At 41.8% G+C, this 72,089-nt stretch overlaps 1 protein-coding gene across 2 annotated transcripts; it reads left to right on the top strand.

Annotated features, from left to right (window-relative positions):
* Positions 1-17,791: 17,791 nt before the first annotated feature.
* On the top strand, positions 17,792-60,878 carry LOC125458843 (V-set and immunoglobulin domain-containing protein 4-like). 2 transcript variants are annotated; one of them, XM_048544592.2, is made up of 7 exons: positions 17,792-20,490; positions 21,296-21,447; positions 37,596-37,952; positions 40,021-40,077; positions 52,492-52,605; positions 54,127-54,148; positions 59,193-60,878. In XM_048544592.2, exons 2-7 carry the CDS (start codon positions 21,351-21,353, stop codon positions 59,344-59,346), a joined length of 801 nt encoding a protein of 266 aa, XP_048400549.1. In that variant the 5' UTR covers positions 17,792-20,490; positions 21,296-21,350; the 3' UTR covers positions 59,347-60,878. The 2 variants fall into 2 exon arrangements, with proteins under 2 accessions (XP_048400549.1, XP_048400547.1); XM_048544590.2 differs by lacking the exon at positions 21,296-21,447 and having other exon boundaries at positions 18,971-20,490.
* The last annotated feature ends 11,211 nt before the right edge of the window (positions 60,879-72,089 follow it).

The raw sequence follows: 72,089 nt of genomic DNA, 5'->3' as shown, positions 1-72,089 counted from the left end.
CTTTGGATACTGTGGCAGTTCATTTTTTTTCTGGTGGGAAGGAAGTTCCATTTGTTGTTAACACATGTACAATCATCTGTTTATGCCGAAAGAATTGACTAGCTTATCTGAATCGGGTCACTGATATGAAAGGCCCTTGTAGATGCATCCCATTGCCCTTCTTGTCAAAGAATCCCATTTGACAATCCTGGATGCAAGTTTGCTCGCTGAGCTGGAAGGTTCGTTTTCAGACATTTTCATCACCATTCTGGATAACATCATCAGTGAGCCTCCGGTTTGACAATCCTATTTAAATGTCATTTATGTGTCCTGTGAATACTAAATGATAACATTGGTGAGTTGCTTTGTTTGGATGATGCACACCTGGTCTCAGTAGGACTCTCCCTAATAGATTCAGATACCAGCTGCCTTCATACACTGCTGGCTGTTCTTCCAGACTGTAGATGCCAACTGACCCAGGAGGCAATTTCAAATCAGGCTGCAGGGTCTGGTGCCATGGATAGATATAGTTCACTTCCCACTAGTGAACTGTGGTGCATTGTCAAGACAAAACTTATTTTGAGCTACAAGCGAACTGAATATATCACTCATTTTGGTGATCATCAAGGTCTTTGTGTTAGGTTGCTTAACAGTTGGAAATTCAGAGAAATAATTGGTTTCAAGAATGTAATCTTTCCTATGTGGTATGTTGCTATTTTCATTCAAGGAATGGGTGCAAAATTGTGTGAATGTACAGGCTCCCTCCACAGCTGGCATTAATACATTTGGCATTTTTCCCATGTATTCACATGTGATTTGTCCCTAGCCGATATACAGATTCATGTGTTGGCTGTCTCCAATATCCATGTGTTCAATACTCATCCCTGGTGTAAAGTAGGATTGATACCTCGGTGTAATGAGTTTGAAATTGAGATTTGTTTCCCTTGATGTGTTCACGATGTACAAGGTTTGTCTGTATGGTCAAAATGAATGAACACTTTAAGGTACTACTTTTAATGCTATTAGACCCCTGTAGTCCCCAACTCCAGTTATGACAGTCATCCTACTGCTCACCCTTGTATCCTTGCAGTGCAGAGATCATTGCGTGACTTGTGCTTCTGGAAGCCACGTGGCTTGATTGGCACCCATTCACATTCAGTCACTTCACCAATGTTCAGTACACACTGCTGTTACTATCTATAGGATGCACTGCAGAAATTTGCCACAGACCCTTAGCTGGTATTTTCTAAACCTACAATCACTTCCATCTAGAAGGACCAGGGCAGTGGGTAAATGGGAAAATGACTTCCAGGTTACCTTCCAAGCCACTCCCCTTCATGACTTGGAAATATATCACTCTTCCATTCGTGTCACTGAGTAAAAATCCTGCAGTTCCCTCCCTAACAGTATTGTGGGTGTGCCAACACCCCGCAAGGACTACAGTGATTTAAGAAGGCAGCTCACTGTCACCTTAAGGGGTACCAGTGGCCAGCAGTAAATGCTCTCTAGCATGTGATGCCCACCTCTCATGAGTGAATCAGAAGTAAGTGCATGTTCTTAACAGGCTTTAGCAACTTATAGGATCCTGTTTCAGTTTTGTTTGAATGGACTTATCATTTTAGGATAATGTACATTTTATGGTGACGATGCACACAAATGAATAAGATAGTAAATTACCGTGATGTAGGAGATAAGTTCTATTCAGCCCATCATGACATTATGGAATCATTGCAGTAGCAGCTGAACCAGTCCCACGCATCTGCCTGTTCTCTGTAGAACCACATTTTGTTCTTAATCTGTATATCTAATAGTTTTATATAGGACAAAGAAACATTGCAGGATGTGCTGCTATGCCAACTCTTAATATCTGAGCAATGCAAACCAACCAGGGGCCCAGGAAACAAATCATAACAAAAGTGTATACTGCTGCTCCTGGGCACTGATGGAATGGAATAATTGTTTGTGGATGTGATGCCAGTCTAGCCACGTAGGTTCCGAAAGCGGAAGTCATGCAACAATATGTGTACCACAAGGAAATGTGAGTTCCTGCATGAAAGTAACTGGCAACATTCTGGAGGATTCAGAGCCTAACCTGCATTGTGACCAGCAGCAGAGTGATGAGTGATGAATCTGAATTATCTGAAAGGAAGTCAAAAAATGTACAACTTCCATGTGGAATGATTAAAATAAAATTCTGTTCACACCATAGAAGATGAGAGAATTAATAGTGCATTTAAACTTGTACAGAATAATAACTATTATGATGTGAGGTGCATGGTCTCGGCTTTGGGTTTCCTGTTCCATCGCTGAGTCCCTGACCCTGGGCTGCTTTTGTTAGAGTTGATCGTAGGCTCTTCCGACTCTTTATTTCAATTGCGGTTAAATCCTATTAAACCCTCCGTGTTCACTCCTCTTCAGCAAACCTGCTTCCACATACTTCTGTTGCCATCACCGCCACGTGTTTCCAAGACCAGTTCCTATTTGCATTGTTTTGTGATTTTCTCATGCTGTAGTTTCTGCAGTTTCAGTGCATTTCATTTTTGGAGCCTAGTTCCTGCTTGATGCAGGCTTAACAGAGTTCACACATATTGACCGAGTTACTCGTAGTTGATATGAACTTGAACAACATGACCAAATAGAAATTCACAGTTCCCCTTTTATTTAAGAGGATGTCAGTTCCTCTGGATCACATGTTGTTATCGCCTCATATCGCCTGGGAACATTAATCCATAGAGGCACCTCCTGGCCCTGATATCAGCTCCTCTTTGGAGTGTCCTACTACCTAATTCCCATATACAGAACAAATATCCCTCAGGGCTACTTGATCACTATCACTCTGACTTTAGCTTGATTTTCAACTGTAGATTCTAACAACCTTACCGTTCTTGTTGGATCCTGATCATTTTGGAAGGAATCAGTTTGAATTTGCTGTGCTTTCCAAAGGATATTCAAGTGTGTTGCAAATACTTCTACATTTTGGTCCAAATTAGCAATGCTTGTTATATTTACTATATTGGTTTATGAACGGAGCCCTATTATACCATTCAGTAAACATCTTTACCCTTTCCTGTCTCCCTGTTTTATTCCCCCTGCACTGGGGCCTTAGCCCATTATCCTTGTGCATTGCTTAATCACTTATTTCAAGTTTCTGTACAATCTGGTTTGAACAGCGCACCATGTGCATAACCCTACTGTTAAGTTTAACAGAACATATACTGTGTTTTGGTGTCAGTTACTATTCAGAATTCTATTGTCCTCGATCAGCACAAGTTCCCTATTTTCTGGAACTGGGTCTCATTTCTGGCAGTGATGTTTTTGTTGTTGGGGGCCAGGTGGCTGTTGGTAGAGTTTCTACCACTATCTCAACGTGATGGTTTGTTTTGTTTGTATCCCTGACTCATTCTACATCCAATCAAGTACTTTCTCTTCATTTTTCTCAAACTCCAGTTGTGAGCCTTTTGGACATTTTTGCATACAAACACGCTGGTTTTCTTGTTTCTTCTCTGCCCAGACAGTTTCATTAGCTGTAGTAATTTCTGTTATCGCTTTCATTTCCAGGTACCAGACTAGAGTTTGCCTTGATATGTTGCCATTCCAGACAGCGAATCCTGGGGACTGCTGTGGTAATAGATTCAACATTTTGTGCCTGCTGCTCTGAGGCTAAGGAGTGCCAGTATTTCTGCCCATTGCCAGCATTTATTTCTTACATTTTTTTCTTTATGTGCAAAGATCAAGATAGCAACTGTTCTTACTTACAGCTCTGGCCACCATTATCATTATTCTGCCTATACCGCATCAAACTCCTAAACAGCTGTGTGGACCAGTTGACATTGGGCCCCTGCTCCAGTGGACATTTCTTCCATTGTCTTCCCATTTGTTTCCATTCCTAGTGGAGCTGAACTGGTGTTTAGGATTTTCCCATGGTTCAGTTGGTTTTCTTGACTCCTTTCTCCCCATCTCTGAGGTAGAACCTTCCTCTGACCCTTGTAAAATAGGTTCTGGAAGTCCTCTTCAAACCCTTCTACTTACGTAGTGAGGATTAGGTATGCAGCATCACATTGGTGCTGTTGGTTACTCTGTTTCTTGCATGGTTTTAGATGGCTCACGTGGTATCAACTCATCTGGTTTCTTGTAGCTTGAGGGGTTTGCCTTGTTATTCATGCTTGAGAGTAACTGTAAGGCAATGTCTTCTACTATTCTGTCACTATGATCTTCAATGTGTATCCCATACCCTGTTCTGTGTCCTGTACATCCCTTTGTTTACACACAGGGCCCTGAAAGGCCTTTTGCTGTCACTTTTTGGAAAAGTTTTATTTCAAATCAGAATCAAGTGACTGGTAAAGACAATCAACATAATTTTATTTTGGGTATGCCATGAGGGATTTTTACTCTTTGATTGTTTTAGTGACTTCGGGAGATCTGCTATCCTGTTTTCTAAAAAAAAAATTGTGAGGTGGCCTCCTACTTCTCCCGCTCGCTACCCCGAGTTCCCAAACAGATGCATTTTCCCTTGCAAACTATTTGATTGCCGCCTGACACCAACAGTCAGTCCTCCAGATGAGCACCTGGGTACAAATTCCAGGTAAATGATTTGTGAGACACTCCTCTGTATTGGGCTGTTGCTGTTCCAACATTACTTTCATTTTCCTGTTGGGGAAGCCAAGGGATCGAGGTAAATCCACCCTCCCCACTGCTTTGTTCAAGGGGCAAAGGGGAAGGTCATAGGTTTTGCCTGGGCCTTGCCTCCCAGAGTTGCATTTGTGAGCACATTGTCCTGGCTGTCCATGATTATCACAATGATTCCCTTCTGATTGTGGACACAGCTCTGATTCAAGGGCTTTTCCTGGCCTGGCTGCACATGGGTGGTTGACCCCTGACTGTACAGCAGCACCCCACAGATCCCTTATTGCTTCACACCAGAACTGAGGCCTGTGCTGCATTGGTCTTACCCTTCATTACGTTTTTTTAAATTGTTTTCCGACTTTGCTACATTTCTTTCCCAAGACCTAGCCATGCCTCACTGATCCTATTGCTCAGTCTGAGTTTTATCATCTAGATCATGAGCATCACAGTTAATTTGGCTTTCTACAGTCCAGCAGGCTAACAGGGCCTGGAGCTGTTAGGCATTCCTGCCGTGTTGACCCTGGTCAGATCTAGGCCCACTAACTATATCATTGTTCTACATCCTATTAGTATAGGCTACTGGGGACTCGTTAGTTTCCTGTCCACATATAACTCAGGTCAGTTTTGGCGTTGCCTTATTTTATCCTGAGGCAACAGTATAATCTGTTCTGTGTTCTGTGGGCTGTCTTAACCTCTTTGGGTTTGTGGGAGCGCATTTGTTGGACAAATGCACATGCCTAATAGTTAATCAATTCTAAGTGATGTTCCATGTAGGATCCGCACCTGATCTGCTGCCTCACAAGTGACATAAATGTCTCATTCCATCAAACTTTAGGATTACTTTCCTGAGATCAGCCAGCTGAGATTGCTTAGAGTGGGCATAGTTGTAGAGGTTGACAACATGGAAAGCGTCCCTTTAATCCATCGAAGTCTACGAAATGTACAAAAATGCCTAGCTGTTCTCATCCCATTTTTCAGCCTTTAGTTCATACCTTGTCGTCACAAGTGCGCATCTAAATATTTTATAAATGCTTTGAAAGTTTCTGCTTCTACTACTCTTTTGGTTGAGTTCCAGATTTCCATTACCCGCTGGGTAAATATTTCCTCACATCCTGTCTAAACCTCATGCCCCTTATCTTAAATATATGCCCTGATCATGATTCCTCCACCAAGGGAAGGGTTCCTTCCTGTCTGCTCTATTTATACCCTTAATGATTTTATGCATTTCCTCAATCATATGCCTCCCCTCAGTTTCTTCTGCTCCATGGGAAACAACCCTTGTCTGTTCAGTCTCTCTTCATAACTAAAATGTTCCAGCCTAGTCAACATCCTGCTAAAACTCCTCTGTGCTCTCTCCAGTGCAATAACTCCCTTCCATAATGTGATCCCAGAGCTATATACAGTACTCCAGTCGTGGCCTAAACAACATTTTACATAGTTCCAGCATAACTTCCTTGCTCTTAAACTTTATGCATTGGCTAATAAAGTCAGCTATCCCATTTGCTGCCTTAACTAATTTGCCTATCCGTCTTGCTACCTTAAGGGACTGGTGGATTTTCTCTGATCGTTGATGCTTCTTAGCCTCCTCGTGTATTTCCTTGCTTTGTTTGTCCTGCACAACTGCATAATTTCACAATTCCATTTACCACGGATCAGCCAATCTGACCAGTCTGTCAGTATCGTCCAGTAACCTAACGCTGTCCTCCTCTCTGTTTATCACCACACCAATTTTCATGACCATCTGTCAACTTAGAGATCAGTTCAGCTCCTTTCGAGTCTAGGTTATTTTACGTGTACCAGAAATGGAAAAGGCCCTGACCCTGATTCTGACGAAACTACACTGTAAGTTTCTGGTCACAACGACACTCCCTGACCTTCATGTTCTGCCGTGGTGCTCATTACTGCTAAGTTTGGGTCCTGATAGGCCACTCTGCTGTGCCTTGGTCCAGACATGGACAAAAGATCTGAATTCCTGATGTGAGGCAAGACAAGAGTGACATCTCCTGGTTATTCTGCAGTGCGTAACTAATCTGACTTTCCAAAGGTTGACAACAAATCCAGGCATGTGATGGAATGCTCGACTTGCCTGAATAAGATTTGCCAATAACACTTGAAGCTTGATACCAGGCAGGACACAGCCTCCCACTTGACATGCACCGTCTTAAACATTTAGATCTCCAGCACCAGTACAGGTGGTAACAGCCTGCACTGTCTACGAGATGTGTTGCACTACCTTGACAAGGTTCTGCTCATAGCACCTTCCACAGGCATAATCTCTAACACCAGGGAAGACAAACACAGGAAGTAAATGGGAGCACCATTACTTACAAGTTCCCCTTCAAAACACACACCATACTTATTATAAACATATGTTAGCATTACCTCACTGCTGGGTGAAATTCTGGGCCTTCCTCCATAATAGCACTGTAAATGTGTCTACATACTTGGAATAAAGCGGTTCACAAAGTGGCTCACTGCCATCTTGCCCAGGATAACTGGGAATGGGCAATAAGTATAGACCTGGTCAGTGAACCTGACAGCCAGGATAAATTTGAAATAAAAAAAATCTATAACCAAACACAATGAGATAGTATAGTAGTTCTAATACAGTATATTGGAGATTGTGGTGAAATGGTGATTTCATTTAAAAATGTACAAGTAAGGTAAATGATTTGTGAATACATTTTTAAAAATTACCATTAAAAATGTGCTTTTATATTAATGGATTTATAGTCATGAGTTGAATTAATTTGAAATAAATATGAAGCAGTATGTTAGAATGTATGTCATAAAAGAGGACCATAATCTATACAGTGTGTATTTTTATATTATGTGTTTTAATTGTGTTTCATGTATTGTGATACAAGTACAAATTTCTAAGTTTATTACCTTGGCCACTTTCTACACCAGTGAAAGATCATGAATTTTGTACTGTGTCTGGGTTATGATGTATAATAAGGGACAAAAAGCACAAACATTGGAAATGAGGCTACACAATGAATTTGGATTCGAAAATAGAATTAAAATTCGTAGCTGCAGAGTTGAAAATGAAATTGCATTTTGGGAAGTAATCCCTGAAGGAAGGGAAGACTGCAACAAGGGTTCTCAATTGGTTTAAACTGCAGAAAATATTGGAATATGTGAGAACCAGACAAATGGCCCTTCCAATCAATGGAGATAATAAAGTGTGAAGCTGGATGAACACATCAGGCCAAGCAGCATCTCAGGAGCACAAAAGCTGACGTTTCGGGCCTAGACCCTTCATCAGAGAGGGGGATGGGGTGAAGGTTCTGTAATAAATAGGGAGAGAGGGGGAGGCGGACCAAAGATGGAGAGAAAAGAAGATAGGTGGAGAGGAGAGTATAGGTGGAGAGGTAGGGAGGGGATAGGTCAGTCCAGAGAAGACGGACAGGTCAAGGAGGTGGGATGAGGTTAGTAGGTAGGAAATGGAGGTGCGGCTTGGGGTGGGAGGAAGGGATGGGTGAGAGGAAGAACAGGTTAGGGAGGCAGAGACAGGCTGGGCTGGTTTTGGGATGCAGTGGGGGGAGGGGACGAACTGGGCTGGTTTTGGGATGGGGTGGGTCAAGGGGAGATTTTGAAGCTGGTGAAGTCCACATTGATACCATTGGGCTGCAGGGTTCCCAAGCGGAATATGAGTTGCTGTTCCTGCAACCTTTGGGTGGCATCATTGTGGCAGTGCGGGAGGCCCATGATGGACATGTCATCTAAAGAATGGGAGGGGGAGTTAAAATGGTTTGCGACTGGGAGGTGCAGTTGTTTATTGCGAACCGAGCGGAGGTGTTCTGCAAAGCGGTCCCCAAGCCTCCGCTTGGTTTCCCCAATGTAGAGGAAGCCACACCGGGTACAATGGATACAGTATACCATGTTGGCAGATGAGCAGGTGAACCTCTGCTTAATATGGAAAGTCATCGTGGGGCCTGGGGTAGGGGTGAGGGAGGAGGTGTGGGGGCAAGTGTAGCACTTCCTGCAGTTGCAGGGGAAGGTGCCGGGTGTGGTGGGGATGGAGGGCAGTGTGGAGCGAACAAGGGAGTCATGGAGAGAGGGGGGAAAGTGGTCGAGAACGCCCTTGACCGCGCCTCTCGCATTTCCTGCAACACATCCCTCACACCCCGCCTCCACCACAACCGCCCAAAGAGGATTCCCCTCGTTCTCACACACCACCCCACCAACCTCCGGATACAACTCATCATCCTCCGACACTTCAGTCATCTACAATCCGACCCCACCACCCAAGACATTTTTCCATCCCCACCCTTGTCTGCTTTCCGGAGAGACCACTCTCTCCGTGACTCCCTTGTTCGCTCCACGCTGCCCTCCATCCCCATCACACCCGGCACCTTCCCCTGCAACTGCAGGAAGTGCTACACTTGCCCCCACACCTCCTCCCTCACCCCTATCCCAGGCCCCAAGATGACTTTCCATATTAAGCAGAGGTTCACCTGCACATCTGCCAATATGGTATACTGTATCCATTGTACCCGGTGTGGCTCCCTCTACATTGGGGAAACCAAGCGGAGGCTTGGGGGCCGCTTTGCAGAACACCTCCGCTCGGTTCGCAATAAACAACTGCACCTCCCAGTCGTGAACCATTTTAACTCCCCCTCCCATTCTTTAGATGACATGTCCGTCATGGGCCTCCTGCAGTGCCACAATGATGCCACCCAAAGGTTGCAGGAACAGCAACTCATATTCCGCTTGGGAACCCTGCAGCCCAATGGTATCAATGTGGACTTCACCAGCTTCAAAATCTCCCCTTCCCCCACCGCATCCCAAAACCAGCCCAGCCTGTCTCTGCCTCCCTAACCTGTTGTCCTCTCACTCATCCCTTCCTCCCACCTCAAACTGCACTTCCATTTCCTACCTACTAACCTCATCCCACCTCCTTGACCTGTCCGTCATCCCTGGACTGACCTGTCCCCTCCCTACCTCCCCACCTATACTCTCCTCTCCACCTATCTTCTTTTCTGTCCATCTTCGGTCCGCCTCCCCCTCTCTCCCTATTTATTACAGAACCCTCACCCCATCCCCCTCTCTGATGAAGGGTCTAGGCCCGAAACGTCAGCTTTTGTGCTCCTGAGATGCTGCTTGGCCTGCTGTGTTCGTCCAGCCTCACATTTTATTATCTTGGATTCTCCAGCATCTGCAGTTCCCATTATCTCTTCCAATCAATGGATCATTGTTTCAGATAGTACTGTTTCTGTCTCCTCAACTCTCTGCTTAAAATGTATTTTGAAGTTTAAGAAAACACTTCGGAGTTGACTTGTCATTAATGACTAATGCTAATTCAACATCTTGTGGAAGTATTTTAATGATCTCACTATATTGACCAAGATAAAATTTGACCAACCTTTCTGAGCTGAACGTTGGAACAGGGGTAAACCATTTCGACCCTTGAACCTGTTCCTGACATTCGGTGAAATCATGTTGGATATATGATTTATTTTTACCTTTTAACCTTTTGCTTCATAGCCCTAAACACTTTTAATTCTTATATTAATAAAATAACAATTGATCAAGTATCAATGCTCCAAGAAAAGTTCTTGAACAGGTTGTGGGCATCATTAGCTACGCTAGCATTAAATGCTCATCCTTACTTGCCCATGAAGAGATGGTATTTGAGACTTATTGAACTACTGTAGTGTATGTACATGCACAGTTTAGTTAGGAATTGTGTTCCAGAACTTTGAGCCAGTGATAGTGAAGGAACAGCACTTATAGCTCCAGGACAAGATGGTGTGTGACTTGAATGGGAACTTGCAGATGGTGGTATTGCTAATCTGTTGCCCTTGTTTTCAAGGTTAAGGGCTTAGGAGGTGTTGTTGAAGCGACCTTTGGTGAGCTGCTGTAATGCATCTTTTAGTTGGGACACATGGCTGCCCTGTTGTTTGGTTTTGGAGAAGTGAATCTTTAAAATTAGGTTACATGCACCTACAGTGCTTTGGATGGCATCAAATATCTCTAGTATTTTCATGCCTGCACTTGTCCACAAAAGCATTCCATGTGCTCCTCACTTGTGCCTCCTTTATGGAAGGGAATTTCAAACTAATAGCAGTCTCTCCGGGACTCCCTTGTCTGCTCCACACTCCCCTCCAACTCCACCACACCTGGCACCTTCCCCTGCAATCGCAGGAAGTGCTACACTTGCCCGCACATCACCTCCCTCACCCCCATCCCAGGCCCCAAGATGACTTTCCACATCAAGCAGATGTTCACCTGCACATCTGCTAATGTGGTATACTGTATCCACTGTACCCGTTGTGGCTACCTCTACATTGGGGAAATCAAGCGGAGGCTTGGGGACCACTTTGCAGAACACCTACGCTAGGTTCGCAATAAACAACTGCACCTCCTAGTCGCGAACCATTTTAACTGCCCCCTCCCATTCCTTAGACGACATGTCCATCCTAAGCCTCCTGCAGTGCCACAATAATGCCAGCCGAAGGTTGCAGGAACAGCAACTCATATTCTGCTTGGGAACCCTGCAGCCTAATGGTATCAATGTGGACTTCACAAGCTTCAAAATCTCCCCTTCCCCTATTTCATCCCAAAACCAGCCCAGTTCGTCCCCGCCTCCCTAACCTGTTCTCCCTCTCACCTATCCTCTCCTCCCACCTCCAAGCCGCACCTCCATTTTCTACCTACCAACCTCATCCCACCTCCTTGACCTGTCCGAACTCCCCGGACTGACCTATCCCCTCCCTACCTCCCCACCTATACTCTCCTCTCCACGTGTCTTTTCCTCTGTCCATCTTCGGTCTGCCTCCCCCTCTCTCCCTATTTATTTCAGAACCCTCTCCCCATCCCCCTCTCTGATGAAGGTTCTAGGCCTGAAACGTCAACTTTTGTGCTCCTGAAATGCTGCTTGGCCTACTGTGTTCATCCAGCTTCGTACTTTGTTGTCTCGGATTCTCCAGCATTTGCAGTTCCCATTATCTCTGATCGCAGTTTTTGCGTGGACTGTTTCTCAGTTTCATTCTGGAATGGTTCATCTTCCACAAGATTGAGTTCTCCACTCACCAAGTCATAGAGTTCACAACCAGTTACCAGTTTTTGCCTATCCACTCTTTTTTTTGCCACTCGGTAGCCCAGATGGCAGATATGGCTTCTGGTAATTCTCTCAATTTTCCTTTTACTTGTAAGTGATTTTTCCAGCTGAGATTCTGAGCCTGGCCTCTCCCAGATGTATTCGTCGTAGGAAACCAATGGAGAAAGCCACTTTGAGGAAGGGCATAACATTGCGGGTCAAGACCCATGCCTTTTTAACAATACTTGTTGCCATATCTCAGGAAGTAAAGGTCCCAAAGACGACGACAATTGAGCAAAGCATGGTAAGTGAAGGAGTCAGATGTCAGGTAAGTGTCTGAGTACTTAGAATAGGGCAGGGGTCTTGAAAAGGAAGAAGAGGTGGTAGGAGGGTGGTGTGCTGATGGTGTTGGACCATGAATCTCAGGTCTGGCAGGGCCAGACTTAGATGACTGGGGGTTTTGGTGCTCTGTTGGGTTGGATTGGATGGTGATTTTTGGGCATGTGTTGTGTCAAGGGTTTGCTGGGTGAGGCTGCGTGGGTGGAATGATGGGGAGGAGATGATCAGTACTCAGTGGTGAGTCTGAATTGTTCAAATCTTGTATCTTTGTCTGGGTAACCTTGAAACAGTATTGAGTAGTTTGATCAGCAGTCTTGAGGTAATGCTTGAGATAGCGATTTTTCTTTTAAAAGAAAGAAAACATCTCCACTATTTTTGGTTCTTTTACCTTTGGACCCAGGTGGAACATTACGTTGCTCAGCAAAAGTGTTATGGCCTGTTACAGCCTGTGTTTTCTTTTCCTGATTGCCATCCCACTCAACAACAAAAACTGAAGTTGCTAGAAAAGCTCAGCAGGTCTGGCAGCATCTCTGAAGAAAAATCAGTCAATGTTTTGGGTCCTGTGACTCTTCCTCAATTGAGGGTAGCCAGGAAAATGTCAGTTTATAGGCAGAAGATAGGGTGGGGGGGTGTGGGTAGTGCCCAAAGAGAGAGAAGAAGGGGTTGTTAATGATTTGACTAGGAAGGTGAATAGCTTTTAGTGGGGACTGTTAGTGACTAGTGTGTAGTGGTAGTGTGTAATGGCATGCTATGTGATAACAAGGCCTGGTGTGTGGGGTAGGGGCCTGGGATATGTGAGAGTTCAGGTCCTAAAATATTTGAACTTGATGTTGAGTCTGGAGGGCTGCACCATCCCCAAGTGGACAGTAAGGTGCTGTTCTTCTAGCTTGCAATGAGCTTCACTGGAACACTGCAGGAAGCCTGAGAGAGAGATGCTGGCCAGAGAATGTGGTGGTGTTTTAAAGTGGCAGGCAACAGGTAGTTCGGGGTCTTTTTCCAAGCAGAACGTAGATGTTCTACACAGTGGTCACTGAGTCTGCATTTTGTTTTCCCAGTGTGGAGGAGATGACATTGTGAGCGGTGAATGCACCAGATTAGATTATGGGAAATGCACGTGAGCTGTTGCTTCACCTGGAAGGTATCTTTGGGCCCTTGGGTAGTGAGGATAGAGAACGTAAATGGGCATGTGTTACTCCTTTGGTGATTGCCGGGGAAGGGGCTGTGGGATTGTTTGTTTGGAGTGAAGGAAGTGTAGACCCGGGTGCCTTGGAGTTACGGTACCTGCGGAAAGTAGACAGGGGTGGGGAGGGGAATATCTGTCTGGTGGTGGCATCTTGCTGGAGGTGGCAGAAATAGCGTCTGATGATCTGGATGTGGATGCTGGTGAGATGGTAGATAAGGACAAGAGCAACCCTATTGCTGTTGCAGGAGGAAAGCGAAGGGGTGAGGTGAAAGTGTGGGAAATGGGTTGGACTAGATTGAGGGCCCTGTCAACCACAATGAGGAATCCTTGGTTGAGGAAGAAAGTCAACATTTTGGAGTCTGCTCTGTTGAAGTTGGCCCCATCTGAACATATATGATAGAGGTGCAGGAACTGGGAGAATGGGTTGGAGTTTGTACAGGAAACAGGGTGTGAGAATGTATAGAGATAACGGAACTGCAGATGCTGGAGAACCCGTGATAACAAAGTGTGGAGCTGGATGAACACAGCAGGCCAAGCAGCATCTGCGAAGCACAAAAGCTGTCGTTCAGGCCCTGACCCCTCATCCGAAAAGGGGGATGGGGAGAGGGTTCTGAAATAAATAGGGAGAGAGCGGGGAGGTGGATCGAAGATGGGTAGAGAAGGTAGGTGGAGAGGAGACAGGCAAGTTAAAGGGGCGGGGCTGGAGCCAGTAGAGGTGAGTGTAGGTGGGGAGGGGAAAGGTCAGTCCGGAGAGGTCAGACAGGTCAAGTAGGCAGGATGAGATTAGTAGGTATGAAATGGAGGTGCAGCTTGAAGTGGGAGGAGGGGTAGGTGAGAGGAACAGGTTAGGGAGGCGGGGGGGTGCGAGCTGGGCTGGTTTTGGGATGCAGTGGGGGGAGGGGAGGGGAGATTTTGAAGCTTGTGAAATCCACTTTGATACCATTGGGCTGCAGGGTTCCCAAGCGGAATATGAGTTGCTGTTCCTGCAACCTTCAGGTGGCATTTTTGTGTCACTGCAGGAGGCCCAGGATGGACATGTCTAAGGAATGGGACAGGGAGTTGATATGGTTTGCGACTGGGAGGCGCAGTTGTTTATTGTGAACCGAGCGTAGGTGTTTTGCAAAGCGGTCCCCAAGCCTCCGCTTGGTTTCCCCAATGTACAGGAAGCCACAACAGGTACAGTGGATGCAGTATACCACATTAGCAGATGTGCAGGTGAACATCTGCTTGATGTGGAAAGTCATCTTGGGGCCTGGGATGGGGGTGAGGGAGGTGATGTGCGGGAAAGTGTAGCACTTCCTGCGGTTGCAGGGGAAAGTGCTGGGAGTGGTGGGGTTGGAGGGGAGTGTGGAGCGGACAAGGGAGCCACTGAGAGAGTAGTCCCTCTGGAAAGCAGACAAGGGTGGGAATGGAAAAATGTGTTTGGTGGTGGGGTGGGATTGCAGATGACAGAAGTGTCAGAGGATGATGTGTTGGATCTGGAGGTTGGTGGGGTGGTACGTGAGGATGCGGGGGATTCTCTTTCGGCAGTTGTTGCGGGGACGGGGTGTGAGGGATGAGTTGCGGGAAATGTGGGAGACACAGTTGAGGACGCCCTTGACCACTGTTGGGGGTGTGCGTGAGAGTTGCGGTCCTTGAAGAATGAGGACATCTGAGATGTCTGGGAGTGGAATGCCTCATCCTGGGAGCAGATGTGGTGGAGGGGAAGGAATTGGGAATAGGGGATGGAATTTTGGTAGGAAGGTGAGTGGGCTGTGATGTATTCTGGGTAGCTGTGGGAGTCAGTGGGTTTGAAATGGATATCGGTTTCTAGGTGGTTGCCTGAGATCGAGACAGAAAGCTCCAGGAAGGTGAGGGATGTGTTGAAGATGGTCCAGGTGAACTTGAGGTTTGGGTGGAAGGTGTTAGTGAAGTGGATGAACTGTTCGAGCTCCTCTTGGGAGCACGAGGTGGCGCCGATACAGTCATTAATGTAACAGAGGAAGAGGTGGGGTTTAGGGCCATTGTAGGTATGGAAGAGGGATTGTTCCACATAACCTACAAAGAGGCAGGAATAGCTTGGGCCCATACAGGTACCAAAAGAGAAGTTGTTGAGGGTGAGGATGAGTTCAGCTAGGCAGATGAGGGTGTTGGTGATGGGGGACTGGTCGGGCCTACAGGACAGGAAGAAGTGGAGGGTCTTTAGGCCATCTGCATGGGGAATGCAGGTGTATAGAGACTGGACGTCCATGGTGAAAATGAGATGTTGGGAACTGGGGAATTGGAAGTTCTGGAGGAGGTGGAGGGCATGGGTGCTGTCACGGACGTTGATAGTGAGTTTCTGGACCAAGGGGGAGAAAATGGAGTCCAAATAGTTGGAGATGAGTTCAGTGGAGCAGGAGCAGCTGGAGACAATGGGTCGACCGTCCTGTCCATCCTCCCTGGACTGACCTATCTCCTCCCTACCTCCCCATCTATGCTCACCTCTACTGGCTCCATCCCCGCCCCTTTAACTTGTCTGTCTCCTCCCCACCTATCTTCCCCTTTATCCATCTTCGATCCGCCTCCTTCTCTGTCCTTATTTATTTCAGAACCCTTTCCCCCTCCCCCTTTTCTGAAGAAGGGTCTGGGCCCAAAACGTCAGCTTTTGTGCTTCTAAGATGCTGCTTGGCCTGCTGAGTTCATCCAGCTCCACACTTCGTTATCTGCGAGAATGTATAGTCCAGGTAGCTGTGGGAATCACTGGATTTACAGTGGGTATTAGTGGCCAGTCTATCTCCAGAAGTGGAAACAGAGATTCCAGGAAGGGAAGGGACAAATCAGATAGCCCAGGTGAAAGTGAGGGCAGGATGGCAATTGGAAGCAAAATCCATAAACCTTTCCGATTACAGATGAAGCAGCACCAATGATATTATCGATTTTATTGGAGAAAGAGTTCTGGCTGGGGGCCAGAATAAGACTGGACCAAGGAATGTTCCACGTACCCAGAGGGCAGTTGAGAGTCAACCACATTGCTGTGGATCTGGAATCGCATGTGGATCAGACCAGGTCACCATGGCAGTTTCCATCCCTAAAGGACATTAGTGAACCAGATGGGTTTTTCCCAACCAGTCACGAATGGTGATCTTTAGATTCTTAATTCCAGATATTTCATTGAATTCAAATTCCACCATCTGCCATGGTGGGATTCGAACCCAGGTCCCCAGAACCCTATCTGGGTGTCTGGATTAATAGTCCAGCGATAATACTACTAGGCCATTGCCTCCCCTTCTTGCTGCCAGACCTGCTGAGCTTTTCCAGCACCTTCCATTTTTGTTCTTGATTGGCAGCATCCACACTTCTTTCAGTTGTCTTACCATTGTAAGATTGGATGGGTGATTGGTTTTCTGTAGACACCCAACAATTTTATGCTCTCTGTAACTGTTAGACTTCATTGACTTGTTGGTTTAGTGTGATTGGCTCTCTAGGTGTACATAAATGAGTCTTGGCCTCAGAATAACTTGGGTCATGTAGTCAACAATCAATGTCCAGCAGGCATAAGTGTTAAAATTCTTCCCAAGATTTAATTGAACATGTTTTTGGCCCTGCTCTTCGCAGTGTAAAATGTTACCAACGAAAGCTACAGCTGTAGTCCTGGCCCCTCATCAGTTATGCTGCTACAGTACGTTGTTCTTGCTGAGCAGCGCGGGTATCTTGGATCGACTGAGAATACATGAAAAGGTATTGTACATCTCAAGAGATTTTTTTCTTTCCAATGGACACGTGATGCACTCGCATAACTTGTGAAAGCCAATATTTGTCCCATTCACTTTACTAATTTAATATGTTTCTAAACAGACAAATTGTGATATCTTAGTCTCTTATGGTTGTTAATTTTTTCAGAGTTCATGACTTGCGTCATTTGATGTTCTGCTCTTTGATGAGTGAGCATTTTGTCTACGTTGTTATCTCAGAGCAGGCCATTTTCACATACTATTGTCATATGATCCTCAGCAGCTGGGACATTGCGCAATTAGATTTCTTAATACTGAGTCGCAGGGGTGGGAGGTAAATAAAATACACCAGCAATTCTAAAATAGCATGGGCAGTGAGCCAGCAGGCTATTTGACATTAGCTTCATTACAGCTGCGTTCCATTCCAATCCTAGATTCACCTAATGTTCACAATGAATATTTACACAGGGGTTGATGGATAACAGTCACAATTAGGAATTCAAAGTTTTTTTCCCATGTCTTGCCCAAAAATATTGAATCTATCATCTTCACTTCGATAAAGTAAGCATTAAATGGAGACAAAACTTGAGACTAATGTGACTCACCATCATATGATGTGATACATTAGAAAATAGATTGAATAAGGTGGAATTTATTTGTACAATCGGAGATATTCTTGCTGACTTGAAAATAACAATAACACACCAGCCTTGTGTAATAATGCATCAATCCTGAAACATTTGATTAGTATGAATTCTTAATTAAATGTCTTTCACTTGCCTATCACTTTTATGTTTTGAGCCTCTCTTACTCTGGTGGACGTGGTATTTGTTGTAATAATTTGTGGCACGTGTTAGTGAACTGGATTTTTATTATGATGAACTGGTATTTTTGTATTCACCATTGCTGATGCTAGCATACATTTGTATGCTGGATGTAATAACTGAACTGAATTTAGTTTGTATTACTGTGGTGATGAGATTTGAATTCATAGCAATAATTTAGCTTGGGTCTCCATCACAAATAAGTTATCAATTTGAATAAATGCTAAGTTAGAGGATAGTGAATAGAAGTTTAAAATAATGGATTGGCTGCAGTTTGATTGCGCATTAATTAAAATGGATAATAATGGTATCCCAGGAGGTTGTATCCATAAAACTTGTTGACGAGGACTTGGATCACATACCAGAAGAATTTGTTTGTACAGAGAGCATTCCAAAAGAAGAAATACAAAATCCCAATTGATTCGTTGGCTGGGGACAGACTGGGCTTTGTAAAAGGGCAGTTTTAAAGCCAAAACCAGCACACTGACTAAAACTTAAAATGACTGACACCTTTTTGTATCACTGTGAAAATCACATTTTACTTCAGTTGGAATGGATATTCGGGGCCGATGAAGTCATCACCAGAGACAATAACCCCTTGGATATCTGCAAATATTTGATTCTTGTTTTTGCAAAATGTGAAATAAACCATTCAGAAATTAATTGCCAATACTAAAGACCATGATTTTGTTAAAATGAATATGCAAATGAGAAATATTCAATGCTTTCTTTCTTTTGGAATATCAAATAGACTTTTGAGTGATCATGAAACTAACTAAGCTTCGTCTGTGCATACGAATCATAGAATCCCTCCAGTGTGGAGGCACACCATTCAGTTAATTGAGACCACACTGTCTGTACAAAGAGCATCCCACACAGTCCTGCGCTCCTATTCCTCACCCCATCCCTGTATCCCTGCACTTCCCATCCACCTAATCTGCACATCTTTGAACAGCGAGAGGAAACCAGAGCACCTGGAGGAAACCCATGCAGACATGGGGAGAATGTGCAAACTCAACACAGATAGTCGCCCAAGGGTAGAGTTGAAAGCAGCAGTCCCTAGTGCTGTGTGGCAGCAGTGCTAACCTCTGTGCGAATGTGCTGCCCCATGTGGATTTGGAATTGCAGAAGACCAACAGCAGCTGTGAAAGCAAGCTGCTGTTCTTTGTCACTGTTGATGACAGCACCCTGTTTAATGTGTCTGCATTCCTAGAGGAAGGCAACATTTAAAAGAAGACCTGTTGCACAAGATTGATTCTGAAAGGACAAGACATCAGCTGCATCTTGCATAGCTAGCTGAGAACCAAAGCATTTGGATAACTATGACCAGACCGATAGCCAAGTGCACCCTATGACCCCTTAATTTTTTTTCAACTGAATTTTACCCTAGTTCCTGTTCTCTCTGACCCATTTTTGCAGCTTTGGTTTGAGTCCATGTCCATGTGTTTTACATTTTTAATATTTTTAATTTTTAAGATATTTTTACCTGAATAGTAACTCAAGAAATCCTTTATTGGTTAGTTGGCTTATCAGACACATGCAAACAGAAGTGCATCTTGATTTGGCAAGTACAACCTTGTATTTACATTCAAACTCTTGTTCTATAAAATGGGAAGTGTGAAAAGAAGTGAGACATTCCACTCCCACCTGGTTGTAATACCAGTCTCAAGAATTCATGATTTTTGAATCCCTTAAACTTTTTTTACATAAGCAGGCATTCTTGTTCACCGAGACAGTATTTCACATTAACAAGTCTATTCCTTTAAGATACAAAAAAAGTTCAGTTTAATCCCCAACTTTTTAAGGTATCCACCATAATTTCTGGAGTGACCAACAATCCATTTGGACAATTTTATGTGCATTTGCTTTATGTTGTAATGTGGCTTGCTTGACAGAGGATCAAACGAGTGAGCCACTGAAACTGCCTGCCTTTTTGACAGAAACTCCTCCACTGCCTTTCTGTTGTTTAAGAATGCCATCCAATGCTCAGTTGTCCATCTTTACTGTAAATAAAATGGCAAAAGTTGTTGAAATAATATTGTGAAATAGTGTAGCAATGCAAATCAGCAAATGCCAGCGTACTCAGAATATTACAGATTTCGGAAACATTTCAAAATAACAACTTTACGTGCAGTAATAAACAACTGCATGATTAAGTTAGAAATCTCTAAAGGCCTTGCTGCAAATTACAAGAGATCCTTTTTTATATGGATGAGCGGGTGGAAAATTAATTATCTTTGGCTTGTGTGTAGTTGAATTGTTAAATTGAGACTCTTAATTGACTTTCTCTGCCACTTCCAGTAACCTCAAAAATATTGATAAGCATTGAATTTAGCATTTCAAATCCTGAGTTGAAGCTGTTGATTGGATTCGTTGTGGTGTGCTCTTTGAACGGTACTTGCATTTACTATGCAGAAGCATCCCCATATTTTTACTACTCAGTGAGTCATAAGGTAACATATCTTTGTTTCTGCTTGTCCCCACCAGTGAGCTGCAGAAGATACACTATTTTATTTTATTATCAAAGAATAAAAGATAAGCCAGAACGTGCTGTCTGTGAGGATGTGGAAAGTGTGTTGATCCATGATTTCAAAAGAAGGTTGGATGAACCATGGAGGGAAACAGCAAACCGGTATGGACTTGATGCACTAAATGACCACCTCCTGCACTGTAGTAATGACGTTGACTCAATGATTCGTAGCAAAACTAAAAGGAAGTGTTTCTTAACTGACTTTAATAAAATTAGATGCGACATGGAGAAACAAGTGCCTTGGTTTTTGGCTTTGTTTTTGCTCCTGGATTTCAGTAAGTGCCAACTTTATTTTACTCCTTTCTTGATTTAAAAAAAAAACAAGTTTGATCATAAAATACTTATGTGAAATTTTGTTTTCACTGTTGACCTTCCAGTGCCAAATTTCAAACCACTCTAATAATGAGCTATATTATGTGCTTGGAGATTATTATTTCTACTTCATTTTCTGAAAAGGATAAATATACAGAATACATGAAAATAGCAGTTTATGTAGTGACTCCTGTGATGAAACTACTTTGTGGTTTTCTACTGAATCAACATCTATACCAAATCTCATCGATAGATAAATTAAAATGAACTGGCTAAATTTGTCAGGACACAATGACAAACCTTGGCCAATAGTAAACATTGCAGCTAGATGTGGGAATATCAGTCTACATTTTTCCTTTTAGTTGAGTGTTGTGAGAATTGAATTGGGTATGGTTATGCTGACCCTAATGCCAAATGACCAGTCAACATTGTATTTGAGCTTATGTTTGAATAAATCATGTTGGCAATCTCCTGGTTGGTGGAAGGTCTTGTCATAGCATATCATCAACACTTGCAGTGTGTTTATTTCACTGACAGTATAATAACTATGCAGTTTGCCTAGATTGAATGTAAAATCACCTCTTATTGAACAAGATCTTGATGTTTGCATTCAGTGCACTCTGAGGTACAGACTAGTGAGGTAAGCCCAACAGTTTCCTGAAATAAGTAGGGCACTTAATGTGCTTTAAGCAACAACGTGAACTGCAGATGGGTAACATTTATCCTTGCCAATGTAAATGATTGCAGGTTTTAAATATGGGATTTTAGGTGATGAGGACTGTATGGGAATCCTAAGTATAGACCTGGAGGTAGAACTGTGGACATGAACGAAAGGACTGACGTTCAAAATGTGCAACTTGCTTATCGGAGTCCACATGAGGATCAGCTACATTGCAGTGTACAGAAGCAAGCACTTAAAGGTATTATTCTGAAGATTACCACTAAATGTAATATTTAACACTATCTCCAAATGCAATATTTAATAATGTACAGTAATATTTCTAATGGAGTTATTGTGCTTGGTAAGGCATAGAATGCAAATTGATGGCTACAAAACATTTTTAAAAAACAATTTATTTTCAGAAATAACTAGCTTCAATTAAAAAAGGACTGCTTTGAGATGCAGCTGGCACCATAACACCAGTGGAACTTCAGGACAGATTTGAAAATTTTATTGCTACCTCAAAACCTAAAATTCCTATTCTCCAGCATTGCATTTAACATCCTTTAAATGACACCAAAGTTTTTACTTTTTGGAAGTTCATTTGTAGAAGAAAAGAGTATTAAAAAGGAACTGGAGAAGAGTGAAAGTGCATATTCAGCAAGTGATAGATTTAAGCAAAGGAACTCTTGAGGACACTTGATCTCACTCTAGGGAAAGAAAATCTATTTTGAGTGGATATATAAAGGCTAAAGTGAGTCGCAATAAATGCGTTAATTTTAGCTTGGTGTAATTGAATATGAAAAACAAGTTTCTTTGAAAATGGAAACTTTACGGTGTTCGAGAAAAGGTGCGAGGGAAGTGACGTGGTCGAACCCTACGGTTTAAAGATGGCAGAGAGGTTAGGAATTTGTGCAATCCAACAGAGTCTGTATTAAATAATATACTTCAGAGGCAGCTTCAGATTTGCGGATATTGTTGGACACTATATAAATGGGAGTTCTAGGAGAGTAGTATACATATTTTAAATGCGAGAAGTTTTGTAAATAATCTTTTGAGGTAACTGTTGGGCAAGTGCAAGGAGGAAGGCTGTATTAATGAGAAATTTATGCAAAATCTATTGTAAAAGTTTAATACTAGAATGGTTTTAAATCAGAGTATGGAATTTTATAGGAGTCTTAGCAATGTGTGGCAAGCCCCATTTCAACATTAGGAGCAATTGATGCCATCTTTAATGATTTCTACAAGAGGCGTGGCAGTGGGGAGTTGCAATTTGGTGATAGTTGCTTGTCAGACACATTTTTAAAATTCCAACTCGCCTCATTAATATCCGTCTTACTAAATTCAGTAATCAAGCTCAATGCTGGGGAATCTCTGCAAAACAACCAAAGCAGGTCACCTGGCAGATTCAGCATGCCACTTACTCTGAACCATCTCCATATTGGAAACAAGACACCCAAGTTCCTGGGTACACTTCATGGGCACAAGCCACATGCACCTTGTGTCCAATGAGATTTGTACCTAGAAATGTGCCAGCCTATAAGAACCTTCATAGCGCATTTTCGATCCACTTATCCGATGCTTCTGCCCTTTTGTGCTGCACTGGCAACTATTATTGTACTGCTGCAACAAGGACACTGGGCACTGATGGCTGTGCACCCAGCTCATGGATTGGACCATTTGCATCTCTGTGATCTTCACTTGCTCTTGTAGTATTCGCTCCTTTGAGATGACATGAATGTGCACAGCATCTCTGCCTTGCCTTTTTGCTCTTTGCCCCGCAGCCAGGATTACCAGGCTCATATATGGCGTGGCAGGCCAGCAGTAATTACGCAAACACAAAGCCAGAAGGCTTGTCAAGCAGGTTTCTGTCAAGTCAAGGGGCATAACCTTCGTTCATTGGTACCTGGTTCACTAAGTCTAGGGTGGCCCCCAGTATGAGTTGGGGGACTGTTTGCACAGTCAGAGTCAAAATCCTATCCTTACGTAGGGTGAGGAACAGAATAACTGGCAGAACCTTGTCTGTCTTAACTTTGTCTGGCCTACTGTGAACTGATGTCTCATGGAATAAGAGAGGCAGGTATTACAGTAGAACAAAGTGGGCGACGCAGCTATTACTGTGGGAGGAGAGGGAAGGTGCCCCAAGGGAGTGACCAAGCAACACAAAGGGTATGTAGGGTTAGTGATGTCAGGGTTTGACGTTGGTAAGACTGAGTGGGGAAGATGTTGCAGGCAATAGTAGAGAGTTGTAGAGAATGAGCCCTTTTGGAAGGTGGATACAGTATCAGAGAAAAAAATGGTGGAACTTAGCCTGGTGCTTTGGAGAATGATATTGACCTTATTCTTACAGTGTTGGGCTTTCTTCCGGATGGCTAAGACTGTAATGAGCTGGGTGGTAAACTCTGACCGGATTGGCATGACCTGGTTTCATGACAGAGGAAGAAATGCTGCAATGCCACCTTGTCCATCAGGATTTCTAGGAACCTGCCCACAATGTGGGGTGCAATTTCCACCTGACTATCATGTCAAGGGCAAACGTCAGCAGCCACGTCAGGCAGCTCCAGACAGGCCACAGCAAGCTTTTATAGCCAGCATAGGCACAAGGAACGATAGTGAATTCTAGGGTATCTGCCAAGTAACAAGTTGTTCTGCAAATAACACAATAAAATGGAGTGAAATTGGACATGAGGGTCACTGGGATTGTGGTACATAACAAAAGACTGACTTGCTATTCCTCAACAAACTCTAACTAACTTAGTCTTGTGGTAGTGCCACTTTAAAAAAAAAAATGACAATTCTTAGCTGATAACTCTAGGCTGAGCGTTATATTTTATGCAATGTAGTACAGGACTGTTACATCAACTGCATTTGACAATGCACAGCACTTTTTTCCTTGATGTATATATGGAGATGACGCCAAGTGGCAGAACTTCTATTGTCTAAGATGAATCCAAATAGATTTGCTGACTTTGACATTTGTGAGATGGAGGCTCAGGTCCAGAGCTGTATGGTATTTTCTCAGAGTTAAAAAAGAAAGGACAGAGATGTGGTTTGTGAATTTGTGAATTAAAGGCTAAATAGTACTTCTGAGAAATGTAGTGAGAACACCCCATTGGTTCAAAGGAAACAGAATACTAGGATGCGATAAGAAGCGGATTATTAAATTTCCTAAATTAGTCACCATTTACCAGCATCATGCAAAGTTACCTTTTTCCAAATTAGATAATTTACTACCAACAAAAAATAAATTATCATTAGTAGTCAAAAGTGTTTTGATCTCAAAAGTAGTGATGAATCATATTTACATCTAGCTCTAATATTTAAGCATATGATACTGCATGAGGCAGACAAATAGCAAGTTAGGGCTAAGTTCTCTGTGCTAGACCTTGTGACAATATGCTGTTTAAATTAGCAGCAACAGAACGCTACTACTGTTTCAGTTCCTATTTGCTGTCTAATATATCTGTTAAATTGCACATATACATTAGGTGATGACAATTGGGTTTTGCCCCTTATACCCATAGTTACTTTAATTTGAGAGACATTTTTAACTTTGGACAGATAATCCACTTGTTGTTTTTGGTTGTGGGATGATGGAAAGTTGGCTCGGAGGTAAATTGAGATTTTTTTTCCCCTCTATGCTAATGATGAATGTCACTGCTCCTGGTTTATCGTTTCCTTACTTGATGGATTTGTGCACGTCTGATGATTTGAGATTTCTGATTATTTCAGGCAGCTTGAGATATCCTTCAGCATGAGGATTCAGGGCATTTGTGATCTCTACTGGTCCCTGTTCGTGCAGTGTCAGTGATAGAGATGACCAGGTCAGATTGCACACATGGGATAACTCATTGAGTGTTTTTGTGAATTGCAACCTTAGCAAATGCTATTGCTGGATCAGATGTCAGTCGAAACACTGCAGTTTAGGTTGGTGTTGGGGTGAATACCACATGCCACCTATACTGGCTAACCAGTCTGACTTCATTCCTACACCTTGTCTTTCTTTGTTTAACTCCCGAAGGAAATATTCTCGAAGAAAATCCTGTCATCTGTGATAAAGGCGGAGACAAGATTTGAAGCTACTGGGGAGGACAAACTGTTCGTTGTTTTGTAAAAGAAGAGAGGTGCAAGAAAACCTCAAATATGGATTAGTAATTCAAGTAAAACACTGTTTCCAGTACAACCCTTAAAATTTATTTTAGTATTTCTTTATAGGCTGTCCCGCAGGATGGAGGATGAATTTCTTCCACTCAAGTGTTGCAGGCTCTGAGCAATGTCTCTTTTTAATTTTTCTCACTGCAGGGCAGATCTCAATGTTCATGCTCAACATTGGCTCCTGGAGGAGTAGGTCATACAGCAGCATGCTGATGTACAGGTAGAGTATCCCAGTGACTGCATTGTGCAGCTTAAAGGGAATGTTGGCTCTGAGGTGACTAAATAATCCGATGTTGGATCAGCACAGTCTGCTGTGGGTGGTGTTTGAAGACGTGCTTGGAAGGGATGCTTGAGCTTTTGTATTTCCTTCTGCTGTTTGTGCTGGGCCTGTTGACGATGTTTCGAATGGGAGGCACCGTCATGGATGCTTCTCCAGTTTGGGTGATTTTGACTTCAGGGTTCTCATGAATTGATTGGGTTGTTGCATTTTTTTCAAAGAGGCTTTAAGAATGTTCTTGATGAGTTTCCTCTGCCCTGTTGGTAATGGTTTGCCGTGTCAAATCTTGGAGAAAAGTGCTCGTGATCTTGGTGCCAGGTATGCAGACATTGTGGCTCACCCTATGCAGCTGATTAACTATAACCAGCACTTAAACGCTGGTGACATTGGCCTGAGAGAGGTCACTGATATTGCAGTGATTTTCCTGCCAGTGGATTTGCAGGGTTTTGCAGAGGCCTCACTGGTGACATTTCTCTTTTGGGTTTGTGATGCTGGCTGTTCATTGTCTGTGTCTCCAATGGATGCAGGAGGACTGCCAGAGGACCGTTTAATGTTCTGGATATTTAGCCTAAGGTCTGTTCTTTCATTAGCCACTGTGAATGCGATGACGGTAATTTGGAGTTCAACCTCTGCTCAACAACCCTTTGCATACAGCAGCTGGACGACCGGGATTGTGTAACCTTGTTCCGGATTGAAAGCAACGCTGGTTAAATTTCCTGCTTTTTCTGTAGACTTCGTATTCATGTCGATATTGAGTAACAGTGGATGAAACTTTTATATCGCTGTTCCTAATGTTGAGCAGAAATAAAATTTAAGTGGGATAATTTTGATGTGATCATACAGTTTGTGTATCACCTTTCTTATGTAACTGTGGGTTTACCCATGCCAGTGTCATTCTGGCTGCTGAAGTGACTGCAAGGATATTAGATGTTTTGGTTGCAGTTTTCAGAAATGCTTTGGATTCTGAAAGGATCCCAGTGCATAGCAGATTTACAAAGTAACACTATTCAAAAAATGGTGGGAAACCAAAGGTCAGTTAGCCTGACGTCGGTCATTGGAAAATTGCTGGAGGCCATTATTAAGGAAGCTATGGCTGGATAAACCCTGTGTAATCAGGTGGATTCCATGTGATTTTGTGAAAAGAAATCCTATTTATCTCTTTTTGTAGAACTAAAAATATGGAAAGGAGTAGACCATTCAGCCCCTCAAGCCCACTGCACCCTTCTAGATTAGGGCTGGTCATCCTCTTCACTGTCTTGGAAACAGTAAGGACTGCAGATGCTGATGCTGGAAGCCAAAGTCAATAGATGTGAAGCTGGAAAAGCACAGCAGGTCAGACAGCATCCGAGGAGCAGAGAAGTCACCGTTTTGGGTTGAAACACTCTGTTAGGGCTGGGGAGGGGGAGGGCAGCCCAGAAATAAATAGAGGGAAGGGGTGGACCTGGGGGGAAAGGATAGGTGGGATGCAGGTAGGGGGTAATTGTAATTGGGCAGTGGGAAGGGTGGAGCAGATAGGTGAGGTGGACAGGTGAAGTCAGGCCAGAGAGGTGAGGAGGAGTAGGGGGGCTAGACATGGCTTGGGGTGGAGGGATTTTGAAGCTGGTGAAGTCAGTATTGTGGCATTGGGCATTCCCAATGCGAAATATCAGGTGTTGTTCTTCCAGTCTACATTTGGCCACCCTCTTGACAGTGGAGGAGGCCAAGGATGGGCATTTCACCAGGGGAGTGGGTGGGACAATTAAAATGGATGGCAACCGGAAGATCGGGTTGATTGGTGCATGTAGAGTGCAGGTGCTTTGTCAACCGGTACCTGAGTCTGCGTTTGGCCTCGCTGATATACAGGAGACCACATCGGGATACAGTAGATCAGGTTGGATGAAGTGCAGGTGAATCTCTGCCGGATCTGGAGGGAATGTTTGGGGCCTTGGAGAGGGGAGGTGTAGGGGCAGGTGTTGCACCTTTTGCTGGATGTGGTGGTGAAGTTGGAGTGTAGAGCTCAAGAGGGAGTTGCAGAAAGAATGGGTCCCTGCTGAAAGTGGATATGGGTGGCGAAGGAAGTATTTTTTGGTGGTGTGGTCTGATTATAGTCGGCAGAAATGATGCATCAGATTTGGAGGTTGTTGAAGTGGTGCGTGAGGACTAAGGGGACTGTATCCTTCTTGTTGTTGAGGGGAGGAGGTTTGCGGGCTGCACTGTAGGAAATGGAGGAGATGCTGTTGAGGACATCTTTGATTGCAGAAGAGGGGAAATTCCAGTCCCTAAAGTAGGAGGCTATCTGGGAAGACCTGGAGTAAAATGCCTTTTCCTGGGAGCAGATGATACCCCAGATATCCTTCCCCCTCCCCAGTCCTGGCGAAGGGTTTTGGCCTGAAATGTTGACTTTTCTGCGCCTCAGATGGTGTCTGACCTGCTGTGCTTTTCCAGCTTCACATCTATCAAAATGCACTCCAATGGTGTTTACTTGAGCTATCCCAATAGCCCTTGATGTCCTTAGTGTTTGGAAATGTATTAACTGTCTTGAGTGTCTTCAATGCCTGAACTTGCACAGCCTTCTGGCGTAGAAAGCTCCAAAGATGCACTGCTCTTTGAAGAAATTCGCCTCCATTTGCTAAATGGCTTGCTCCTGCTTATAAAGCAGTCTCTCCTTGTTCTAGATCCACCAGCCAGAGGAAACGTCCTTGCTGTATCTATCTTCTAACCATTTAAGAACTTTGAAAGTTTCAAGAGATCACCTCTCATTCTTTTAATCTCCAGAGAAATCAGGCCCTGCCTCCTTAATGTCTCCTCAAAGCCAAATCAACAGTCCTTTACCCTCAGGAAGGACAGAGGGAGAGGGACAAAAACAGTAGATGGTCCTGGATTCTGTCTCATCCAGTTCTGTCCAATGGAATTGGGATATCTTTATGCTGTACTCAGATAATCTTCTGTTAATGTCCACCATACAACTTACAGCCTTAATTGCTAGCTGTACTTGCCGTTAGCATTCATGAATTTACGAACAAGGACATCCAGATGTTATGACTCTGAGACAGACAGCCGAATCAAATCAATCTTCTTACCTCTATATTGGCAATGGGGTAAAATTGAACACTTCAAAGACTCTCAATTGACCACAGTGTTTCCTACCCAGACTTTTTGAATAACCAATCCCAGACTCTTGTGAATAATTAATTCAAGACTCTGGGTCTATGGCTTCAACAAAAGACTTAGTAATTTATCAATAGTACAGTAACATAAGTAGAGCAAAATTAAACACCAAAGTAATCTAATTGGTGTCTGTGATTTAAACCTTTGATTCCAGTCCCACACTCAAAATACAGACAGAAAAAGAGTTGAGGGATAATTAAAAGAAAATAACAAAAATTGGGCAGATTACTTTAAATGGTTTTTATTATGTGTTGTTCTGCAGGAGTGTAGATTGACACCTTCAGAAAGTCAACCAAGGAACAATCAGGGGCACCTTTTCAGCTCACCTAGGAAGTCAGTAATACCTGGTTTTTACTCTCTGAATTTCCAATAACTGATAATGGAGATTAGGCAGGGAGCTTTCGAATCTGCATGTTGTAGCATTGAAAGTCCAACTCCTCACAAAAGCACATTTCAAATCCCAGTTCATAACTCTTGCCCTATCTCTGTCAGATTCATTGTGTCTACTCATGAGGTTCCAGTCACCATTCAACATCTGCCATCTGCTTTAGCGTAAGTTTGACTTGCTAGAACCAATTCCCAGGTACTGACTGTTTTAATGTTAAGCATTTGCTATCTGGTTATGTGTACTGTTCTCCTCCATGTCAAAGCGTCTACAGAATCCCTTTGATCGCGTCAGTTTATAATTAACTTCAAGGCTTGGGCTCATCAACAAATAAACAATAGCCTTTTTTGTTCCTTTGACCTTTTTTAAAAAAACACCAGCCACTCTCCATAGTCTAAAGGCCCTTCTCAGTTCACAATTCTCAGTTCACAGCTCCAAATCAAATTGATAAAAGAATAACATAAAACTAATGAAAAATCTGTGAGGGTTCTAACACAGGTCTCTTTAGACATCCACAGTTTTTTTTCAAGTACTCTGCACCTCTTCTTACCAATAACCTCCCATTAATTCACAGTATATCCTATCTGCCATCTTGCTCATTCACTAATTCTGTCCAAATCCTCTTGAAGTTTATTTGCATCCTCCTCATAAATACCATTCTGCCCTATCTTTGGGCCATTTACAAGCTTACATTTGGTCCCTTTAGGAAAAATTCCATCTGGTCCCTACATCTAGAGCAATGAGAACAGACTGGCTGAAGCCTCAGAGTCATAGAGTGTAGACCATGGAAATAGACCCTTTAGTCCAATTCCTCCATATCAACCACCCTAAATAAACTTAGCCCCATTTGTCCGCATTTGGTCCTTATCCCTCTAAACCCTTCCTATTCAGTTATCCTGAGCCTCTGACACTTCAAGGATAATCTCTTCAGCCTCTCCTTTTGGCTCAAAACCATTCAACCCTGGTGACATGCTTGTAAATCTTGTCTGAACCCTTTCAAGTTTCACAACATCTTTCCTATAGCGTGGAGACCAGAATTAAATGTGGTATTCCAAAAGTGGCCTAACCAATGTCCTGTACAGCGCAACATAATCTCTCAATTTCTATACTCAGTGCACTGACCAAATACCACCTTCACTATCCTAACTACCTGCGACTGCTTTCAAGGAACTAAGAACCTGCACTCTAAGGTCTGTTTGTTCAGCAACACTCCCCAGGACCTTACCATCATGTGGATATGTCCTTGATCCTTGTTGTACTTCACTAACCAATTTTTTGAGAAAACTAAATGTGATGGGTAAATGGGAGCCTGTGAATGTTATGTACTTGGATTTCCAAACTGCATTTGGTAAGGTTTCATATCAAAGCTTGCGGCACAAAGTAGGAGTTCAAAGTGTAGGGGTAACGTATCAGTATGGATGATTCCTTTGCTGAAAGGAAGCAGAGTATAAGGATAAGTGGGTCACTTTTGGGTAGGCAAGCTATAATGAGTGGAGGACAACAGAGAATGCTGCTAAGTCTTCAATAATTTCTAAACTATATCTGTGGCTTGGATGAATGGACCAAATAAATTTGCTGATGAAAACAAGGTGGATAAAACAGTAAATTGTGAAGAAGAGGTAGCTTGTCTACAAATGGATATAGATTCTTGGTAGTCAACACATTTTTATTTTCCTTGTGGAATTTACTACCAATATAAGTGTTTATGCATAACCAACAAGAAGGAAAAAAAGAGTTGCAGTAGTAATTTAACAACCAATGTTGCTAATGTGCAGCAGCGTCATGACAGTCAAAGAGACGGAAGTGAAAGAGATAAGCAGAGAAGAGTTTTGAGTCTTCATAATTCTCATCCAGCTGAGGTCCATATGACAGTATGTCTAAATTCGTCAGGCTGTCTTCTGTACCAGTTGTTGATGGTGTATTAAGGGAAATGGAGGTGAGGCAAATGTGGATTTTCGGGAAACTTTCCATTCCTGTGTAGTCACAATCTGTCGGTAGGCACTCGGTCATCTCTGATATTCTGCTGCTTCTGTGCTTCTGATAAGGTCCAGACTGTGGAGATTGCCATCTTCTGCTGGCCCAGCCCACAGTTATTCCATTTGGAAGGCCCTTGCAGAGTGGCAGTGACTCCACTTTTCAACTTGTAGGCCCTGCAGTCGAGTGTCCTTGACCAACGAGACAGCATCTCTTGGAGAAAGGGAATTTAGGGGATAGCCAAAACATCTCGGAGATACTGTATGCTTGATGCAGTCAAGGCCAACTGGATTGTTCCCATTTGACCACTGTTGAAGCCTCCATCTCCCTGTCTAATCTGAGCCGCCTTCTAAATCTCCTTTCTGACTGTCTTATCACAGAAGTCAGTATGAAGAATAAATGCTTCATCCAATCTGTTCTTTTAGAGTCAGCAAGAAATTAGCTAATTGGAGTATACTATGGGTAGATGTGAATTTCTCCATTTTGGCAGAAAGAATAGAAAAGCGCTGTACTATTTAAATGAAACAAAACTACAGAACTCTATGCTACAGAGAATTCCAGGTTTCCTGAATCACAAAAGATTAAAATACAGGTGCACCAAGTGATTAGGAAGATAATGGGAACATCAGATCAATACCCACAGAAAATTGATAGGATGGGGGGTTGGGGGAGAATGGACTCTCTCATTCCAGGTGCCCCTTTCCCTCAAGAGCAATATGAGAATGATTTTCAACCAGGGGAGAAACCCCATGCAAGCCCCCAGAAGTCTCCTCTTGGGGTATTTCAATTGGTGGTCAGGCCCTCCAGCTCCATTCTGCCTGCCATCTCCAACCAGTTAAAAACATCCTCATGTTCTTACTCAAGACAATGTTGTGGCTCTTGCAGATCTCCATTGTCCATCCTGTGGCCTCCAAGGCACCAAAAAGGATGACCAGCCATAATCTAGAATGGTGCAGCGGGCTTGAAGGGCTGAATGGCCTACTCCTTTCTATATTTCTAGTTCTGCAAAAAGAAATAAACGTGATTTCTTTTCACAAAATCATGTGGAGTCCACCTGATTACATGATGAGTTTCAAATGTATCCAGCAATAGCTTTCTTAATAATGGCCTCCAGCAATTTGCCAGTGACAGATGTCAAGCAAACTGATCTTTTGGTTTCCCACCATCTGCCTCTTTCCATTGGTTTTTTGAATAGTATTACTTTGCAAATGTCCTATGCACAGGGATCCTTTTAGAATCCAGGGCATTTTGGAAGACCACAACCAAAGCATTTATTATCTTTCTCTAATGCCAAGTCCTGTTCGCTCGTTGTCCCTGTGCTGTATGACGTACATTGACTCCCAGTTAAGTGACACCTTGTTTGTAAATTTCTCATCCTTATTTTCAACCCATGCCATGGCATCACATCGACTTGTCCCTAATTTCCTCCAGCTCTACAATTTTCAGCAATTTGCACTCCTTCAAAACTTGCACATTTCTTACGTAAGCTGTTAGACCTGCCTTCAGCTGCTGAAGCCTTAAGTTTTGGAATTCCCTCTTTAAACCTTTCTCCTTTATAACACACCCAAAGCATACCACTTTGGTCAAGTCTCATATGGCTCAGTGTCAAATTGTTTCTGACCTCTGAAGCATCTTGGAAGATTTTACAATGTTAAAAGACAACATAAACAACAAGTTGGTGTTAATGATTTTGATTATAGAGATGCTGCATTCAGTGTCAGTCTACAGCAAGCTATTGTTGTACAATTCAATAGTTCAAAAAAAGTATTTTTTAAAAAAACATGTTTTGATTGTGTGCTTGTAACAGTTTGTATTGTTTCTTTCTATTCTTAGTACGTGGGTGACATTGGCAAAATTGAACATCTTGCCCACCCTGATTTACTCAAGGTGGTTGGTCTTATTAAGTCATAGCAACCATTAATAAATCAAGAAATTGAACTAGCTGCATTGTTCAATTACATAAAGATTGTCCTGGACCTGGACTCAATTTTTCTCCATCATTGCTCTTTATCTCTCGATGCCTTAAAGCTTCAATACTCTGTATATCTCAGTCTTTAACGCTGTGCGTTTCCATCACCATTTATTGTGATGGAGATGACTTGGGAGCTCTAGATTTTGACTGTTTTTTGTAGAAAAAGTGATTTCTGATTTTGCCCCTGCAGGGGCCTCTAGCTTTAACGTTGTGTCCCTTAGTTCTTTAAATTACTCCCTCCCCCAGAGGAAATGCATTTTGGTGACTGTAGTAACAAAACCTTCTAATACTTTCAGTGCTTTGATCGTTCTTCTATATCCAAGGCATTTTCTACCATCTGCTGCTACAACTAAAGCTAAGCATCCTGGTGGTGAGCACTCCATTAATAACATTGGACAATTCCAAAGTGCACTGGAGAAAAAGTTGTGTCTCTGAGCCAGTACATGATTTGAACGTGGAGCCTGGAAGTGATTGTTTTTTCTTAATATTACTGCTTTAATCTTTGGTTGTGACATCACAAGTAAGGGACTTATTCTTGAAGTAGCATTTTTTTTGAGGCAGTGTGTCGTTTAAATTATAAATGCTGCAACCAGAGTGCACTGACCCAATCTGGATCAGTTTGAGTTTCTCGAGTGAGTGTTTTTACGTGATAAATATTCCTTCGGACTTCTTTCTTGAGCTTTGTCTACCGAAAGTTACTTTGTATTGTCTATGTTTGAAAGGTTTCTTTAGGTAAAATTGCAGCTGCATCTTGTGAGTAGGATGAGATGTCTGCACTGATACATGTAATATTCTACTGCAGCTAGCATTTGGGAGTTTGTTTTGGTGTATTATCCATCCAAGTTGTAAAGCAAAAAAGTGGTTAGCTATTTCCCAGGTTCTAAGTTAGATCTTAGAGGTGGAAGATAAATTAGTTCAGAAATGATTTGAGACCCAAGTTTCAAGATTGAATATCTCAAAGAAAAGTCTTACATAGAAAAAAAAATGAAGTAAGCAAATTAATTAACAACAAAAATAATTGTATTGAGTTTTTTTAAAAGCACTTTAGAGTGCTTCATCAGATATGGTCCACTTCTATTTATCTCCTATTATATACTTCAGAAGAATTAATGTACATTAAAATCTGCCTGACTCATTTCATTAAATTGTCTTGCCGTCAACTGAAATCTAGTCAAACATCTCAGCCTTTAGTCGTAACAAACATCTCAGACTTTAATGTTGTAGTTCTGAGCCCCAAAAAAATTGTACACCCAAGTCCTGGTCTCACCAAAGACATTTTATCAACAAACATTGATGTCAAAAAAGGTGATCTTGCATCAATGTTGCTTTGCAAAAGTCAGACCAAAGCTACTTTAAACAAAAAGTTAACTAGCGTTTTGTACAGTTGCAGCATGACATCATGGATCCAGAACTCAATCCCTCAACCAATAAAACCTGACATACCGTGAGCCGCCTTAACAGCACTATCAACCTGGATGGCAACTTTCAGGGATCTATGTACATGGACACCAAGATCCCTCTGCACATCCACATTACCAAGAATCTTCCCATTGACCCAGTATTCTGCCTTCCTATTATTCTTCCCAAAGTGAATCACTTCATATTTATCTGCATTGAACTCCATTTGCCACCCTTCAGCCCAATTCTGCAGTTTATCCAAATCTCACTGCAACCTGCAACATTCTTCCACACTGTCCACCACTCCACCGATTTTAGTGTCATCTGCAAACTTACTAACCTGTCCACCTATGCCTGCATCCAAGTCGTTTATAAAAATGACAAACAGCAGTGGTCTCAAAACAGATCCTTGAGGCACAGCACTAGTAACCGGACTCCAGGCTGAATATTTTCTATCGACCACCACTCGTTGTCTTCTTGCAGAAAGCCAGTTTCTAACCCAAACTGCTAAATCTCCCTCAATCACATGCCTCCGTATTTTCTGCAATAGCCTGCCATGTGGAACCTTATCAAAGCCTTTACTGAAGTCCGTGTAAACCATGTCAACTGCCCTACCTTCATCCACATGCTTGGTCACCTTCTCAAAAAACTCAGAGGTTTGTGAGATACGACCTGCCCTTGACGAATCCATGCTGACTATCTCCAATCAAATTGTTGCTTGCTAGATGATTATAAATCCTATCTCTTATAATCCTTTCCAAAACTTTCCCTACAACAGATGTAAGGCTCACAGGTCTATAATTACCTGGGTCATCTTTAGTGCCCTTCTTGAACAAGGGCACAACATTTGCAATCCTCCAATCCTCTGGTACTAAACCTGTAGACAATGCGGACTCAAAGATCAAGGCCAAAGGCTCTGCCATCTCCTCCCTAGCTTCCCAGAGAATCTTTGGAAAAATCCCATCCGGCCCAAGGGATTTATCTACCTTCACACCTTCTAGAATTGATGACACCTCCTTCTTACAAACCTCAATCCTTTCAATTCTAGTAGCCCCGTAACTCAGTCTTCTCTACAATATTTTCCTGTTCCTCAGTGAAAATAGATGAGAAATAATGATTTAGCACCTCTCCGATCTCCACAGGGTCCACACACAACTTCCCACTTCTGTCTTTGACTGGCCCTATTCCTACCCTGGTCATCCTCCTATTCCTCACATACCTATAGAAAGCTTTAGGGTTCTCCTTTATTCTACCTGCTAATGTCTGCTCATGTCCCCTCCTTGCTCTTCTTAACCCTTTCTTTAAAGGGAGAGTGTGAAGGATGGAGAGCATGAAGGAGGGAGTGAGTAAACGAGAGGGAGCTATCCCTCTGTTCATTGTATTCCGACATTCTGTTTGTTGATGACACAAACTGTGTAATAATATGTTACTCACTATGCCTTTATCCAAGTCATTTGCCCCATTGCAGGAGGAATGTGAAAGCATTGGAAAAGGTGCAGAGGAGATTTACCAGGATGTTGCCTGGCCTGGAGCACAGGCCCTCTGAAGAAAGGCTGAGGGACTTGGGCCTGTTCTCATTGGAGAGAAGGAGGCTAAGAGGGGATTTAATAGAGACATACAAGATGATCAGAGGATTAGACAGGGTGGACAGTGAGAGTCTTTTTCCGAGGATGATGACTTCAGCTTGTACAAGAGGGCATAGCTACAAATTGAGGGGTGATAGATTTAAGACAGATGTCAGAGGCAGGTTCTTTATTCAGAGAGTGGTAAGGGCATGGAACGCCCTGCCTGCCAGTGTAGTTAACGCAGCCACATTAGGGGCATTTAAACAGTCCTTGGATAAGCATATGGATAATGATGGGATAGTGTAGGGGGAGGGGCTTAGGTTAGTTCACAGGTCGGCGCAACATCGAGGGCCAAAGGGCCTGTTCTGCGCTGTATTGTTCTATGTTCTATGTTCTATCTCTTTAGCTCTATTTAGAATAGGAGAAAATTTACTCATGGGTGAATTCTCCAGTCATATATGCTTATGTTCAAGCACAACACTGGTTGCAACCAGTCCATCCTCTTGTGCAATTTAGCATAACTGCGTTAGAAATAGGAAGTAGACAACCACAACAGTCACCTTGTGCAGAATGAAATAGGTGACTACCTGACCGTATTGGTTGAACAAGGAAAGATGGTTGGGATGTCAGAGAAAATTCCTTGCTCATCGAATACCTGTACTCTTATGAACTCATTAATTCTTGGCTAACAGGTTTTCAAACTGGGATTCTTGGACATGAAGGCTTCCATATTTGATTTATCTGTATGTAATAAATTAACATTGTGGATGCTACCAATTCCCTCAAGTTTGAAAACCACTGGTTTTAACCTACTGAAAGCGCTGCTGCCTCACAGGGACTCGGGTTCAACTCCACCCTCAGGCAATTGTCTTTGTGGAGTTTGCACATTCTGCCTGTATCTGTGATAATGGGAACTGCAGATGCTGGAGAATTCCAAGATAATAAAATGTGAGGCTGGATGAACACAGCAGGCCAAGCAGCTCCTGAGATGCTGCTTGGCCTGCTGTGTTCATCCAGCCTCACATTTTATTATCTGCCTGTATCTGTGTGGGTTTTGTCCAGGTGTTCAGGTTTCCTCTCACAGTCTAAAGATGTACAGGCTTGGTGGATCGGCCATGCTAAGTTGCCCACAGTGTCCAGGGATGTGCAGGTTTGGTATATTAACCACGAAAGTTGCAGGGTTACAGGGATAGGGAAAGTGGGTGGGTCTGGATGGGATGCTGTTCAGATTGTCAGAGTGGACTCAATAGGCTGAATGGCCACCTTCCACATTCTATCATCCCATCCTATAGAGAAAATAACATGGCAATCCAAACAAATGTAATTAAAAAAACTGATATATTGTGTATCCATTTGCTGGTTTACTCCAATATCACTAACTGAGAATGTCTTATCCTTAGTCAAGTTCAAAATGGCCTCATTGAGTTGCAGCTGTAAAATCTGCACTGTTGGCTAAGTATGCCTACAGACTTTTTGTTTTTAATCCCTCAGTAGATCAATCTATCATTTAATATCCTGTTTATTTATTTTACAGCTGATTCACTTACACTGACTGTTCCTGAGGTGGTGATTGGGCAGTTGAGGAATTCAGTCAACATTCCTTGTACCTACCATCCATCGCCTCTACATGTTGAAGTAGAAGTTACTTGGTATATTAATACATACACCATTATTATTCGACGACGTGAAAGTGGTAGTTATATTCCTCTTTCCAACAATCGGGGCAGAATCTATATCCAGCATGGTCCTGGATCTGGTGATGTGTCACTTATCCTGAAAAATCTGGCATATAGTGATCGAGGAACCTATACCTGTGAAGTAAAATGGCAAACTAAACAGGGATTAAATCAAACTGAAGAGACAGCTGATGTCAGTCTAATGGTACAAAGAGGTAAGTTTGTTCTTTGGATGTTGATTATGATTAACTACAACAAGGATCCCATTATCAAGAATCAGAATAATTGCTGAAACACTGTGATCTCGCATGCCAGAATTTGAGTTTATGGGGCCATCTTCTTTCTCAGTAGATACACTGCAATTCCCACTACATGTTTGAAATGAGTAATTTTAACATTTTGTAAAGCTGCATATTATGTAAGTTAAAGTTACCTGTATGCTAACCTCCTTGCTGGATGCTAAACAAATTTGTGATATGCCACCCATTCAGTTTGGGATAATATGTATTAAACTCAAAGGTAGACTGTCATATAATTTATACTTAAGTTAAATTTAGAAATAAAACAAACTAACAAGCGCATGAAGTGTAAATGTAATGGATTAATTACTGTTAGATTGCCTAAGGATGAAAAGATGAAGGTTTCATGGTTTTAGAATGTTTGGGCAAACTGCTAAGACAAGTTTTATTGTCTATATCTTGGAATCGTCACAGTACAAGTTCCACTCGAGCAGCGAGTTGAAGTTAAGTACTCTGTACATTCAAATAGAAATAATCATATTTGAAACATTCTTGGGCTTTATACATCTTTTTTAAATTATTGGGGAAGAAAGAAAACAAGATTCAAAAATGCAAAAGCCACAAATAACAAATGAATCAATACATTTGCAAGGTGAAGTATGACACAAATTTCACTGCAAGGTGAAAGAAGGCAACTGTGTATATTGAGGGGCTCTCATTGGAAAGTAGAACAATCCATTCCTGTGCTAGGGTCAAGCAGACTTTTGCAATTAGAGACATAATCCTTTGGTAATGATATAGCCACTGACACCAGGGGCTGCCCTTTCAGGGTGTAAACACTTAAGTAACCAAAGCCCTCTTTCCCCTTGCTTCACCTCAAGAAGGTGATGGAAGGTTGCCTTAATACAGCTGGCGGACTCTCCACATAGCAAGGGAATGTTTAAATGCTGACAAGATGCTGGCAGTCTGGTAAAAGATCCTTTAGTGTACAAATTAATTGGCTATCTACCTTGGGTCACCATGCCTGTCCTGATCCTTTTACAAGTGGCAGTGGGAACACATTGGGCTTCCCTCCCAAAGTCTTCCACCACCATTTTACCAACACTGACAGTCAACCTCAAAAGCTCTGAGGAAATCTTAGCCAATAAATAATTGAAACTAGAAAATGCTAGAGGTTAACAGCATTTAAGCAGATACAGTGAACAGAAGTGGGCACAGGGCAAGAACAGAAATAGAATCATAGAATCTCTACAGTGTGCAAGTCATTCAGCCCATTGAGCCCCTGTTGACTCTCTGAAGACCATCGCACCCAGATCCACCCCATCCTTGGAACCCTGCATTTCCAATGGCATTTCCACTTTGCCTGCCCATTCCTGGATGTAAGGGACTCAAATGTGGTCTACTTTAACCAGTTTGATCCCATCAGATTCAGATGTGTTTGCACTTTTGTTTAACATGGTTGTATTCTCTCAAAAAAGACTGAATAGCTACAAGTAAAGCTACAAGGTCAGCGACTAGCAGCAACCGGCTCTGTCTAATACAACTCAAAGTTCAGAACGGATTTTGCAGATGCGTCCCATCGGGATTCATTACAAGCCTTGGAGTGATATCTATTTGAGACAATAACTAACCTTGTCACTTGAGTATGTCACACAAAGTCATAAATTTTGTTCCAGTATATTGGTTCCAAATACAGTGCAAATAAAAAAGGCAGACCACAACAGCCGATCATTTAATGAACAAACGCAAATGTTTGTGACTTTTTTCTCTCTGCTTCATTTTCTCAGAGGGAGAGGATTATTACACTCCTAAGCTGCTTGCTAAAATAACAAGAGTTCAATGTCAGCGCATAAGTATTCATCCACTGGATATCACTAACTCAAATTCCTACACTCGTGTGTTAGAATTACTGGTAACTTCAAATATGCCATTATAGAGTTGTGTTTTAATGTTTTGGTATTTCTGAATTAGTCTTTACATATCTTTGTACTTTTGATGTTTTATTTCATATGAAGATAAAACTCTTCTCTAACTACTTCCCCAGCTTTACCTTCAACTAGACCTCCGGCTGCTCTGTCCCCTGTGGTTACTTCTGCATGTGGTAAGATTGTTATTCTTTATATTTCTGTAAGCCTATATATTGTGATTCTGTTTTTCAGAATTCGCTATTGCAGTTTCTTCCTTTCAGAAAAGACAGATTAATATTATTAACTGGAAGCGCAAATTAGGATGGAAAATGAAAATGAGAGAGAGTTCTACAGTGCGAGAGTTCGTTTGCTTTTACACTCTATGCTTCTTGATGTAAAATTAAAGATGTTAGTATGTGCAGTATTTTAATTCAGTAACGTTTGCATAACTAAATTGCCAGATGAACCAGTTAAAAGTTCATGTCTGTTGGGCAGAAGGACTAAATAAATCAACTGGAGTACACTTGCAAGATGAAAGAGTTTATTGAAATTACATGGGTGGGAAGAAACCTCTGGGGGTCAGAAGTTTCTTCAGTGAACAAAGGAAAGGCATAAACTTCTATGCATTATGTTTTCAGCCCGTCTTTTGCAATTACATAGCAATCATATTATTAGGTAATTATACATTCATCCAATCAAATTAATCATGTGACTGTATAGTCAATGATAGGCAGAGTTATGGACAGCCCTTAGTTTTCCATGATCTCATGATATTTACCACACACTCTTATCTCTATCCTTGGGTCTTCTCAACGCATACTGTATTTAACCACATTCTGACTTCTGCACGTGTAATTCAATCCTCCCTGCTAGTAATGTGGGGTCCTTTCTTACTGTCTCGTGCTGTGTTGTCCGTAGGAATTATAATAGAATCCCTGTAACGCTTGTATTTTTTTTAGGTGGTTATATGTATAATCTTTCACTAATTCAAAGTCTATAACTGTGATTATGTGGGAATCTTAACCAAAGTAAATTGTTTTTTGATGAATCTCAGATTTTACATCACTTAGGTATGGAATTGCTTTATCAGCATGCTCCATGGTGTCCTTGTCCAGATGTCTGTATAAACAACTGCAGCTGTGTTTTTGCAACAGGACCGTTTGTGTGCTAACTTTATCTTGTTACCTCGGACATATTCTGTGTACAAAGCTACAATTGTCCTAACTTTTGATTTGCTTTAATGTTACACTATTCTAAGTCAACTGAGAACCACTTTCGGCATTTTGTACTGCTTTCAGCCACGGGCAGCCCCAACACTGATCCAAAATCCCTGGGTAGTGAATCTGAAAATCATCATGTCAAGTCAACGAAAATCTGATTGCCAATACAATAAATGCAGCAATTGGTACCTTGAGGTACAAGACCATAAGACATAGACACAGATGTAGGCTTTTCAGTCCATCGAGTTTGCTCTGCCCTTCAATGAGATAACGGCTGATCTGATAATCCTCAACTCCACTTTTCTACATTTTCCCTGTATTACTTTATTCCCTTACTGATTAAAAATTTGTCCATCTCAATCTTGATTTTGCTTTGCAATCTAGCCTTGACAGCTCGCTGTGGCATAGAAATCCACGATTCACAACCTCGGTGGGTTTCACCAGCTGTCCTAGCATTTGTCCACAAATCAGTCATAAATTTTAAATTTGGGATCGTATAATGTCTATCTGAGATATTAAGGACTAAAGGATGTGGGTTGATCTATTAAGTTGTAGAGCAGTCACACTTTCTCTTGTGGAGCTGATCGTTCAGGGATGTAGTCTTAGCTGGCTGCCCCAGCATTTCTTCTTAGTTGCCCTCTTGAATAGGTACACTTACAGTGCTGTTTGAGAAGTTGTTCCAGGATCTTACCCCAGAGATATTGAAGCAAAGGCAATATGTTTCCAAGTCAGGATGGTGAGTGGCTTGAAAGAGAACTTTCAGGTGGATGATGTTCCCATGTATTTACTACCCTTGTCTTTCTCAATCTGTTGTTTCCAAAATGTAGATTATGATCGACTGGTCGATCTCAGAAACTATGACAGTTGTTTTCACTACCTTCCCATGTCCCTTTGCACACGTCAATTGTCATGATGCTGCATGACATCCACTTATTATCTTACAAATGTGATCCATTCTTTTTGCATCATTGTTTTGCTTGAAGAATTGATATATTTCAGTGACAGTCACTTGGGTGACTGATGGGCAGCAGGGGGCAGTAATCACCCACTAATTGAGAGTTCAAATTGAAATTATTTCCTTTCTCTGGGAGAGAAATGTGTGAAAGGAACTTTGTTAGCATTTTTGCCAATTCCAAAATTTAAAGTGTGTGTTTGTAGTTTCATTCCTGATAATTTTTGATTTTTAGAGATAAAGGAAAAGGTAACATTTAGTCTACGTTCTCTGTTTCTTTTCATGACTCAAGGTTTTAGGGAAAATAGGATAGCTAGAGACAAACCTGAGGAATCTACGGCTGGGGGACCCAAACAAGCAATCAGAGTGTGACCTTTCAAGATAACAACTGGAAACCCTATCCGCTTACGGAGGGTGGGGGTGTTTTGGAATTGTAAGGCGAATTATGATAAATCAGTCGTAAGTTTTCAACAAATCGATAAGAAATATTTTAGGAACTGATGTGTGAAACCAATATATTTTAGTACTAGAACCGGGCTACTCAACCTATCATGTCAATGAGGATTCTCTGCAAGAACAGCTCAGTTAGTCTTGCTGCTGTGCCCATTCCCTGTAGACCTGCAGTGTGATTTTTCTTCACTTGCGTATCTTAATCTTTTTGTCTTGCTTGGACCTTCTTGGGGAATGCTGCTGTGACATACTTACACTATCTGAGTAATTGAAGTTGACTGGGCCCTTGGAAACAAGTAGTAACTTTGTGGGTGACTTCTCATGGCTTTACAGTTGAAAGCAGTTGGCAACATTTTGAATGCTCCAGAGGCAAGGATCCAGAAGGCTATGTGCACTGTGACCAGCAGCAGAGTGATGTCACAAATTATAAGGTGAAACAATAATGATGAATGATGAACCTCGTCCATCTAAAAATAGACTAAAAATCTACAACTTCCATATGGAATGGGCAAATTAATTTCTGTTCACAATTTTATAAAAAAGGGTGTGCCTTATATGTCACCAACTTATATTGATAAGTAAAAATGAGAATTTTAGAATGACAACACAGAAAGATGCCCAGTAGAGTCAAGGATAGTTTTTCCTGGAACAGCATGCTTTGGACAAAGAAAGTTGACAAGCTGAAAGCCATTTTTGAAAGCCCACAGTCACTTTTTTTCGCCGTAAACCAGCAGCAAAAGGTAAGCCTGCATGGTACATTATTTTGCATATACCATTTTCTGGCAAAACACTGGAAAATAGATGGTGAAGTAATGACTGCGGCCACTGACTCTTTCTTCAAAGATTTTAAAAACGAAGCAAGAAAAATGACAGCCCAGAGCATGTCACTTGGTGCTTCAAGTGGTATAATGAGTGGAATATTTGTCCAAGGATGTCTTACAGTAATTATGGTAGGACTATGAATGCTTTTCACTGCTCTTTGCTGAGTCCATTGACATGATCGGCACACCCCAGCTGATTTTGTTTTTGTGCGCTTGTGTTTAAGCACGTAATGAGTAAAGAGGATCTTCCCTCCTTTTTGCCCCTTAAGGAGAAAACAAGGCGTAAGGATATCCACTACAAATTCACAGAATGTTTTTAAGAAATATTCTGAACAAGAAACTATTTTCCATCACAACCGATGGTGCATTAGCTGTACTTATCCAAATGCACATTTTGCATTTTGTGTAAATGATCTCAATCTCCCCCCTTTTTTTTTATAAAATATCACTATAGAGTCTACCAGTAAGCACTGTCAAATAGTTATAAACTTCTATCTTTTCATAAACGTTGTTCTTAAGATGCCTGCGATGAACTAATTACAATGTAAAATGACATTGAGTTGTAAGTCAAATGAGCAGACAGCAATTTCTGGGGTCTCGTAAATGGAGAAAAGTACCAACTATCATTCTACGCTCTTAAAGTAAAAGCTTTCTTTGCAGATTGCTAATGTGGTGCCACTATTTAAGAAAAGTGGTGAAGAAAAGCCAGGGAACTATAGACCAGTGAGGCTGACATCAATGGTGAGCGAGTTGTTGGAGGGAGTCCTGAGGGACAGGGTTTACATGTATTTGGAAAGGCAAGGACTGGTTAGGGATAGTCAACATGGTTTTGTGTGTGTTTCACTAACTTGATTTTGCTATTTCTTAAAAAAACTCAAAGGATTGATGAACACAGAGTGGTGGACATGATTTATATGGACTTCGACAAGGTTCCTCATGGTTGACTGCTTAGTAAGGTTAGTTCTCATGGAATACAGGGAGAACTAGTCATTTAGATACAGATTTGGATGGAAAATAGAGGACAGAGGGTGACAGTGGAGGATTGCTTTTCTGGCTGGAGACTGACTGGTGGTTTGCTGCAAGGCTCTGTGCTGGGTCCACTGCTTGTTGACATTTATGTAAATGACTTGGATGTGACAATAGAGGGTATGGTTAGTAAGTTTGCAGATGACACCAAATTGGAGATGTAGTGGACAGTGAAGAAGGTTGCTTCAGTACAATGAGATCTTGATCAGATGGGCCAATGGGCTGAGGAGTGGCAGATGGAGTTTAATTGAGATGCTACATTTTGGAAAGTCAAATCAGGTCAGGACTTATACATTTAATGGGAAGGTCCTGGGGAGTGTTGCCGAACAAAGAGACCTTGAAGTGCAGGTGCATAGTTCTTCGAAAGTAAAGTCACAGGTAGATGGTATAGTGAAGAAGGCATTTGGTATGCTTGCCTTTATTGGTCAGTGCATTGAGTGTAGGAGTTGGGAGATCATGTTGCCGCTGTACGGGACATTGGCTACTGGTTCTTGGAAGACTGCATGCACTTCTTGTCTCCCTGCTATAGGAAGGATGTTGTGAAACTTGAAAGGTTTACAAGGATTTTGCCAGGGTTGGCGGGTTTGAGCTATAGGGAGAGGCTGAATAGACTGGGGATATTTGCCCTGGAGTGTCGGAGGCTGAGGGCTGACCTTATTAGAAGTGTATAAAATCATGAGGGGTATGGATAGGGTGAATAGACAAAATCTTTTTCCATGGGTGGCGAAGTCCAAAACTAGAGGACATGGATTTAAACTGAGAGGGAAAGATTTAAAAGGGACCTAAGGGGAAACTTTTTCATGTAGAGAGTGGCGTGTGTGCAGAATGAGCTGCCAGAGGCGGTGGTGGAGACTGGTACAATTACAGCATTTAAAAAGCATCTGGATGGGTACATGAATAGGAAGGGTTTAGAGGGATGTGGGCCAAATGATGGCAAATCGGACTAGATTAATTTAGGCCATCTCGTTGGTATGGACATGTTAGACCGAAGGGTCTGTTTCCATGCTGTACACCTCTGTGATTCTATGACTGCACATGCCTGTGTGATCCCAGATGAAGGTAATTAGGTTCAGTATTGCACTCTGTGCACAGTTACCCACTAGATGGACTGCATGTGACTAGCTGTCTCAAATAACAGTCCAGACTTCAAGACATGAGCAGATAATATGTAACTACAGGTGTCAGATTGAGACTTTGTGACTACTGTACAAAATGATTAATTGCAGTGTATGCCAGTCCCACCAGAACATCTCTGATTTGTTTTCCTTCAACATTGGAAACTTTTATCAAACATGCTCCAGGATCAGATTGTGTAACCCTTCAAGTTGAAACTGATGGATGGAAATTCTGATCCTTTGAATATACAACTATTCTCTTCCACAATTTCTGACCCCACTCTTCCATTTTGTCAGACTTGGCAGTATCACTGGCTGACAGGATTATATTTATTTGAGCCCAAAGCAAGAGAATTGATATCAATCGGAGCTGGTTTTCTGGTCTCATCTGAATAACTATTGACTGGCCGCTTCGCTGACAGTAGCCCAGTGTTAAGTCTGGAAGGTTTTGAAGTGGCAGTGAGGGTGGAAGAATATTGCAACTTGCAATGAGTTGGAAGAGCACACAGGCATCTCCTGGTTCCTCAGAAAAATGCTTCTTGCATATTCAAGGGACTGACCTGGTCAAATGTTAAAGTGAAATGGACCATACAAATTTGACAGTGGCTCCATTTGAAAAGAAATGTAAAGACTAATTTCTAGTATAGAGTGTAATACAAATGTCCTATTCTTTTAGCACATATAAAACACTACCATAAAAAAAGCCCCAAGATTTTTGCTGCAACTTTTGGTGGCTACTGTACAAAAGATGCTATAAAACCTGGTCAAAGGTCTTTAAAAATCTACATCTGCGTATCTAGCTGTATATTTTATACGTACAGCATTATTTTTTAAAAAAGCAGTAATAACAAAATAAATGCTTCGTTGTAAGAAGGACCTTCACAGTATTTGTGACAACATTGTTTTGAAACAGCATGTTCGTCAGTTAGAAACATTGAGAAATTATTTTCTTGAAGTTTTGCTGACAGGAAGTTAACTGCCACCAGAGTGCAGCATGAAAAACAATCCCTATTTGCTTGGCCACAAAAATTTCTTGTTGCATGTTCTCCGAAATATCAAAGCTGTCTCTTGGTCAACTCTGAAAATTCTTTCAACAATACCACTGACAAGGCCAGCTTTGTTGCTACTCCACTCACATAGGGTGGCACGGTGGCTCAGTGGTTAGCACTGCAGCCTCACAGCACCAGGGACCCGGGTTCGATTCCAGCCTCAGGTGACTGTCTGTGTGGAGTTTGCACATTCCATGTCTGCATGGGTTTCCTCCGGGTGCTCTGGTTTCCTCCCACAGTCCAAAGATGTGCAGGCTAGGTGGATTGGCCATGCTAAATTGCCCATAGTGTTCAGCGTGGGTTATAGGGGGATGGGTCTGGGTGGGATGCTTCAAGGGGCGGTGTGGCCTTGTTGGGCTGAGGGGCCTGTTTCCACACTGTAGGGAATCTAATCTAATTGCCCTTGACAAGTTGATGGTAACTGCTGAAGCCAATGTTGTGTAACTCACAACTGCATTTTAAAAAATCTTTAGATATGCAATTTCAAAATGTTTTTTTCCTTTGTTATCTTTTTCTGTATGTTCGGTTATTATTTGTTTTCATTAATCTTAATTATCTCTCAATTTAATCGCTCAAAATCTCTCATCATCAAAATCATATGGTATCTATTACATTAAGTAATTGTCTCTGACAGAAATAACCTGTAACACTGATTATGGATACAATTCATTGTGTCTTAAATCTAGACATGGAGAGGCTTATTGCACAGTAGCATAGAACATAGAACAGTACAGCACAGTACAGGCACTTTGGCTCACCATGTTGTGCTGAACTTTCACCCTAATCCTCAGGTCTATCTAACCTCCACCCCTACCTTATACTACCATCCATATGCCTATCTGATAGCTGCATAAATGCCCCTAATGAGGTGACTCCACTACCCTGTTTGACAATGCATTCCATGCCCCTACAACCCTCTGATGTCTCCCCTGTATCTATCTCCACTCACTTTAAAACTATGCCCCCTTGTAATAGCTACCTCCACCCTAGGAAAAAGTCTCTGGCTGTCCACTGTATGTATACCTCTGGTCATGTTGTACACCTCTATCAAGCCACCTCTCATCCTTTGTCATTCTAAAGAGAAAAGCCCTAGCTCTCTCAACCTGTCTTCGTAAGGCCTTCCCTCCATTCCAGGCAACATCCTAGTAAATCTCCTCTGTACCTTTTCCAATGCTTCCACATCTTTCCTGTAATGAGGTGACCAGAACTGGACACAATACTCCAGATGTGTCCGAACCAGGCTTTTGTATAGCTGGAACATAACTTCGTGGCTCCTGAACTCAATCCCTCTATTAATGAAAGCTAACATACCATATGCCTTCTTTATAACTCTATCCACCTGGCTGGCAGCTTTCAGGGAACTGTGGACATGAAACCCAAGATCTCTCTGCTCCTCCACACTGCCAAGAATCTTTCCGTTAACCCTGTATTCTGCTTTCAAGTTTGTCCTTCCAAAATGAATCACCTCACACTTTTCAGGGTTAAACTCCATCTGCCACTTCACAGCCCAGCTCTGCATCGTATCAATGTTCCTTTGTAACTGAGAACAGCCCTTTGCACTGTCCACAATGTGACCCACCTTCGTATCATCCGCAAGTTTACTAATCCACCCTTCCACTCCTTCATCCAAATCATTTACAAAAATCACAAATAGAAGAGGACTCAGGACAGATCCTTGTGGTACACCACTCATAACTGAGCACTATGTTGAATATTTTCTGTCCACTACAACCCTTTGTCTTCTAAGCGTCAGCCAATTCTGTATCCAATCTGTTGGATTTCCCCCTATCCCATGCCTCCTTACCTTCTGCATGAGCCTACCATCGGGAGCCTTATCAAATGCTTTAGTTAAATCCATGTACACCACATACACTGCTCTACCTTCATCCACGTGTTTGGTCACTTCTTCAAAGAATTCATTTAGGTTTGTGAGGCATTGAGCATACGCAGTATGCATTCCTTAAACAATCTCCACATTTCAATCGTGCTCTTCCCTGACAGCATCTGTTCCCATTTTGTGTTACCCAGTCTTGCCTAACAGACTTGTAATTACCCTTCTCCCAATTATAAACCTTACTGTGTTGTATGTACGTATCCTTTCCCATGATTATTGTAGAAGTAACAGAGTTATGATCACTAGCCAAAATGTTCTCCTACTAACAAGTCTAATACTTAGTCCGGTTCATTGCTAAGCACCAAATCCAAAAAGACCTCTACTTCCAACTTATTTCTTCTATAGTCACCTGATTTTAGCATCTGTCATTCGTCTGATGTTCGTAGTTTATTGATATTACTTGCCTCTTAAGTCCTGCATTACTGAAACTCAACTCAAAGCAGCGGCGGTTGTTATTCAATTTTTTTTTGAGGCTCCCCAACTCCAGTCTTCATTTACATTGTAGAGACCAGCTTCAGACCTAAGGAATGTGTTTTAAGTTTCAAAATAAAACATTTAAACCTGTTCAATTTTTTGTTATCCTCACCCACACCAGTCCTGTCAACACCATGACCAGAAGTGCTTAATTATTTGTTCTTGCTTCTGAGCACTGCTGACCAGCTCAGCATTGTTCCCTATCTTTAATTGCTGTTGAGAAGATGATGATGAACTGTCTTACTGAACTGCTGCAGTCAATGTGAACTAGTCACACCCATTGTCTTATCAAGAGGCAGTTCCAAGATTTTGATGGTGAACATGGGGCAGGAGTAGGTCATTCAGCTACTGTAGCCTACTGCAGATATTTAATCAGATTTTAACTAATCTGGTTGTAGCCACAGTATTTATATGGCTGCTCTAGTTCAGGTTTTGGTCAATGGTAATCCCAGGATGTTGCTAATGGAAGACTCAGAAGTGCTAATGACTTTGAATATCCAACGGAGTTGGTTAAGTTCTGTTTTTTTGGGAGTTAATCATTGATCCAACTGCCAAGGTTTTCTCATGCCCTCTTATAGCTCTCCTAAGCTTCAAAGCGATGGATCTGAAAGTGAGAGAATACAGTACAAACTGAACTGCGGTCAACAGCAATAGACATGTTTTGTGACTTCTTCCTTAAAGAATACATAGGAAAGCCAGCTCAGCTCTGGTTTGTGTGTGCCAATAGAAGAGAGTATGCTAGTAAACTGAGGCGTTCCTGTGTACCAGTGGAATGAGGTGGTACTTTGTACTCGGCTGGGTTAAGTGCTAATGTACTGTGAAAGTCACAGCCCGAAACGTCAGCTTTTGTGCTCCTGAGATGCTGCTTGGCCTGCCGTGTTCGTCCAGCCTCACATTTTATTATCTTCAAAGAACCACTCACTTGTCCCTCCTTCAGTGCAAGTAACGGGCATTGTAAGTCGCCTTCAGAAATAAACAGGACAAAAGAATTTCAAATAACCTGTCATATCAGAAATCCCAATACTGACTGCTTAACTATAAATATTCCACTACCTCCTTTCCGCCACTTGTAGAGACTGATCCATATTTTTTTTTTGTACTTCACCTTTCTAATATGTGTGTATCTGTGTCTCATTATTATTTCTTCTCTCTTTTAGTACTAAAGTCATTATTTTTTAACTTGAGCTTGGTTAAATTGGCTCCTTTTAAACAATTTTATTTGGTCTGGGTGAAAGGTATCCACTAGGGAAGTGATCCTTTTGAAAATTAACCGTTGTAATCACCTGAAGGTGCATGTGAATAGAGAGAAGGGGAGCTAGCTTACCCTTCCTCACATGGGAGCTTGGCAATTTGGAGTATCCTACCTGGAACAATGATAAGGTTTGGGAATCTTGCCTAAGGTCTGTTGTACAAATGGTAATGATATCAAAATTGATTCCATAATGCTTTTCATTAGGAAAGCACTGTGCATGTGGTTTAGTCGTCATAAAATATAGCACATAAAACTCTAGTTACATCCAATGCTGCCAGGAAATCTCTGTTTAACAAGGGAATATTTGCATTTTTATTTAGAGAGTATGTAAGTATAAATTTTAACATTGTTCTTTATGAACTGAATTTAAGTCTTCTGGGCAGCTGGTTTATTTCCGGAAGCTTTTTTTTGATGTACCAGTGATTTAATGACAAGGTTTACCCCTATGGATTGAAAATTAGTTTTAAGTTATTATCGTTACTGTAGATGAATCTGACACTAGTGTCAACGTTTTGGTCTATCTTTGCACCATTTGTTTGCCTCACCAACTACAATTGAATACAGTTTTTAAGTTATGGTTTGTCTAGATCAGAAAGCACCTTTGATAAAAGAACCACAGAACCTACGTGTCTCAAGTTGTCAAGTATAGTCAGACTATTAGAGTCTGAAACTCCAGTAAAACAGAGTCATGCATTATGGGATGACCCCACCCTTCAGCAGAGACCCCGAACTAAGGCACGCATACTCTGTGCTAGTGACCAGTAGTGATTAGGTCAGCCATCCACTGTGCAAAATGGCAGATCCATCTCTGTCAGTTAACCAGCCACCAATACCATGCTGACTCCCCTGTGAATGGCTGGAATCTTTGCCCTTATCCTCATCTGCCCCAGGCACAAACAGAAGACCTGCTCCTTACAAAGCAGCCTCACAGCTCCAGAAAAATTGCAGTCTAAGGATACCAAGCTTTCTTCTTTGGTTTCCTTGGTCATTTCCTGCTGCAGCTGCCCATCATCATCCTGTTCGTCTTGTAGACTTGGAGTAAAAACTATTGTAAACAAAGACCCAGGATTGAGAGTCAGGCCAAGCCCTGTTGTGCAGGATTTCTACTCCATGTCCATAATGGCTGGGGGCAGCTATTATCAGTTTTGCCTGATGTTTTCGGACTGAATAGATTTACTTACCAGCAGCAGAAATTCGCAACCAGCTGTTGAAGTCAGCTCTAATAGCTAAGTGTCTTGAATAAGGTCCTGAAAAAGACAGTCAGAGAAACCATAACTTGATCTTCTGAAAGATATTTCTTTGCAGACTTTATTGCATATTTTAAATTTAGTAAGCATCCGCTTCCTTTTTTCTAATATTTGCATTTTCTTTATAACTCAGTCCAAATTATCATTAACTCACTCGTCGGAAATATTTGAAATATAGACTTTGAAATATAGTTTTGCCTTTTGAAAAGTTGAATGCAACCTTAAGACAATTCTTTGCACAATTAGCTGCAACTGTATCTATGCATATACGAAAGGCCAGTGTAATAACACTAGAAGCAAAAAGGGTTATCCAGGAATATTAGCTGTATTGGAGGTTCAAGATGGAATCCAGGTGTTTTGAGCACTTGCCCATTGTTTCTGCTCAGACAAAACCACAAATGCCAGTAGGTAGTGCAGAAGTCACTTTAAGGATGATGTTTCTCATTGAAAGAATTTCTCTTTTTTTTTATTTAAATGTAATTCACAAGAAATTTAACTTGAATGCTTTTGCTTGTGGGGATTCTCCTGATTTGCTGTTTCGCTATGAAATCTGTGCAGTATTTTTCTGTTGAAATTATTGTGGAATTATAGAATCCCTGGAGTGTGAAAGCAGGCCATTTGGCCCATTGAGTCCACACTAAACCTCTGAAGAGGCCCAGCCTCTGAAGACTACACCCTACCCTATCCCTGTAACCCTGCATTTCCCATGACCAACCCACCTAACCTGCACATCGTTGGACTGTGGAAGGAAACCAGAGCATCTGGAGGAAAATTGCACAGAGAATGGCAGAATGTGCAAACTCTACACAGACAGTTGCCCGAGGGTGGAAGCAGACTCCGGTCCCTGGCCCTGTGAGGCAGCATTACTAACCACTAAGCCACCGTGCTACTTATGGTGGATCTTGAGAAATCCTTTTCAAAGTTCATGTCCTCCTTCGTTTTTATTTCAACTGTACTACAGCTCATGTGCCATGTGTGAAAACTAGGGCCCATAATAATCCATTGATCCACTTGTCCTTATAAAACTAATCACATGGATTTTTAAAAATTTCTGTGTTTGTCTATATGTGCCTATGTTAGGACTCATTACTGTGACTTCCTCTTTTAGGGTTCAACAGTGCGAAGATTGAAGTCTGGGTGTTTGCGTTGACAGTTTCTCTGATTGTACTGATATTTTCAGTTATCATTATTTGCATTGTGCTCTGGAAAAGAACAAAAACAGGTAAAAGTATAGGTTACTTCAAAAATAACTAAGAATGGCTATGATTTAGTATCCAGAGTGACAGGAACAGTTGACCTTGACAAGCTTGGGTTCCAAAGAAGGAAGAATAGCCTGAGTGGTCTCCCTGATCAAAGATTAGCAATGCCTGCTGCAAAGTGCATGTGCATGGAGATGGGACCTGTCTCAGTTCCTGTGCCTCTCAAGATCAACTAACCTGCTAACACACTCTTTGGGCTTAAAAATAAATTAGACGCACAGAGGAGATTACTCTTTAGCTGTGCTACCATTATCCAATAATAATCAGGAGATGAAGAGTTTGGGGACAGGCTGTAGCAGAAGGAAAACCCAGGGTCAGACTATGGGGACAATTTCGAGTATTCCATGGTAGTAGGAAACCTTAACCACCCTGTACATTAGGAAAGTTGAAAACGCAGTGTGCAACTCACTTACACAAAGTTGCAGGCAGAAAACTTTTAGTTTTCTAAATGAGGCTTGGAAGATTTCCATTATGTCGTCTTTGTTTTGCACATGCAAAACTTTCTTCTGAGCCACTGTGCAACTTTATAAATGGCACTGAAAAAGGCAATAATGTCTTTGAAACGTCAATCAAAATCAACCAATAGCAATGCAAGAAAACCAAAGTGTTGGAGATACTCAACAGGTCTGGCAGTACCTGTGGTGAGAGAAACAACGATAACTCAAAATGTTAACTCTATTTCTCTGTTCACAAATGCTGCTAGACCTACTGAGTTTCTCCAGAATTTTGTATTTTTTTCTTTCAGATTTCCAGCACCTGCAGTATTTTTCTCCAGTTTTAGGGATAATAACATGGTTTGTTCAAGGTGCGGTTGAAACTTCACTGACCTTCCATGTACCTCATTGAATAAAATGAAGTGTCTATTTGGATAATTTTGTGGCACAATTGACAAGCCAGAATGAGATCCCACTGAGAGTGGTGTAGTTCAGGGATGTGGTGTAATCATAGGGTCGCTGGGATCAGGTATTGGGGCGCATAAAAGGTTGTTGAAACTTCATTGGGGACCTGTCATTTGACAGACCCTGGAGTGCTGCACAATTCTTTCTGCTCTGTTATGTAAACATTTATTTGCATTAGACTCATTGGTCTGTTAATTGCAATGCACACTTTATGTATAAGCTCCCATTTTCTTTGCACTTGCTAGTGATTGCTGTGGATACCTTTGTAGGTCTGTAGTCTTTCTCTGTACAAATTTCTAAACAGAAACATGCCCTGTACCCTAAATATTGTGACAATAGTATAGTGTAATATTCTTGACACCAATTTCTATTTTAAATATTTTGTTATATTGTCTGGATATTGAATTAACAAAGCCACCATTTCGACCAAAACCTTTCCGCATTTCCATGTAGTGATTAAGTATCTTTCATGGGATCTATGCATTCTGCATTTGGTGCTTTATTGTCTATATTGACTAAAAGTCAACATTTACTGTAGTCTATTACCTTTCAATTCTAACTGCTCCTTTGCTTTCTTTCCTTTAGAGCACATAAATGATTTACCAAGGTAAGTGTATGTTCACTTTTTAAGAATTGAAGTTCCTGGTGATATAGGTTTTCCTGTTGTAAATTCCTACCAATGATCTTCGTAAATTGTAATTTAAAAAAAAGATCCTTTGGCATTTGGGTGTTGCTGGCTAGGCCAGCACTTATTATCCATTCCTAAATGGCCTTATCTTGATGGTGAGCTGTCGACTTGAACTGCTGCTTTCATGTGGAAATGACCATGTGTGATAACCCTGGATCACTGGGACATTCTGGACTTTCAATTATGATGTGCTTCTTTAATAAAAGGAAATATGTCCATAAGTTCTGGAATGTCATTTAAGTACCAGGGAAATGTCAACAGAAAGACTAAAAAGAAAGAGGTACCAAGAGGCTGACTACCCCCTCCCCTTCGACGGAAGCCACTTCCTGCAGACTTGTTTGTCTTTTATCCTTCCAGGGATATACAAAATTGGGTTAAAAATGAACAGTAACTCTGGTCTCTGTGTATTATTACATAAGTTGATGTGATCTCAATAAAAAGTATCAACACATCGTGTTCAATGTGACACTTCTTCAGAGTCTTCAGCTCAACAGAAGTCTTCTATTAGACTCAAAACATTCATACTGTCTCGCTCTCCACACATACTGCCAGACTTGCTGAGTTTCTGCAGCACTTTGTTTTTATTTGAGTCAAGTGTTCAGTTTAGTAACAGAAAATTGTAGGATTGCCATCAAAAGATTCATTTCTGGACCAAGATTAATTAATTAACTTGAATAGGTTAGAGAAAGATCAGATCTCTGAATAGAATTAATGGCTTTGCTCATCTTTAATTTGTGACAAAGTCAGGTCAGTTGGAGGGGAGGGGGATTCTGCTTTCTCAAACTTAAATAGTGATTCATACATAAATTGCAAGTAAAATTTGAATTATAAAGACCTCGTGACTCATTTCTTTATCATTCTTCCAAACTACAATCCCTCTCTTCTATTGTGGCATCTGACTACTGACAAATGAGAGCATAATCCTGGCTTCAACAATTTATTTCAGCTTTTAAAAACACCAGTGACTAACATGAGAAGTGGAACTCACGTGGTTACTAACCAAATGTGCAACTATAAGAGGAAAAAAAAGCTGATGGTTTAGATCGGGATACAAGTTCAGCACCAAAGGTTCCTATTTCAGTTTAGAATCTACAGGATCTGCTTAGCCACCCTTCTGAGGCGACTTTATGCATAATGGATTTGAGTAGCTTTTTCATTTGTTAATAGTACACAAATAGCCTGATTTAGTGCTATCTATGCTTGATCCAGAGTTATTAGGTATCAATTCTTTGCCCTCTTTGCACTCTTAATAAATCCGATAAGCCCCACTGTACTTCAATTCGCACACTTCTGATTGTAATTGTAGTATTTTTAAAATGAGAACTCTGGTGAGGATAATGTAACTTGCAGATAATTTGGAGAGTTCCTTGGTTATCAACTGACCAAAAATGTTTGATTTGTTTCGGAAAGTTGCAAGCTTGGAAGGAAGATAATCTGAATTCTTTTAAAGTGAGTAATAAATTGGAATACCAAGGGATAATAGTACCAGAGCTTCTAACTGTTAACTTTTTGTAGGCAACTCTGGCACTAGAGCATAGAATGTTACTCCACAGTACAGGCCCTTCGGCCCTCGATGTTGTGCCGACCTGTCATATCGATCTGAAGCCCATTTAACCTACACTATTCCATGTACGTCCATGTGCCACTGAGATACCAGTGAGAAATTATATATTTATTCAAAGTCTTTGACCTTTGATTGAAACAGCTGAACTCATTAGTTGCTACACAAGGAACTTAACTATTGAGCCTCTACCTGTCTGAAGTTTCCCTGACTCTTTAAGGCTGCAGTGTTCCACAGGCTTCACATAGGACTTCTGCCACTTGCTAAATTTACACCTAGTTTTCCTTTAAACAGTTTCTTCTAAGGGTTGTTTTCTTTTTAAAAAATACACATTTGGAATTACAAGTAAAAGATCTCTATAAATTCTTCAGGATTCTGATCCATTGATGCAACACTGTGTGTGAAGTGGAAACCTATGAAAATGAAGCAGCACACATTGAAAAATCTCAGCCATCTCATTGCTATCTAAATCTGGGCACTCTTCCTCCCTCTGAGAAACTCACAGAAAATTCAAGGCATCACAAAAAGACAGTGGCCAGATATCACAGTGGCCTTTTGCCTTGCGCCCAGAGTATAAGCCTTAAGGAAATCAGCCCATATATTTTCAGATATAGAGGCCAAATTGCTTGTTTTATTTTACTTTGCGGTATGGTGTAAGCTTCATTGCCAAGGCCTGCATTTATAATCCTTCCCAAGTGCCTTTAAGAAGGTGGTGGTGTATTTGATGTAGGTACATCCACAGTGCTAGAGAGGGAGATACACGATTTTGATCCAGTGATAGTCAAGGAGTAACAGCAGAGTTCTAAGTCATAGAACATAGAACAATACAGGCCCTTTGGCCAACGATATTGTGCTGAACTTTTACCCCAATGCTAAAGTCTATCTAACCTCCACCCCTACCTTTATACTATCATCCATATGCCTATCTAATAGCCACTTAATTGCCCCTAATGAGGCTGACTCCACTACCCTCTCTGGCAATGCATGTCATGCCCCTACCACTCTGGGTAAAGAACTAACCCTGATGTCTACCCTGTATCTGCCTCAACTCACTTTAAAACTATGCCCCCTTGTAATAGCTAACTCCACCCTAGGAAAATGTCTCTGGCTGCCCACTCTATCTCTACCTCTGATCATTTTGTACATCTCTATCAAGTCATCTCTCATCCTTCGTTCTAAAGAGAAAAGCCCTAGCTCTCTCAACCTGTCTTCGTAAGAACTTCCCTCCATTCCAGGCAACATCCTAGTAAATCTCCTCTGCACCTTTTCCAATGCTTCCACATCTTTCCTGTAATGAGGTGACCAGAACTGGACACAATACTCCAGATGTGTCCGAACCAGGCTTTTCTATAGCTGGAGCAAAACTTCGTGGCTCTTGAACTCAGTCCCTCTATTAATGAAAGCTAACACAACATATGCCTTCTTTACAACTCTATCCATCTGGGTGGCAGCTTTTAGGGAACTGTGGCCATGAAACCCAAGATCTCTCTGCTCCTCCACACTGCCAAGAATCTTTCCGTTAACCCTGTATTCTGCTTTCGAGTTTGTCCTTCCAAAATGAATCACCTTACACTTTTCAGGGTTAAACTTCCTCTGCCATTTCACAGCTCAGCTTTGCATCCTATCAATGTTTCTTTGTAACAGAACAGCCCTTTGCACTGCCCACAGTGTGACGCACCTTCGTATCATCCGCAAGCTTACTCATCCACCCTTCCACTCCTTCATCCAAATCATTTACACAAATCACAAATAGGAGGACCCAGGACAGATCCTTGTGGTACACCACTCATAACTGAGCACCATGTTGAATATTTTCTGTCTACTACAACCCTTTTGTCTTCTAAGTGTCAGCCAATTCTGTATCCAATCTGTTGGATTTCCCCCATCCCACGCCTCCTTACCTTCTGCATGAGGAAAAAAGTCAGAATGATCTTTTCATTGGAGAACAGTTTATGGGTCATTTTCATTTCTAGCACTTGCTGAAGTGATGGTGATACCATTGAATGTCAAGAGGTGATGGTAGCTCCTGTCTTGTTGGAGATTTTCATTGCCTGGTCTTTCTGTGAGTGAATATTACTTGTCACTTATTAGCCTAAACTTACATGTTGTTCAGGCCTTGCTGTGTGCAGGGATAGTTTGATTTATTGCCTGTGGGATTGCAATAGGAAATACATACTCTGCAATTATCTGCAAGCATCTCCCCCACTTTTGATTTGGAATGAAGATCATTGATGCAGTAGCTGAAGATAGCTGGAGCACAAACAGGAAGAAATGGATATACTCAGCAAGCCTGGCTTCACCTATAAAGAGTGAGAACAAGAGTTAACATTTCAATTCAATGACCTTTCGTCAAAACTGAGAACATTTGTTATGAACCCACAGAGGCCAGTAATATTTTAAAGGAAGTTTGTTTATTGATGAAAAGTATCAAATGAGAGTATGTACTTTTTAACTTTTACCGTAACTGTTGACTAAACACTTTTTATAGACACCTTATGCTTTAAACAGCAGAAAGGATGGTTCCCCTCTTATGCCTAACATATGTTATACTGCCCACAGAATTGCAGTCCTCTGGCAAATGGTCCACTAACATTCAACTTATAGTGAGTTTGTTTTCCCATTTTTCTGCTTAGCAACTTTGAGTAACCATCCCCAGGTATTTCATTCAGTTTGAGTCTCCCAAATCTACTACCAGCAGTCAAGTAGTTAGAATGATTCCGCTCCTGCTCCATGTAGGACAGATCTCCCAGAACCCATGTTGACTGCAGATGGTGTGCCTCTCATGAGAGTTTGTTTCTCCTCCCCTGTCTGGGTTTCCAAGGAGCCTATGGCTGTGCTGTTGACCACACCAGCTGCTGTTCTTTTCCTGCTGAAAACCCGGACCACATGTTGGACGTAAATCTATTTACTCTTAGCACAGCTTCCCTTCCTTTTTGTTCTCTCATGTGAGAACTTCACACTTTGCCCAGCAAGCCCCTTGATTATACCTGTCTTTGTTGTCAGGCAAAATTTGGAAGAGTCACACCCTGTTCATTTTGACTGATATATACAGACACAATGTAAAACCTAATCATTATAGCTCAGAATTGTAACGAAATGATGATTGATCTAGTGAGATGAGATTGAATGGGAAACTATAGAACTTGCTTGATTACATCAGAGATTTTGAAAGCAAATTGCCATAGTTTGTTTTTAAATTGTCTGCAGTTTTTTCCTGTTTTTGTGCTGCCTGTGGATAAAATCCTTGTTAAGGATTTGGAAGGAAGGCATGTTAAGATCTATGATTGACAGCGTAGAGATGGACTTAATGGACCTGATGAAGTTTTCTTCCCTTTTATATTTGTATTACTGTCTCTTTCTTAAGACAGTAGGAACCATTTACTTTTTTTTTTAAACTTTCAGCGCTACTCAAAGTTTTCTGTATCAGACACCTACACATGTGGTCATAAGTGGAAATAATGAATATGAAACGATGACGACAATGAAGGAGAATGAATATTCAGTCATATCTGTGGGATCCACTTATGCCTATGCACAACCAAATGCCTCAGTGTGAAGAATAATCTGAAGTTTTCTTCCTGTGCAGCTTCATAAAATATGAATTTAAAATTGCATGTCACATTCTGTTTACTGCAATTACTTATTCAACCTCAAAGACAAATGGCATAATAAGTTAATAAATGTTTAAGCTGAGATGAACAGGTAACAGTTTGAGTGGGCTGTTTCTTTTCGCAACACTAGAAATGCCCTGAAAGCTTCTAACCAAGCTTCAAATAACTTTGTTTCTCAATTTTATCTATTACCTTCTTGAAAATTATGCTAACTCTTGCTGGGGGCATTATTCCATTGCCCCAGATGGCCAAAATAAGTTTTTATTCATAAAAAATCTTTATGTACATACACAGGTATTAAAGCAATTCTGTACAATCTTAGCATTTGAAGAACAAACAAACATTGGAATTTGACATTCCCTACAATTGCAAAAACCAAAGGCATTTCCTGCTCATGCAGGTTGCTATTTACATGCATTGGGGCAAAGTGATGGTCTGACAACTGAATAGACCCTGGTTGTATTTTGGTTTAGAGACCTTAGATGGTAATAAAAGTTTTTTTTTAAAAAAAGCATTATTTATAGAAGTATCTTATGTACATCCATAGTAGAGCAGTTTGTTTCTGTGCAGTCTTTGCATATTGAGGACAAGCAAACATTGGAGTTTGACTTTCCTGATAATTCCACAACCCAAAGGCATTTCTTACTTATGCAACATATTGTTTACATATTTGAGGTACGGAGAAGGTCCAATAAGTGAACAGCCCTTCATTGTACATTGGCAGAAAGATGCTAGATGGTGGTCTCTCTCACTGTGCCTTGGTGGCAGCTGCCCTAACTCAAGTGCATCCCTCAGCACACAGTCCTGGACCTTGGAATGTGTCAATCCACAACACTGTCAGGGTCAGCTCCTTTTTTCTGGAAGACCAAGTTTCATGTTGACCAAAGAAGGCCTTTCACTGAGTTGATGGTCATTCAGATGTAGTAGATGTTTGTCTCAGTGTGCATCCCAGGGAATAGACCAGAAAACAACAACTCCTTTGTCACAGAGCTGCTTGGGACGAACTGTGACCAAAAAAAAACCTGAAAATGATAAAAACAAAATGCTGCAAGCCTGCAATGTGCTGGAAATGCTCAGATCTGGCATCTTCTGTGCTAAGAGAAACTTATTGTTTTGTGTTGACTGTGACGCTTCAGAACATTGGTTAGTTTTATGTTATACTTGTTAATTCCTCATTACTGACCAATGGCTTTGGCTGATGAGTTTGGGCATAATTGAGTGCAGCAGAACTAAGTGTCAAGGTGTCCTTATCTGACACCCATGTGTATCTTTCCAGCAGATGTTACTTGAGCAGGAATCTTGTCTTATTGGTTCATTTTACTGCAAGGTGCCAAAGCTAAAAATAGATTTTAAATTATAGTTTATTATGATTTTAGTTTAACTACTTTGTATGAAAACTGTTTAGAGCTTGCTGTGTTGCTAGCATCACTTCCTGTGTTGTGAAAATATATTTTGTACTTTTTGTTTTAGATAACTGCTTGACTGTGTTATGTATTTTGCTTTACAATTAAAATCAATATAATTTCATTTTGCCTGCAATGTGTTCATTGAGGTTGGTGCATTTGTTAGGTTGTCTTCCCACATTTATACTGTGAAATCAATTAGTAAATCTCTGACCCAGTTCTTCACATTTACTACGTTAGTATGAAATGAATAACAGACATTTGCTGTTGACCTTGCCGTAAATGCAGGAATAGTATCTGTTGTAATGATGTGGAGGTACTGGTGTTGGACTGGGGTGAACAAAGTCAGAAGTCACATGACACCAGGCTATAGTCCAACAGGTTTATTTGAAATCACAAGCTGTCGGAGTGCTACTCCTTCATCTGATGAAGTGGAGGGAGGCAAAGAATGTGTAGGCAGATGGATAGTGGCGAGATATTTGCAGGTAATTAAGAGTGTCAACAGATACTAGTTTCTGCTCAGCGACTCTGCATTGTTGTATATCTCAAAGGCTGCCTTGGAGAAGGCTTACCTGAAGATCAGAGGGTGAATGTCCTTGGCCGCTGAAGTGTTCCCCTACTGGGAGGGGACATTCTTGCCTGGTGATTATTGTGCAGTGTCCATTCACCCATTATTGTGGCGTCTGCATGATCACACTGATACACCATGCCTCGGGGCATCCTTTCTGCTGAGCCAAAATGGATAACCAAGTTGCCGTTCTGACGAGGTTGGTTTCAACCATGATCTTGGGTTTATTTCATGCTACACGTAACTCCACCATACTGTTCTGTCTTTGAAAAACATTCCTTTCTAATCTATTTTAACACCATCACCTTGATTACTTGTTACTATCTCCCTAACTTCAGCAGTCTGTACAGGTTTTTTATTACCTGTTACTTTAGGCATGACGAGGGTCTAACCACTCATTAGCCCAGTCATTTAGTTTGTGTCTAGCCCCATCTTATTTTTAATTATTTGTAACCATCTCGCTGCCTTAATAAATAGGTTTATAGGTCATCCCTTTGCTTGTTATTCAGCCTGTTGACAAGTTACTCACACCGTTTGTAACTTTTGATCTCCCACAAAGACTTGTTATTCAGCCTGTTGACATTCCACTCCCGCTAGTTGTACTTCTGTGTCAACAGTCTTAATTAACTGGAATTATCTTGCCATTCGCTCATCGCCTGTATATTCTGTGCCCTGTGCGCTAATCTCCACTTCAGTTGATGAAGGAGCAGTGCTTTGAAAGCTTGTGATTTCATATAAAACTATTGAACTATAACCTGTGTCGTGTGACTTTGGTTCTTGGATGTCGATACACAGGACTTAGTTGCAAAAACGTTGATTTTTTTTAAAAAAAAGTCTTGAAGTCCAATTAATTTGTCTTCACTTGACATGCACAAGCATACATTTCATATTGGGGGGGTGGTCTTTTGATAATGATCAGAACCACAGGACCTTGTACTGATATTACATCTTTAGTATAGTTTCACAGTGTAATTTGGTAAGCTTTGGTGGTAAGCTAAAGATAGAAATATTGGAAGGAGCGACTAAATACTTGCGCATGCAAGTTTTTCCTAAGGTCAATCCTAACTAAAAGGTGTGAAGGGAATTTTGGAGCCTAGGGCCATAATGGCTGAAACATAGCCACTAATGAAGTGAAGGGAATGAGAGTTGCATCAAATACCAAAATTGGAGGATTGCATAGTTCTGGAAGATCATAAAGATATAGAAGGCAGGAGGGGAAGGTGAGACCATGATTCAGTACAGGTTAGGATAAGAGTAGCAGTTTTACGTGAAATTCCTGAACAGTGCAGGATGAGAGATCAGTCAGATAAGCATGTTCAAAGTAAGCACTTATTCCTAGTTATTATTTTGTAAAGCATGATGTTCACAAATTTGAAAAGTAATGGTGCATTTAAATAATAGAGCTGGAGAGGGAACTGTAATAGTGGAATTAAAGTCAATGAAGTCAAAAACTTTGTACAATGCATCTCTGTCTCTGTCCACTGTTTATTTGAATAGAGTATATTGGCTTGGCAATGCAAGACTACTCACTACTGATCTAGAAGAAAGCTACCTACAAGACTCCAGTGATCCCTGTACTAGTTTCCCTCTTCAGACACATTTAAAATTGAGACCTTGTCTACCCTCTGAGGTAGGCATAAAAGATTCTGTGGTATCATTTTAAAGAGGAGCAGAAGCACAATCTTGCAATACTTATTTCTGAATTGCAGGGAAGGTAAACCTGTTAATGCTTTAATGTGACTGCTTAGTCCACTGTGCATTTGTATCAGTGGAAATTCACAGTTTTTCACTTGACATTTGGCTTGCCTGAGCAGGTTGAGATGCTTTTGTTTGCCTGACAGGACCCCTTGCAGATACATCCACCACACATGAAGAGAATACTGTAATACTGTCCTCAAGAATTCATTGGTGGACTCCCTTAGATATGGAGCTGGATGCTTGAGCTGATTTTAGCCAATTTGTAGTGCTTGCAAGTACAGGTAGAGGACAGAATGTGAAGATTCAGTTGGGAACAAATCTTGAGCAAAGTCTCTGCTTGTTCCCTTCTGTAATTGAAAATTCAGCCCCATGTATCTGAGTCTGCAAAGCTTTCTTCAGACAGTGTTGGGTTCAATCTTCAAAGCTTCATCAGCTTGAATCGTGGAAATTGTCTACCATGGTGTGTGGCCTTCTAGGAACGACATAGAGAAAAAAGAGAGTTGCAATATATGTGTGGAATCTGCTTTTTTATTCAGAAATGTATGAAGGAATGCCCTGTTTACTGATGCCATCATTGATGATCACCTTCCTTTAACACAAAGGAGATGGTGAAATGTGTACAGATAATTTACAATCATTGCCACGTGTTTAAAGGATTGAGTGATTGGAAGGAATCAAATGACCTCATTCAAATTATAAAAGACTAATTAGGCAGATAAGAATTTAGCAGCAGAAGTAGGCCATTCCATCCTTTAAGCCTGCTGTGCCATTCAGTAAGATCATAGCTGATGTGATTGTGGCATCCAATTCCACTTTTCTATCTGCTCCCCATAGCCCTTCACTCCTTTGTCTATCAAAAGTGTATTGAACTCAGCCTAAACTAAATTCTATGACCATCGTCTGCTCCTTTCTGTGGAAGAGAATTCAATAGACTAACAACTTTCTGAAAGATGGAACTTCTTTTCAACTCTGTTGTAAAAGAGAGGCCTCTCTTTTCAACCTGTGTTCTGTAGTTCTAGCTTCTTCCACAGAGGAGATATTCAGGAATGAACTCTACCAAGTCACCACAAGACCTTGAATGTTTCAATAAGATCAACCCTTTTTTTTTAAACTCCAAAAGGTATCTAACCTTTCGGAACTGCTACCAGAATAATATACATTTTCAAATAAGATTAGGGTGTACACAGTACTCCAGGTGTGATCTCTCCAATGCACTGTATATTTGCAGTTCCTTCAGGTTTTTTATAAATCAGGAACAAAACCAGAAGTTGTTGGAAATGCTCAACAGGTCTGGCAGCATCTATGAAGAAAAATCAGTTAACGTGTCGGATCCTGTGACCCTTTGTCAGAACTGGTGGTGGCTAGGAAAAACGTCAGTTTATATGCAGAGAATAGGGAGGGAGAGGGGCTAAGAAGTAAACGATAGGTGCAGATAGAGCCCAAAGAGAGAGACGTCCAGTTGGATAGACAATGGAATTGATAATGATCTGGCTAGGAATATTCGCTCTCCTAGACAGATCGTTATCACCCGCTTTGTCTATCCAACTGGATTTCTCTCTCTTTGGGCTCTATCCCCACCTATCATTTACTCCTTAGCCCCTGCCCCTTCCAGTTTTCTGCATATAAGCCGACAGTTTTCCTAGCCACCACCAGTTCTGATGAAAGGTCACCGGACCCAAAATATTAACTCTGATTTTTCTTCACACATGCTGCTCGGCCTACTGAGCTTTTCCAACAACTTCTGTTTTTGTTCCCTACTTTTATATTCTATTCCTCTTGCAATAAATGGCAACATTCCATTTGATTTCCTAATCACGTGCAGTAGCTGCCCATTAACTTTTGCTGCTGTGTCTCAGGATCTCCAGATTTCCCTGTTCCACTGTGTCTTGCAATCTCTCTACATTTAAGTCACCCATTCCTTTTCTATTTTTCTTGCCTTTCTTTATTTCACATTTTCCTACATTATATTCCAATTGACAAATTTATATCCACTCACATAATAAGTATTATTTTGCAGACACCTATTCTCCAGTTGATAACTTAGCTTCCTACCTGCCTTTGTGTCATCAGCAGATTTGATCATTTGGTTGCTTCATCTGAGTCATTGACATAAAGTGTATGTAGTTCAGTCCCCAGCACTGATCCTAGTAGTATCTGAAGTACTCTGCTTCCTGTTAGCTAACCGATATTTTTTTTCTGCACTGGCATGTTACTTCTACTCCATGTGCTGTTATTTTATGTAGTAAGCTTTGATGGGCCCCTTATTAAAATGTCTTTTGAAAATCCAAGTACACTACATCTACACGTTCCCATTTACTCATTTCAATTGTTCCATCCTTAAAAAACTCCAATAATTTAGTTGAACGTAATTTCCCTATTATAAAACAATGTTACTACAATCTGATTTTAGTATGACTTTCTAAATATCCTGCTTAATAGTGGAATCTAGCAAACTCCCAATGATGGCTGTGAGGCTGCCTGCTTTCTGTTTACTTCCTTTCTTGAATAAACATGTTTATTTACTGTTTTTTCAGTCCAGCGTGATCCTTCTGGCATCTGAGGAAATTGGAGGCTTATATTTATCTCTTGGCAGGGTGGGGATGAGGTGTGTTTGACAAACGAGGGTTTGCAGTTCTACAGTGGTATTTACATGAACAGGAATGAAAAAATGTTTGTATGCAGCATGGATGTCAGCAGTGACTAAATAAAAGTAAAAATGGATACTGGATTTCTCAAAAAATCTGAGAATGCTGGAGAAGCACTGCAGGTGTGACAGGATCTGTGGAAAGGAACAGTTAACGTTTTGAGTGCAAAGACGACTCACTGAAGAGGGCTGGAAAACTATTGTTTCTATACTGTTAATAATGAGGAAGGAGCAGCAACTGGAATAGCTGGTGAGGGTATCTGGAGTAAAAGACATAGGGAGTTGATGGTGGTAAGAGAGATTGGGATGTAAAATGGATGCAAATAATAGGTTTGAATGGAAGCAAAGAATGACAACAAACCTACGAAAGCAAGATGCAAACTAGACAGGGCAGGAAGGTAGGACTGCTCATATTCTGAACTTGTTGAACTCAGTGTTGAGCCCTGAACTCTCTCAAATGCCAAAAGTGGAAAATGAGGCGCAGTTCCTTCAGCTTGTGAGCACTTAATGGAACACAGCAGGCCAAGAAGAGAAATGTTAGCATGGGAGAAAGATGGTTTACTGAAATGCAAAGCAACAGAAAGGTTGGTGTCAGTCTTACAGACAGAGCAGAGGTAATCTGCAAAGTGGTCACCCCATCCTTTAAAAATGGAAGGGAGACAGAAAACTGACGCAGATGAGTCAGTTGCATTAGCATCTGTTATTGGGAAAATTTTAGAGTCTATAATGGATGTACTGGATAGTATTTAAAAATACATGATAAGGTTAAGCGGAGTCAGTGCACCTTCATGAAGGGGAAATCTTGCCTGACCAACTCACTTCTTTTGAGGCAATAACAAGTAGCATTGATAAAGGGAAAGCAGTGGATGATATGTTTATTTTTCAGGTGTTTGATAAGGTACCACACAATAAGCTACTTAGTAAGATTACAGCCCATGATGTTAGAGGGAGTATGTTCGCATGGATAGAGAATTGGCAAATTACGGAGGACAGAGGTTTGGGATAAGTGGGGCATTTTTCAAGATGACAACCTATGGCTTGTGGAGTGCTATACGAATCAATGCTGGGGACACGCTATTTGTACACGCTATATATTGATGTCTTGAATGAGATAAGTGAATGTACTATAGTCAAGTTTGCAGATTACACAATGTCTTCAAAATATTTTAAGAAGGTAGCCTAGATCCTAACTTTTTCTACGAAGTGCCGAGTTAGAGATGTAATTCAGCTGGTCAAACTACTCGATGTTAAGAAAAACAATTTATTTAAACACTGTAGTTAAAATACAAACAAAAGAAAGAAGAACTTAGGTTTTCATAACTCTATTGGAAAACTTAACTAAATAATAGATACAATAACTATTTCTAATTAACTGCTCTGGTATTGTAACATCCCATAAATATCCTCCTCGGATAAAAGGCAAATTCAGAAATACATTCTCGTGTAGTTCTCCAATCCCAGTGGGGAAAGAAACATCAATAGAAAATTCAGAGGGAATAGAAGCCAAGACGCATTCACTAAAGCTTCCAACTTTGATGAGACCCCAGGAGCTTCTGATGCTACTAAGAAACCAAAACCTAGAAATTCTAATCTGAAAGAGCTGGCCACACCCAATCAGGCTGTTAAAACAAAACTGAAGGCCTCCCAAGCTGCTTGCTCAAGTGGTCTTCAGTAGTCCGCTCATTATCTCGCTTTCAATCTCCCTCAAGAAAAAAACCCAGGACAGAATAATCTGTTAAAGTCACAGCATCGTCATAGCAAAAATAGGTGAGAACGGAAATGGTGAGGATGACACAGAGTCTGCTGACTGTCATAAACAAGTGCATAGCAGGTAGAATAGAATGTGGGAAAATATTGGGTCATCCATTGTGGGAGGATGATGAGAGGAGTTGGATATTATTTAAATGGAGAAAGACTGCAGAAAGTTTCAGAAAAGAGGGATTTGGGAGTCTTCATCCATGAATTGTAGAAAGCTAGCATCCAAATTCAACAGGTAATAGGGAAGGCAAATGGAGTGTTTGCATTTTCCTAAAGAAAGTGAAGTTAAAAGAAGGGAGGGTTTGTTAAAACTATATAAGGTTCTAGTCAGACTACCATGAACTGTTACAGGCTCTTTATCTAAAGAAAGGTATGCTGGATTTGGAGACAGGTTCACTAGGCTGGTACCAGATATGGAGAAAATGTCTCATGAGGAGATGTGATGAGATTGGGCCTTTGCTCACTTGAGCTTAGAAGAATCAATGACAACCTTGTTGAAACATGCAGGGCTCTTTGGGGACATTAACAGCGGGGATCTAGAAAGTTTTCCCTTGTGGACCCGAGGATCAGAAGGCATAATCACAGACTTGTACATTTGAGACAGATGAGGAAAAATTTGCCTGAAAGGGAATCTGTGGAATTCATTACTGCAGAAAGCTGTCAAGGCTGAGTTTATAATTACTGAACATAGAACATAGAACAATACAGCGCAGAACAGGCCCTTCGGCCCTCGATGTTGTGCCGACCTGTGAACTACTCGAAGTCCCTTCCGCTACACTGTCCCATCGTCATCCATATGCTTATCCAAGGACTGTTTAAATGCCCCTAATGTGGCTGAGTTAACTACATTGGCAGGCAGGGCGTTCCATGCCCTTACCACTCTCTGAATAAAGAACCTGCCTCTGACATCTGTCTTAAATCTATCACCCCTCAATTTGTAGCTATGCCCTCTTGTACAAGCTGAAGTCATCATCCTCGGAAAAAGACTCTCACTGTCCACCCTATCTAATCCTCTGATCATCTTGTATGTCTCTATTAAATCCCCTCTTAGCCTCCTTCTCTCCAGTGAGAACAGGCCCAAGTCCCTCAGCCTTTCTTCAGAGGGCCTGTGCTCCAGGCCAGGCAACATCCTGGTAAATCTCCTCTCCACCTTTTCCAATGTTTCCACATCCTTCCTGTAATATTCCAATTGAGGCCACACTAGCGTTTTGTACAGTTGCAGCATGACATCATGGCTCTGGAACTCAATCCCCCTACCAATAAAACCTAACACACTGTAAGCCTTCTTAACAGCACTATCAACCTGGGTGGCAACTTTTGGGAATCTATGTACATGGACACCGAGATCCCTCTGCACATCCACACTACCAAGATTCTTTCCATTGACCCAGTATTCTGCCTTCCTATTATTCTTCCCAAAGTGAATCACCTCACATTTATCTGCATTGAACTCCATTTGCCACCCTTCAGCCCAATTCTGCAGTTTATCCAAATCTCACTGCAACCTGCAACATTCTTCCACACTGTCCACCACTCCACCGACTTTAGTGTCATCTGCAAACTTACTAACCCGTCCACCTATGCCTGCATCCAAGTCATTTATAAAAATGACAAACAGCAGTGGACCCAAAACAGATCCTTGAGGCACAGCACTAGTAACCGGACTCCAGGCTGAATATTTTCCATCAACCATCGCTCGTTGTCTTCTTGCAGAAAGCCAGTTTTTAACCCAAACTGCTAAATCTCCCTCAATCCCATGCCTCCGTATTTTCTGCAATAGCCTGTCATGTGGAACCTTATCAAAGCCTTTACTGAAGTCCATGTAAACCACGTCAACTGCCCTACCCTCATCCACATGTTTGGTCACCTTCTCAAAAAACTTTAATGAGGTTTGTGAGATACGACCTGCCCTTGACGAATCCATGCTGACTATCTCCAATCAAATTGTTGCTTGCTAGATGATTATAAATCCTATCTCTTATAATCCTTTCCAAAACTTTCCCTACAACAGATGTAAGGCTCACAGGTCTATAATTTAGTGCCCCTCTTGAACAAGGGCACAACATTTACAATCCTCCAATCCTCTGGTACTAAACCTGTAGACAATGCGGACTCAAAGATCCAGGCCAAAGGCTCCGCCACCTCCTCCCTAGCTTCCCAGAGACTCCTCGGAAAAATCCCATCCGGCCCAGGGATTTACCTACCTTCACACTTTCTAGAATTGATAACACCTCCTTACTAACCTCAATCCTTTCAATTCTAGTAGCCCGTAACTCAGTCTTCTCCTCCACAATATTTTCCTGTTCCTCAGTGAAAATAGATGAGAAATAATGATTTAGCACCTCTCCGATCTCCACAGGGTCCACACACAACTTCCCACTTCTGTCTTTGACTGGCCCTATTCCTACCCTGGTCATCCTCCTATTCCTCACATACCTATAGAAAGCTTTAGGGTTCTCCTTTATTCTACCTGCTAATGTCTGCTACTGTAATCTGTAACTCTCCGTCACCTCATCTGAACCATCTTGTCTCATCATCACATAAGCCTCCCTCTTCCGCTTAACAAGAGTTACAATTTCTGTAGTAAACCACGGTTCCTTTACCTTAGCGTATCCTCCCTGCCTGACAGGTCCATACCAATCAAGGACACGCAATATCTGTTCCTTAAACCAGCTCCACATTTTGATTGTCCCCATCTGCTGCATTTTGCTAACTCATTTGATGCCTCCTAAGTCTTGCCTAATCGTGTTATAATTGCCCTTCCCCCCCCCCCCCCATCTATAACTCTTGCCCTGTGGCATGTTCCTATCCCTTTCCATTGCTAAAGTAAACATAACCAAAGTATGGTCACTCTCTCCAAAGTGCTCACCTACCACTAAATCAAACACCTTGACTGGTTCATTACCAGATCCAGTGTGGCCACCTCTCTTGTTGCCCCTTCGACATACTGAGTCAGGAAACCGTCCTGCACACATTGGACAAAAACTGATCCATCCGATGTACTAGAGTTATATCATTTCCAGTCAATGTTAGGGAAGTTAAAGTCTCCCATAATGACCATCCTGTTCCTTTCACTCCTGCCCAGAATTGTTTTGCCAATCCTCTCCTCCACATCCCTGGAACTTTGCGGAGGCCGATCCCCCTTCTGAGCTAGTTTAAATCCACCCAAATAGCACTAGCAAATTTCCCACCCAGGATATTAGTGCCCCTCTGGTTCAATCCTGTTTGTCGAAGTCCCACCTTCCCCAGAATGAACCCAAATTGTCCATGTACCTGAAGCCCTCCCTCCCGCATCATCCCTGCAGCCACATGTTCAGCTGAAATCTCTCCCTGTTCCTCGCCTCGCTATCACGTGGCACGGGTAACAAACCAGAGATAACCACTCTGTTTGTTGTAGCTCTCAGCTTCCACCCTAGCTCCCTGAAATCCTGCCTGACATCCCTATCCCTCTTTCTACCTATGTTGTTGGTACCTATGTGGACCACGACTTGGGCCTGGTCACCCTCTCCCTTCAGGACCCCAAAGACACGATCCGAGACATCACGGACCCTGGCACCTGGGAGGCAACACACCAACCACGAGTCTCTTTCGTTCCCAGCAAACCTTCTATCATTCCCTCTAACTATTGAGTCCCCAATGATTAACACTCTCTTCCTATCCCCCCTTCCCTTCTGTGCAAGAGGGACAGACTCTGCGCCAGAGACCTGCACCCTACCGCATGCCCCTGGTAAGTCGTCCACCCCAGCAGTATCCAAAACGGTATACTTGTTTTTCAGGGGAACGACCACAGGGGATCCCTGCACTGACTGCTTTTTCCCCCTTCTTACAGTTACCCAGCCTTCTTCATGCTTTGGAGTAACTACTTCCCTGTAAATCTTGTCTATCACAGACTCTGCCTCCCGAATGATCTGGAGTTCATCCAGCTCCCGCTCCAATTCCCTAACGCGGTCTTGGAGGAGCAAGAGTTGGGTGCACTTCCTGCAGATGTATTTGGATGGGACACTAATGGCGTCCCTCACCTCATACATCATGCAGGAGGAACATTCCTCTACCTGCACTGCCATCCCTGCTAGTTCCCTAAACAGAAAGTAAAAAAAAAAGCTTACCTGATTTGACCCTGGTGTATAAGGTTAGAGGAGGTGGATGAGTGGGACACCCTACAAGGGTAGGGTCTCGGGCTTAGAAAGCGATCACTTGTATAGCTGAGGGGATTTAAAATAAAGTCCCTCTCTTCCCAGAAGCCTCTGCTCTCCAAGGTGCTGCTACTTAAAACAGAAATGGAGGGCTCCGACGCTCTAGGTGAGTTTTAAAGATTTAATAGCACTGACTCATCCACTTCCTGACAGGCCCCTGGTTCAAGCTCCCGCTCTTGCTGCTGCTCAAAACACAAATGATGGGCTGAAAGGCTACTTCTGTTCCAATGTCTACAGTCTGCATTCTGTCTCTCAATGTAAAGGAGACTAACACGAACTGAACTAAATTGAACAAAGGACAAATAAACAGCTTTTGCTGGAAGGTGTATTGGGCCTCTTGGACAATGAGCAGGGAGGAGGTAACAATTCAAGCGTTATTCTTGATCTCTCCATCAAGAACTGGCTGTTCCCATTGCCCTGTCTA

Source organism: Stegostoma tigrinum, chromosome 15 (genome assembly GCF_030684315.1).
Source record: "Stegostoma tigrinum isolate sSteTig4 chromosome 15, sSteTig4.hap1, whole genome shotgun sequence".
Lineage (NCBI taxonomy): Eukaryota > Metazoa > Chordata > Chondrichthyes > Orectolobiformes > Stegostomatidae > Stegostoma > Stegostoma tigrinum.
The sequence above is the reverse complement of the archived record's forward strand: the minus strand, read 5'-3'. Positions and strand labels throughout refer to the sequence as shown.

Excerpts from the sequence above, each read along its gene's own strand:
- LOC125458843 (XM_048544590.2), top strand. The coding sequence starts at position 20,376 with ATGATTCGTAGCAAAACTAAAAGGAAGTGTTTCTTAACTGACTTTAAT. Across the intron at positions 20,491-37,595 it reads GTTTTTGCTCCTGGATTTCA|CTGATTCACTTACACTGACT; the intron begins GTAAGTGCCAAC and ends TTTATTTTACAG. Across the intron at positions 37,953-40,020 it reads CAGTCTAATGGTACAAAGAG|CTTTACCTTCAACTAGACCT; the intron begins GTAAGTTTGTTC and ends CTACTTCCCCAG.